This window comes from Aristolochia californica, unplaced genomic scaffold (genome assembly GCF_029961685.1).
Source record: "Aristolochia californica isolate CCGP_79_NKW_82.1479 unplaced genomic scaffold, dmAriCali1.0.hap1 SCAF_2, whole genome shotgun sequence".
NCBI classification, from domain to species: domain Eukaryota; kingdom Viridiplantae; phylum Streptophyta; class Magnoliopsida; order Piperales; family Aristolochiaceae; genus Aristolochia; species Aristolochia californica.
The window spans coordinates 34,160,772-34,232,860 of record NW_027181881.1 but is presented as its reverse complement, the minus strand read 5'-3'; the positions used below and the strand labels follow the sequence as shown (position 1 = coordinate 34,232,860).

Below are 72,089 nucleotides of genomic sequence, written 5' to 3'. Positions count from 1 at the left end.
GGGCATAACAATCCTACAAACAAGCATACATAATGTGTAAAGTCATTTACACTTTGAATTTTGGGTGATTTAATATGTTGTCCCAAACTATATGTTTAAAAAATCTCTCTCTAAGATATTATAATTTTTGAGCTCGTCTGCCATTGTTTACATACTGAGTAGATCTAATAAACACCATAATTGAATTCTCTCATAGAAATCCTAATTTTGTTAAGGGGTGTGGGTGTCTTGAAAGGTGGGTTTATTATATAGATTTATAAACTTTTTTTTAAAATTTAAATTGTTTAAGTGATTATCTTATTAATGAATAGTTACGTATATATTTTTAAAGATTAGTCACACATGGATCAGTGAATACATGGAAAGATTTTTGAATTTGTGTAGTAATTTTGGAATAGGATCATCAGGGTTTAGGATTTTGGTTTTAAGAACCATTTTGAGGTGGTACTTTTTTAGGAAATGCAGCTTATATGAAATTGCAGGCGGCGGTATATTGGAGGCTTCAATTGGCTTCCTCCATAGCAATGTTATCGGATAGAAAAAAGACTCCTAGCTATTTGGTGAATCAAAGTCGGGCAGGCTATTTCAAGGTTCCAACCAACCCAACCCTCCTTGTTTTGATCAATTTTTGTAGTGGAAACTAGGCCCCCATTGTTGAAAAATTGAAAGCATCGGAAGGATGAAACCCCCTTGACTTTTGAGTGTTGATTTTGTCTGGAGCCGTGTGAGTTGCCTCTTCACAGTTACTGACGCATTTATGCATTTTGAGTTGTTGTCCTCTTAGGGTTATATCATTGTGGTGCTTTTTCAAATAGGGATCAATTTAGAGGAATTCAATCTCTCCAATAGCTTAGAGCAACTATTCAATACATGTTTTTCTGTTTTAAAAAATAGTTCTTGTGATTATACAAACACTGGATAGTTTGAGGGTATCGAAAAAACCAATCAAAATGGAAATCGCAAAAGAGGAAACTTTTATGTAAAGGAGCAATTGGGGCCAAGGAACACGGTCAAGCATTCCTCCTCTTCCCAAAAACAGTTCTGATTTTCAAAAACTACCGGCTCTTCCTGCCTGTATAATTGCACCTACTCGGTTCTCCATTCCTTTTAGTACTATGTAACAAATAGACGAGAGTCATATGATTCAAAATTGTTTCTATTCAAGAAAAACTTTACACAGACTCAGGAGGCAACTACTGGCCTCACCAACAATGGAGAACCCCTTTCACCTTCGCTAATCCCAAATGAAGATGAGCTTTCAAGAGGTTGAATGATGACTGCTAAGCGATGAACCGTCGACTGGGCAAACTAATGAAGAGAGAGTTATTGATGAGTGAAATCAATGACCTTCTCTACCAATAGTCGACAGTATTCTTGCGGAAGACCAAAATATATCCATCAATTTCAGCCTAAACATTTATTAAAGCAGAAATGCAAGATATTAGATACGATATATTGTATCAATTGTCCTAAAATTCAACCATTATCTAAAACTACCAATACTATATACACTTACATCATTAGACACATTTGCTGAAAGAGGATCCAAAGCTCTTACCTTAGATAGGAACTTCCAGCAACAGCAATAAGCCTCAACACATCTTCTCAACTGCTGAACCAATTTTTGGAGACATCTCATGGTGGAGACATGGAGAAAGCTTCAACTTTGGCCTGGACCTCGAGATATGTTGAACAGATGCAAAACCTCCTCATATTTAAGGCAAAGCAGGGAGGAGGGGGGGGGGGGGGGGGGGGGAGTCTATTTATGATTCGTGGTTACCAATTAGAGTCATTACCTGCCATAGAAACATTGTGCCAGCTTGTTAGCTAGGTGGATTTCCACATTTGACTTCCTATCTTCCCAAAGAAGAGTCATTCCATGGTTGTACCACTTATTGCCAATTAATACTTGCCAGGAAAACATAAAATGAGGACTCTTAACTGTTTCTCTTTCAACTATGAACAAACATTTTCAAAATGGGATATTTTCCCACTTGCTTATAGGCATCTTTTATTCCTCCCCTACTCTCCCGAATTACCTTCGTTGGGTTCGAAATGGATCAACATGCTAACTCATCAACAATTATTCGAACAATCAAAATCCAAATAAAAGATAATCGGTCATCCCCGAACTCTCTTAATGGACATCTACATCTTACTAGGTTGGGATTGGATTATGAGAGCTTTCATCATTACTAAAAGTTAAGCAAAATCATACATAGCAAAATATTAGGAGATGAAGTAGATCGGTCTCTGGTCGTGTACTCCTCATTTCTCATAGAGAGAGGGGAGTTGTTCTTTCTTTTTAATATAATTGTTGTTAATTTTTTTTAAAATTTTTATATAAGGCTGCTCCATGAGGTTTCTATAGGAAAATCTATTGAATCAGGTTTGTTGATTTTCAGGAATCCAGGAATTTAGCTCGTGGAGAAAAAGGGAAAGAAACCCATTGGGAGAAAACTGGAGGAAGAAGGGTTATGGAATTGATTTTGCCTTACCCTCCCCCTGAAGCTCTATTTATAGATTTATGAAACTACAATATTACAATAATACCCCTGAACATAGGGTTTAGGGTTTTAACCCTAGAACTTTAAAATAGTTACATCAATGACATCTCTATGAGATTACCCTTTATTTACCGTCCTGCTATCAATGTATGTGGGCCTATGGGCATTCTCCTAGGTTTGTGGGCCTTGAGCCCGTCTTCTATTTCTCTTGGATCCATGAGTCTTCCTTGGTCTTATGGGCTTGGGCCCATCTTCTAATACACTTTGATATGTGGGCCTTCCTTGGGCGTGTGGGTTGGGGCCCTATCTTCCAACACTCCCCCTCAAACTGGGGGTAAGAGAACAACATGAACTCCCAGCTTGCTACAAATGATGTATAAAATCTTTTTTTTGTATAATGTGTCTCCATCTTCCTACACTCCCCCTCACGCTGGTGCTCTCATTCATGAGGCCTAGCTGGTATAATATCAGTGAGAGTAAATCGCACCTAGTTGCTAAGACATTACTCTGAAGTGCCCACCTCCACAGGACAACGACTCTCAAGTGGTAGAGTAAAATATGATATTAATGGGGGAAAGTAACATAAATATAACAATAAGTTCGTCCATCATGGACTTCCAACCAAAAAAGTTTAATATTTTTTAAGGGGATGAAGTTCTTTCGTCATGGACTTCCAACCACAAAAAAATGATATTTTTGACGAAGATCAAAGTCTTCTGTCATGGACTCCCAACCACAAAAATTTGATTTTTTTTATGGGGATGAAGTTCCTCCACCATGGACTCCCAACTACAAATAAATTTGATATTTTTGATGGGGATGAAGTTCCTTCATTATGGACTCCCAACCACAAATAAATTTGATAATTTTGACGTGGTTAACAATAAATATAACAATAAGTTCCTCCGTCATGGACTCCTAACCAAAAAAAAATTGATATTTTTGATTTGGTTGACAATAAATAATGGTATGAGGCTACCTCTTCTTCAATAATAATGTCTTAATAAAAGAGACACAACAGCAGCAGCTTAAATGGGTTTGGCTTGGGTCCATTTATCACGACCCAAAATAATCCTTGTAAAATCACCCATAAAATAATCCAAAACACATATCCGTACCAAATAATATGCTGACCAAGGAATAATCTGTCAATTCTTAAAAAATAATAATCTAGCCAGAGAAAAAGTATATCGCGGTAGGCTGACCTGGACCGAGTTGGTCCGAGTTGAATTGGTCTGGAAAGTGCAGAAGTAGCACTCTCGGTCCGCGGGGAAGGCTGGTTCTTTGCTCGTTGGTCTGAGTTGACTCGGGCGAGTCCGAATTGGCAGAACAGGAGCGGGCCAGGGCACTGATTTAATTCAAGTTTCCTAACTTAGTGGGGGTTTGTCAACAAAACGGATTTTTGAAGTTCATGTTCATCTCCAACATGAAGATCATGTCAGTCATCTACATGAACTTCATCTTTGCACTTGGTGTTAGTGTTGATGACTTCATGTGCACTAGAAAACAATTTCCAATGTTAGTGCCCCAACATGAGAAAAACATAAAAAACAAGAGAATCCCTAAACCCTTACAGTACACTTAATTACATCATAATTCTTAAACCCCAAATTAGGTAAAACAACCATTATTACTACACGAATAAGTTATTTAATGTATAATTAAATATATTAATATATTTATTAGTTGAATTAGATAGTTTATTGTGCATTAATATGGTAATTACATGAGCCAATGAAATACGCACATGATTAATTACAAATAATAAATAAATAACGTTATAAATAAAAAAACGAAAGTAATACGTTTAGTTATTAATTTATTAATAACATATGATATACATTAACCTAAAAATGAATGATTTAAGAGAAAAAATTGATCTAATCATAATTTTAACACACTATATATTTGTACATAATATATTTTATGTATTATTAATTAATAATATATTCTCACAAAATTTAAAACCATTGGTTTAATTAATTATAGCAATGGGATAATTAAACGAAAATAATTTATCAAATATTTATTTTAAAAATATTTTAATTATGACTATTAAATCACTATTTAATATAGTAATTATAAATAAATATATTAAATAAATAAAATAATTATTTTATAAATAAAATTATAAATTAGTGATTTTTATGACGATAGTTTAATTTTCCCTAACTTAGGAAAAATTAAACCATCGTCGATGATTTTACTCGTTTCTCTTGGATATTTGTTATGCATCGAAAATCAGACTTTTATTCTATTTATGTTCAATTTTGTATTATGGTGAGAACCCATTTTTCCACTCACATTAAATTTTTTTGCTCTAATTCGAGTGGTGAATATATGTCATCTTTATTGAATGATTTTCTTAAGTCTGAGGGCACTATTCATCAGTTGTCTTGTCCTTATACGCCTCAGCAGAATGGTGTTGCAGAATGCAAACATCGTCATCTTATTGAAACCGCTCGGTCTTTACTACTCCATGCATCTGTCCCTTCTAAATTTTGGGGGGAAGCCCTTCATACTACCACTTATTTGATTAACTGTATTCCTTCTTTTGTTTCTGGCTGTATCTTACATTTTGAACGGTTGTTACATTTTGAACGGTTGTATGGTGTTCGTCCTACCTATGAGCCTTTATGTGTCTTTGGTTGGGCATGTTTTGTTTTATTACCCGCTTCCTGTCACACTAAATTGTCTGCAAAATCTGCATTATGTGTGTTTCTTGGTTATGGTTTCGGTCAAAAAGGATATCGATGTTATCATCCCGAGTCTGGAAGACATTTATTTCTCGAAATGTTAAGTTTTGGGATCAGTTCTTTTACTTTCGCATTCCCTTGTCTACTCCTATTTTGCATGATACAGAATTGTTACACATTGATCCTTTTGTGTCTGATGAGCCCCATGATGACAAATTAATTAGTTACCATCCGTCCACTGATTCACCACTACATCCTGAGTGTTCTCCTCGTTTACCTATTGTTTCCTCTGACTTAACTTCTCCTATGGTGCCTCTCCCTCTCGACTCTCTGGACTCTTGTGATCTGCCTTCTGCCACACCTCGCGTTTCCACTCGTGTTCGTCGTCCCCCTTAGAAGTATAGTCCATCTTCATCTTTTTTCTCTTCCACCTATTTGAATTTTTTTTCTAAGATTCACTCTTTTGTTGAGCCTAAGTCATACAAGGAAGTTGCATCAGATGCAAATTGGCGACACGCCATTAATGATGAGCTTACTGCTTTGCACCAAACTGGTACTTGAGAGTTAGTTCCCCTTCCTCTAGGTAAGCATGCTATTGGTTGTAAATGGATTTTCAAAGTAAAAACTAAGTCTGATGGTACACTTGAGCGATACAAAGCTCGGTAAGTGGCTAAAGGATACTCACAAACCGAATGACTTGATTATGATGAGACATTTGCTCCTGTTGCTCAAATGAAGACAATTCACAACTTGATTTCTATTGCTGATGTTCACAAATGGCATCTTCATCAAATGGATGTTAAGAATGCATTTTTAAATGCTGATTTGGCCGAGGAGGTATATATGCGGCCACCACCAGGCCTTCCTTATACTTCTGGTCATGTTTGTCGTCTTCGACGGGCTTTATATGGTCTCAAGCAAGCTCCTTGAGCTTGGTTTGAGAAGTTCAGATCCTCTTTGATTCATCTTGGATTTGTTGCTTCAAATTATGATCCTGCCATGTTCATTCGTAAAACTGTAGTGGGGCATATTATGGTTCTTCTTTATGTTGATGATATGATTGTGATTGGTGATGACGATAATGGGATTGCAGACCTTAAACAACAACTTCATTCTATGTTTTAAATGAAGGATCTTGGGTACTTACAGTATTTTTTGGGTATTGAAGTTGCCTATTCTTCTGAAGGTTATATTTTGTCTCAATCGAAATACACCTCTGATGTGCTCAGTTGAGCAGGATTGACAGATGATCTGATTATGGACTCTCCTATTGAACTCCATCATCGCCTTAGCCCTACAGATGGTGAATTGTTATCTGATGGTACACGATCCAGAGAAGTAGTTGGTTCACTTGTTTACTTGACAGTAACACATCCTGACATTACCTATGTTGTTCATGTGGTAAGTCAGTTTTCTTCCGCACCACGTACAACACATTGGACGGCCGTTCTCCGTATCTTACATTACTTACATGGCACTTTGCATCATGGTTTACTTTTGCCTTCCGACTCTGATTTGATTCTCACTGGTTACTCTGATGCTGACTGGGCTGGTGATCCGACAGATCGTAAATCTACTACAGGGTATTGTCACTTTGTGCGACATCACTACGTACAAGACTCTCACCTTGCCCCATGTTTCCTTCACATTTCAACTTGTGGATGTCTTCACGAAATCGCATACCGCTTCTCGTTTTCATCATCTCATAGGAAAACTTATGTTACTTGCCTCGTCATAAGTTTGAGTGGGGGAGGGTGTGATAATGTAAATAAGTTTATGTAGATAGGGCATTTTTGTGTTTTTCTTGTCTAAGGGTATACTTGTCATTTTCTCCTGGTGTTCTATATAGGGTTTCTGGTGAAACCGAGTGAAATGGTTCTGACTTTTACAGAATATAGAAAACACTCTGATCTGAAAAATCAGAGTAATTTACATAACCATCTTAAGATGTGTGCCTCTGGGCTGATGCACATACTGTGAAAAAGATTTACATCATAAGAAAGATCTATTGCAACTTGCCTGTATTCTGAAAGATTTGGGAAGAGCTAGCCATCATTAGAAGATAAATGAGTATTGACAGCAAGAGATGTAGAGCAAGGTTTATTGTTCTACATATTAAACTTCACCAATAACTGAGAAGCATACTTTGATTGAGTTAGAAGCAAATGATAGCACTGGCAAAATATCTTTTATAAGAAAATAATGCAACTAACCAAGAACTTTCATAGCAAACACGTGTTGAAGAGTGGAAATCAACGCATGTAACAAATAGGAAGAGCTGCCTATAAGCACAATATCATACAAATAAAGGAGGAGCAAAATCATTCCTTCAGAAGAATTATACATAAACATGGAGGGATCTGATGGGTGCTCTTAGCAACCAAGTTCCTGAAGAAAGCTTGTAAACCTATGGAATAATGCCCGAAAAGCATATTTGCAGAGCTTTTTTCAACTTGAAAATTTAACCCGGATGATGGCAATGTAAAAAGCCAAGTTTTGACTCATGTATACCTCTCCGTTCAGATGTCCATGCAAAAATGCATTTTTGGCATCCACTCGTTTAAGAGGCCACCCCTTTCAATAGTGCAATGACTAGTACGACATCCACTTATCATAATCAATTCCATGTTGTTGCTTATATCCTTATGCAATGAGCTAGGTTTTAAGACATTCTACATTGACATTTGCATTTTTTTTACCTTAGACACCCACTCGCAGCCAATGACATTGCTAGAAGCTAATGAGGGAATCAATTCCTAAGTATGATTTTTTAAGGGTATTGTAAATTAATCCACCCAAGTATATTCTGAAGAAGAGGATCATATTCTTCAACCATGGCTGCACTCCAAGCTCTATCATTAAGTGCCTCACAATAGCTCTTGGGTTCAAAAGGAAGATTTGAAAAAGAAACTGGCACTAAGGATGAAACTGGAGAAGAGGCTAGTCTCACTTCTGCTAATCTTGACAAGGAAACGCAAACATTTTGTACACAAAGATTGGTGGAAGGACCAAACATCAAACAAATAAATCAGTGATACATCATCCATAACAAAGAGTTTTAATTGGAGTCACAAATATTGTGTTCAAAAAATATTTGTAAGAGTACTTCCTTTTTTGTTGAATTGGCTTTCTTACTTGAGAGGATTTCCAAACTAGGAGAATTGCATACTACCACAAAAATTCTCAACTATAAGTGGTCATTTTCTTTAGAATGGGGCATGTTGATTTTCAGGACTCCATGGATTTAGCCCATGGAGAAAAAGAGAAACAGACCCGTTGGGAGAAAACAAGAGGAAAAAAAGGTTGTGTACTTATATCCTAACCCTCCCCCTAAAGCTCAATTTATAGATTGACCAAACCATAATATTACAATAATACCCCTAGAACTTAAACTGATTACATCAATGCCATCTCTATGAGATGACTCTTTGCTTACCATCTTGGCATCACTATGTGGGGTTGTGGGCTTTCTCCTTGGTCTGTGGGCCTTGGGCCTATGTTCTACATCTTTTAGATGTGTGGGCCTTCCTTGGTTTTATGGGTTTGAGCCCATCTTCTAATACAATTGGATATGTGGACCTTCCTTGGTCATGTGGGTTTGGGCCCATCTTCCAACACTCCCCCTCAAGTTTGGGGGTGAGAGAATATCATGAAATCTCAACTTGCTACAAATGGTGTATAGGATATTCTCATATAAAATGGCAGTCCTCCATATCTTCCAACACTTCCCCTCAAATTGGTGGTCTCTTCTAGGAGGCCTAGCGGACATAATATAAGTGAGAGTGAAATCACTCCTAGAGTTAGATAGAATTAAGTTGCTATTTATCATGAGCTCATGATCTGAGCGACTTCTTAGTTTAGTTTGACGTAGCATTTGAACTGTGAACTAATGAGAGCACTAACTCCATATACCTTCACCAGGAAATAAGAGGGAAAACTATAATGATTTATAAAGACATAACCTGAGAATATACGTGCAGCTCACCACATGTAAATGGACTTACAAATTTGCACATTAAAATGTCGGCAACCACTACTGAGGCATACACAACTTGTTCATTTTGGTTGAACATGCCAGCCAATGAACTCATTCCAGCCAGGAAAGAGGAAACCTCATAGAATCGAAATTTCATGATCTAACAGCAATAGTCGGAAAGGAAGTCTCAAATAACTGTTCTGCTGCTTATTTTCAAGGGAAATAGAACCACGCGTATAGAATTAGTAGGTTTCATTCATGCAAACTGGAAACAGTTTCAACTTTGGCGGCCTTTGTCTCATAAGGGAATTAGACTTGGAATTTTAGGTCGGTCGGGATGTGGTTTAACAAAATCTATATACACTATTAATTTGTCTTGTGGTTTCAATGTCATTTATTTTAATCTATAAGTTCAATAAAAAAAGGATGACCAAATCCAGGAGAAGTTTCAAAGAAAATAAATAACGAAATCAAGTTTAGGTAAAGAGCTGCACACAAATCCAGCTAACCAAAATTAAAAAAATGAACTTTATTTTTCTCTATAGAAAATTTCTAGATAAAAATAATATAGATATATTATATGACATTTAATCCCATTAATTATTTTACTGGCAAGATTATATATGTTTGTTAGATTTAATTCATAAGTGTACTTGTCAGTGAGACGTTCATGAATGGACAACCATGATTTTGTCTCATGTTGAAACCTTGCTTATAGAATCTACATGTTTGGATAACCATGTTTTAGTCTCATGCCAAGATACAAATTCGAAAACTCCAAGTTAATTTGCTGGCCTTAACATGAATAATTTTTATATTTTACCATTTAAAAATATAGATAAAATATTATAACCATAAGTTGTGACATTTTATTTCATTAGGAACACTAATAGTGTTATACTTGTTTCTTAGAATTATCTATCAGTCCATCTTTGAAAATGTTCAACTTCAAAAGTCCCATGTAAAACTATGATAAGCCCTAATTGAATTTCAAGGTTGCCTTTTTAAATTTAGCTTAATTTTCAAGCACCATTCTTTTGCCCAACCCTTCTCAATATTACACTAAACCTAACACAGCCTATAAGGTCATGAGAGACACCCATCCCACACAAAATTGTTCAAATTGATTTACTTCACCGTTGAACTTGTCTCAATTCCACCATTTTCGACTACAAATTTTTTTTGTATAGGCCATTCTTAAATTACTTTCTAGACCAATTTCAAAAGGCTGCAAATACAAGGACATACCAATTTGAGCTTAATTGAGATTAAAAGATTTTGTAAATCATTTTCATGTTAACTTGCAGGGACCAATTGAACCCACATAAAAAAATAGAAAAATTTGTGCAAGCAAAGAAAATTAAATCCAATTCTAATAAGTTAAAGATTTTTTCTTGTCAAATTATGGATCTAAATCAGATTTAGCATATATAGAAGCTCAAAATCTCCCTCTAAGAAATACTTTAGCATCAATATTTTTCTTCAATTTCTTGTCTATTTTTCCGAATCACATTAAATTTTGTGTGATTTTTATCTCCCTTATTTACTTTTTTTTAAGTACCAAAGCATTAGTATTCAAGTTTGATTTATTTAATTTTTTTTTTTATTTTGAACCAATTGTTTGATTTTTTAAAATTATGCATTTTATTTTAATATCTCGTTTCAACAAGCCTAGTGAATTGTTGTCCAAGAAAACTACTCACACACACACACACACACACAAGTTTGTTAAATGTTTATGATAAAAGTCAAATTGCTTCAAGTTATCAAGTTTCGTCATCACAATTTTGTTTTAAAGGGTCAAGGTGATTCAACATCATCTTGCACCCTTGAGCTTGATTTTAGCGTAATTTGATGGAAAATGAGTCTTTTAGGGAAAATAATACATCTTTCAAGTCAAATTTGAAGGAACCTTCCTAAGGCCTAAATTGAGAAAGAAGAGAGGTCATGGAAGCAAAGTTCTCGTTCCCATGGAAACCACTGATTTCTAGTACCTCTTAATAGGATACTCTTCACACACACACACACACACACACACACACACACAAGTTTTTTAAGTGTTTGTGATAAAAGTCTAATTGACTCAGTTATCAAGTTTTCGTCATCACAATTATGTTTCAAGGGGTCAAGGTGATTCAACATCATCCCCTTGAACATGATATTAGCGTAATTGATGGAAAACAAATCTTATTAGGGAAAATAATACATCTTTCATGTTGAATTTGAAGGGACCTTCCTAAGACCCAAATTGAAAAGGAAGAAAGGTCATGGAAGCAAACTATACTAGCGGTATGTAACCAAATCTTCTCTTTCCCATGGAAACAATTGCTCTCTAGTTCCTATTTTTTGAATTTAGGATCCCGTTTCCATGTTCACGAACAAGAGAAAGAAGAATGGAAAAAAGAGAAAAGGGGAGAAAAGCTCTCGGGTAGAGCAGAAAAAATAAAAAAGAAAAGAGTGAGCTGCGCCAAGCAAGGAGAGGGAGAGAGAGAAACAACTTGGGATTGAATGTGTAACTTGATATATTTCGACTTACAAGACCTCTATTTATAGTAGAGGAGGAGGAAGAGTCCTTATATAACTTATCATTTAATCCTAATTACATTCCAACTCTAACTCTTCAATATAAGTAAGTCTATTTAAACTAAACATCTAGAAGACTAACTTGAGTAGAACTAGGAGTCCTTTATTATTCACGTGCACATAATGGATAAGCCAGCTTGTGGCCTTATCCTTGTGGGCCCCTCATGATCCTCCAGTGCATCTTGATAAGAGTGTTAGCTCATGAGATCTTTGTGGGTCCCACTTGATCTAGAAGTCTTCTAGATCAATTCAGCTTGTGCTTCTTGATTCCTTAACTCGTGCTTGCTTTGGGTGAGGACTCTTCTTGGTGTCCCAAGTCCTCTAGGATTCTTCTTGATGGCCTACATCCACATGGTGGGCCCCATATTGTAACACTCCCCCTCAAGCTGGGGGTGAGAAGACATCATACATGCCTAGCTTGCTGCATATGGTAGACATAATCTTGTGAGTTACTGGTTTGGTGAGAATGTCTGCCACTTGATTTTGTGATGATATGTACTTCAGGGATAAGAGACCAGCTTGGAATTTTTCTCTAATAAAGTGGCAATCTACCGCAATATGCTTTGTTATCTCATGGAAGACTGGATTCGAAGTAATATGTATTGCTGCTTGATTATAACAATATAGATCCATTGGAGCTTCTTCATAGAATCCCAATTCAGTAAGAAGAGATCTTATCCATAAGAGTTCACTTATTGTGTGTGTCATGGCTCTGTACTCCGCTTCTACACTTGAACGAGCTACTACGTTTTGTTTTTTGCTTTTTCACGTAACCAGGTTTCCTCCACCCATCGTGCAAAATCCAGAAGTAGCTTTTCTATCATCTGGAGATCCGGCCAAGTTTGCATCCGAGAATCCCTCTATGTTGAATTGGCCATGTTTTTTTATAGAGAAGCCCTCTTCCAGGAGCTCCATTTAGATAACATAGTATCCTCTCAAGTACTTGCCAATGACTAAGTTGTGGCTTGTGCATGTACTGACTTACCACACTTACTGCGTATGAAATGTCTGGCCTCGTTACACACAGGTAAATGAGTTGTCCCACTAACCTTTGATATTTGCCAATATCTACATCTTCTCCAGTGCCTCCACATAATTTTGTATTTGCATCCATAGGAGTGTCTACTGGTTTGCATCCCATCATACCTATTTCTTCTAGTAGATCAAGGGCATATTTTCTTTGGGATAGAATAATCCCATATCTGGATTGTAGGACCTCAATACCCAAAAAGTACTTCAGCAATCCAAGATCCTTCATCTTGAATTCAGCACATATTCTTTCTTTTATTTTCTGAATGCCCTCATAATCACTCCCAGTTAAAATAATATCGTCAACATAAACAGCTAGAATCACCTTACATCTTGCTGTGTTCTTAATAAATACTGAGTGGTTTGCAGAGCATCTATAAAAACCCGCTTTTATGATGGCTTGACTTAATTTCTCAAACCATGCCCGAGAGGATTGTTTTAGTCCATATAGAGATTTTTAAGGCGACATACGGATTCCCCCTCAACCACATATCCTGGTGCTTGTTGCATATAAATCTCTTCTTTGATATCACCATTGAGAAATGCATTTTTGACATCCAGTTGATATATGGGCCAAGATGAATTAGTTGCCAACGATAATAATATACGTATCGAGGTCATTTTTTCCACTGGAGAGAATGTCTCATCATAATCAATGCCATAGCATTGAGTGTAACCTTTTGCAACCAGTCGAGCCTTCAATCATGCAATGGTCCCATCCGGATTATGTTTGACTGTATAAACCCACTTGCCACCAACAGGTTTTTTATCTGTAGGTAGTGGAACCAGAGACCATGTGTGATTATCAATGAGGGCCTTCATTTCTTCATCCATTGTTGCCTTCCACCCTCGATGTTGTAGAGCCTCCTGATATGAATGTGCAACAAATATGGAGGAAATAGAAGAAATAAAATGACAACATAAAGGTGAGAGGCGATGATGAGACACAAAATTGGAAATAGGGTGAGAAGTAGAAGGTTGAGTGCATGATCGAGGTTCTTTTCTTATAGCAATAGGACGAGTATCAAACTGAGGACCAAAAATGACTGGTGGTGAAGGACTTACCTCTGGTGGATCAGATAACTCGGCAGGTGTGGTGTCGGCCACTGGCTCTGGGGGTTGAGCAATCTCTGTATCACAAGGCACAACCGGTCGAGGAGAACTTGGTACGGATGAAATACCACGTGGAGTGCTATCAGAATAATATGAGGAGTCTTCAAAAAAAGTTACATCCCTGGACACAAATAAATGTTTCAAAGAAGGACTATAGCAAACATAACCCTTTTGTGTGTGAGAGTATCCCAAAAAAATACATTTGATAGAGTTAAGGTCAAGTTTGCTATATCTAGGCAATGTATTATGAACAAAACATTGACAACCGAAGACTTTCAATGGTAATGCAAATGGATCATCATGTGGTAATAATTTAGAGTAGGGGGATTTGTTCCCAAGAATGGTAGACGGTAGACGATTTATAAGAAAACATGCTGTAAGGACAACATGGGGCCAATAAAAATATGGAACTTTCATGGCATATAATAGACCTCTAGCTACCTCAAGAATATGACAATTTTTCTGTTCGGCTACACTATTTTGTTGAGGAGTGTAGGCACATGATGTCTGATGGATGATGCCATTCTCTTGACAAAATGAGTCAAGGTCTTTTGAAATATGCTCTTTGGAACTATAAGACCAGAGGAATTTTATTTTATGACCAAATTGTGTGAGTGCCATCACATAAAAATATTTAAAAATAGATGATATCTCAGAAGGCTCCTTAAAAATAAACAACCAAGTTGTGCGAGTGAAATCATTAATAAAAGTGATAAAATATTTGGCTTGAGAAATATTAGAGACACTCAAAGGCCCCCAAACATCAGTATGAATCAATGGAATATTACTTTTGACTTCTGGACGAGGAGAGTTTGTACTTCTTTGATGTTTACTTAACTGACACACCTCACAACTGAATTCTGACCTCATCTTAAGAGATGGAAACATATGATGAAGAGATTGTATGGAAGGATGTCCCAACCGATTGTGCCATAATAGTGTCTCATTCTCAGTAGTAGACACCATATTGATCTTTGGCACGTTCAAGTAGTTGAGCCCCCCTTGTTCATGGCCTCCACCAATCACCTGCTTCATTATAAGATCCTGAAAAACACATGAAGTAGGTGAGAAGGTAACTGAGCAATTAAAATATTTTGTAAGCTGACTCAAAGAGAGTAAGTTTAAAGGAAAAGAAGGAACAAAAAAAATCATTGAGCGGAAGTGATGGAGTAACAAAAGTGGAACCTTTTCCTTGGACTTTGGTTTGAGAACCCTCAGCTATGGTAACAAACTTGTGTGAAAGACTCGGAGATAAAGAATGTAATAAAGTTTTGCTACCTGTAAGATGCTTGGAGGCTCCTGAATCAATTATCCAGGATGAAGAGGAGGCAGATAGCATACCTAAAGTAGTAGTGACAGAGGGGCTAGGAGAAGACCCAAGCATGGTCTTCATTTTTTGAAATAGTTCATACTTTTCATCAGTAATAACTTTTTGTGCAACTGGTGTTGTGGGATGGTCTTCTTGCGCATCACTTATGCGGGCTTGATATGCCCTTGTCGAATCTGACCTGTCATTAGCCTTGTAGCATATTTCTTTATAGTGGTCATATTTACCACAGTAGGTGCACATACTCATGACTATTTTCTCCTTGTTTAGTATTCAACATTCTCTGGAGAATATCATAGGGTCTATGCAGTGTATCAGGGCATGAATATAGTTTAGTACATGTCTCCCAAATATGTTTAGCAGTGTCAAGATGAATAACATTACTAGATACATGTTCTTCCATGCTATTTATCACCCAACCAATTACCAAAGTATCATTCTTCAACCATTTCATATAAAAAATATTATCTTCATCAATAGGTGGTCATCGGGTAGTGAGGTGACCAAGTAGGTCTTTGGTTATGAGAAACCTCCTAACCGAGGTGGACCAACTCATAAAATTTGATACCCCATATAAGGGTATGGTGGTGATTTTCAGTATATCACCTTTGATATTCATATTATCATCAGCCGTGATAGGCTCTTCAAAAAATTCAAATAATAACACCAAGTAACACTTCTTCAATCAATTTGGTATATGTAATATACAATCAATGCTAAATTATAATTTTTTTTCTTCAGAAAACCACTCATAAGAGGCTCAATAGAAATCTTCTATATCAGGGAACTCATATCCACGAGAGAAAAAATTTCAATAATCTAAGTATGGACTGGTCTTGGCAAACAGAATTTTAAAACCGATAAAAATGTTTGGATAGCTCCTTCTAGATAGAGGGGCATGCATCCATAACATAATAACATGAAAGCTTTCACATATTCATACTTAAATCATCATCTAAATTCGAGAACCAGTAGCATAAAAAAAATTATTTTGAACACTTATCTCTCGGCTTGTGTTCTTCCTTCATACAAGAGCCTTCTTTTAGTGGTATTGATCATCACTTCTCTAGAGCATTCCTTTATCGAGGGATCCTAAATATGTTGTTCTGATACGATGTTGAATTTAGGATTCCTTTTCCATAATCACGAACAAGAGAAAGAAGAAAGGAAAAAAGAGAAAAGGGGAGAAAAGCTCTCGGGTAGAGCAGAAAAAATAAAAAGGAAAAGAGCGAGCTGCGCCAAGCAAGGAGAGGGAGAGAGAGAACCAACTTAGGATTGAATATGTGACTTGATATATTTCGAATTACAAGACCTCTATTTATAAGTAGAGGATGAGGAGATAGAGTCCTTATACAACTTATCATTCAATCCTAATTATATTTCAACTCTAACTCTTAAGTAAGTCTATTTAAACTAAACAACTAGAAGACTAACTTGAGTAGAACTAGGAGTCCTTTATTATTCATGTGCACATAATGGATAAGACATCTCATGGCCTTATCCTTGTGGCCCCCTCATGATCCTCCAACGCACCTTGATAATAGTGCTAGCTCGTGAAATCTTTGTGGATCCCACTTGATCTTCAAGTCTTCTAGATCAATTCAGCTTGTGCTTCTTGATTCCTTAACTCGTGCTTGCTTTGGGAGAGGACTCTTCTTGGTGTCCCAAGTCCTCTAGGATTCTTCGTGATGGCCTACATCCACATGGTGGGCCCCACATTGTAACACTATTAATAGGATCCTCTTCAGATTTGAATAAAAGAAGAGGAAGAATGTTAGACATTAAAATCAAGGGGGCCTGCATCATGAAGATGAAGGCCTGATGAGCCTATTAATAGGAGCATTATTCCTATTAAAGTCATAGAAGGGTGGGGGTGTGGGGGTGGTGGTGTTGCACGGATTTACTATCCCCTTAGAATGTACAATTTTATGTTAGTGTGGTCCATAGAAAGTGCAATAAAATTTAGATTTTGCGTTAGTTAAATTTATGGCAAGTAGGGATGGAATTGATTAAAAAAATAGATTGTTGATAAAATAACTAAAAAGAGGCATTCGTCCTATTATAAGTCATTATATATTAGAAATATTTTTAATTAATTCAGATAAATCTGGTATTGACTACTTTGGTTATAAAATAATTTCTTAATTTCATAACATTATTTTAAATCATAAAAATATATGAAGAATTCAATCCACATTTACTTTATATAATTAAAGTATTCAATTAATCAAAATTAAATAAGAAATTATGTAAATTTATTTACAACGATAATATGATTTTCAATTAATGCCTAGAAGACATCTAGAGAACCTAGACTTTTGACTAAAAAAGTATCATTCAAGGATTTTTTATAAGTTCTAATGATAGATGTCTTATTTGAACACAAAGGAGATATAAATAGTTAGGATAAGAATGACAACAGAACAATAAAGGATCTGCTTTACTAGTTTGAATACTAAAATGAAGTAAAAAATCACTAAATTGGGCATAGCAAACTCGAAGTGTTGTTTAAGAATGTAAATACCTTTTTTTGAGCGTGCATACATGATCTGGAAAGTGTGAACTTTCAAAACCGGGAGGCTGATGCATATATACTTTCTTCCAAGAGATCTGAGAAGGAAAACATTGTTTACATCAAATTGAAGTAATGGCTAGCTATAATAAAGGGCTTGGGTAAGAACTACTCGAATCATTTGAGGACAAACCACATGACTAAAGGTTTGATCATAGTTGATTCTTGGAAGTTTTCTATGTCTTTGAGCTACAAGAGGAGCTTTGTAATTTTGAACAATTCTATCCTTATTGTATTGGGTTCAAAAATTCCATCGAGATCCAACAACACGCATATCAGATTGTTTAGGAATGAGTTCCCAAGTGTTATTTCATTGAAGAACATTGTATTCTTCTTTCATCGCATCATGCCTTTGGGAAATGATTTTAGGAGATTCTTCAATATCTAAAGAAGTTTGTGGTCGGTCCCTCATCTGAATGAGAGTAGGAGAACTTGTTCTAGAAGATTCTTGATGTGGTTGAGATACATCCATGAATGAGAACGTCCCCCTTTGCATGGCTTGCATGAGTGAAGTGGATGTCTCCTTTGCATTGATTTGCGTGGGTGTGGACGTCTCTTCTTGTTGATTTGCCTTGGGCATGACTTCTTTGTTAATACTTTTTTGTATAGCTTGAGGTTGTTTAACTGATTAACCTAGACTAATTTATTTTTTCTATTTCCATTAGTATAATGAAGTATATAAATGAAGTAATATGTTTTTGTTTTATTTAGTTTTAATGGAAAGGTTATTCTCAACATGAACAATGAAGTTAGTAAATTATACCTAAGAATACTTAAGGATGAGCTTATCAACGATTCATAATTTGGATTAAAAAAATAGTGTTCCACGATGTATAACATCCAACATATCTCAAATTTCAAGGGTACAATTACATTATGCATCTTTGGGCATAACAATCCTAAAAACAAGCATATATAATGTGTAAAGTCATTTACACTTTGAATTTTGGGTGATTTAATATGATGTCCCAAACTATATGTTTAAAATCTCTCTCTAAGATATTATAATTTTTGAGCTTGTCTGCCATTGTTTACATACTGAGTGGAGGTAATAAACACCGTATGGAATTCTCTCATAGATATCCTAAATTTGTCTTGAAAGGTAGGTTGATTATATAAATTTATAAACTTTGTTTTTAAAATTAAAATTGTTAAAGCGATTATCTTATGAGAGAATAGTTACGTATATATTTTTAAAGAATAGTCCCACATGGATAAGTGAATACATGGAAAGATTTTTGAATTTGTGTAGTAATTTTGGAATAGGACCATTACGGTTTAGGATTTTTCTTTTAAGAACCATTTCGAGGTGGTACTTTTTTAAGAAATGCAGCTTATATGAAATCGCAGGTGGCAGTATATTGGAGACTTCATTTGGCTTCCTCCATAGCAATGTTATCAGATAGAAAAAATACTCCCATCTATTTGATGAATCAAAGTCAGGCAGGCTATTTCAAGGGCCTGACCAACTCAACCCTCTTTGTTTTGATCCATTTATGTAGTGGAAACTAGGCCCACATTGTTGAAAGCATCGGAAGGATGAAATGCTCTTGACTTCTGAGTGTTGATTACCATCTGCAACCGTGTGAGTTGAGTCTTCACAGTCACTCGACGTGTTTATGCATTTTGAGATGTTGTCCTCTTAGGGTTATATCATCGTGGTGCTTTTTCCAATAGGGATCAATTTATAGGAATTCAATCTCTCCAACAGCTTAGAGCAACTGTTCAATAAATGTTTTTTCTGTTTCGAAAACAGTTCTTGTGATTATACAAACACTGGATAGTTTGAGGGTATCGAAAAAGACAATCAAAAAGTTAATGGAAAAAGAGGAAACTTTCATGAAAAGGAGAAATTGGGGCCTAGGAGCACGGTCAAGCATTCCTCCTCTTCCCAAAAACAGTTCTGTATTTCATGAACTACCGGCTCTTCCTGTCCATATAACTGTACCTACTCGGTTCTCCACTCCTTTCTGTACTATGTAACAAAAAGATGATAGTCATATGATTCAAAACGGTTTCTATTTTCAAGAAAAGTTTAGTCAGACTCAGGAGGCAGCCCCTAGCCTCGCCAACAATGGAGAAGCCCTTTCAGTTTCACTAATTCCAAATGAAGATGTCCTTTCAAGAGGTTGAATGCTGCCTGCTAAGCGATGAACCATCGACCGTGCATACTAATGAAGAGAAGATTATTGATGAAGTGAAATCAATGACCTTCTCTACCTATAGTCAATGGTAGTTTTGTGGAAGACCAAAATATATCCATCATTTTCAGCCTAAACATTTAGATATGATATATTGTATCAATTCTCCTTAAATCCAACCATTACCTAAAAATACCGATACTATATACACATACATCATTAGACACATTTGCTGAAGGAGGATCCAAAGCTCTTACCTTAGATAGGAACTTCCAACAACAAAAATAAGCCTCAACACATCTTCTCAACTATTGAACCAATTTTTGGAGATATCTCATGGAGGAGACATGGAGAAAGCTTCAACTTTGGCCAGGACCTTGAGAGATGTTGAAGAGATGTCAAACCTCCTCATATTTAAGGCAAAGAGGGGGGGAATCTATTTATGATTTGTGGGTACCAATTAGAGTCATTACCGGCCATAGACACTGTTATGGACTTTATAGCATCACGAGTTACCAACAGGCGTAGGAATTAATGAATGTGTTTTTCAATTTCCATGTAATTATTTTTGGTTTGGTTTTATCTTTGGTTTGGGTTGGTTTAGCATTTATTGGTTTGAACCCTTGACCCAAGGGGTCTTTAGTGTTTTGGACTTCCTCAACCCTATTTAAGGGGACGGCTAGGGTAATGAGAGATATGAATTGAGTCTACTTTAGCTAGAGTAAATTAGATAAATAGGTCAAGAGCTCCTTCAAGCTCTCTCCCATTTTTTCCCCAATTCTTTTCCGAAAGTCTCCTTTCCGAAATTCAATCTCCATCATTCCCTCATTCCATCTCAACGTCAAGCAAGGTAATGGAAGGAAGAGAAGAGAGGAGGGTGACAAGATCCATGGCTCGTGAGGATCCTAACAACGTGGTATCAAACAGGTCCGCCCTCGGTGATTCCTCTTCTCCAGAGGACATACGTCAAGTACTTTCAGAACTTCAACAACGATCCACTCTTCAAGGTACTAAAATTTCTCACATCAATAATACATTACATATGCTGGAATCATCTCTCCAGACAATCATCTGGCAACTTGCTGCACTTCAAGCACCAACGCCACCACCAACCACCAATTTTCAACAACAACCAGTACATCAACAACAATTCTCGCCACCACCAAATCCACCCCTGCGCCAACGATTGGTTCCCATGGCTACTCACGCACAAGGACCATCCACGATTCCAAGGTACTTTAAACTTAACTTTCCTACATATGATGGCTCTAAAGATCCCTTATTGTGGTTCATGAAATGTGAACAATTCTTCAATCATCAACAAACGGTGGAAATGGACAAGGTTACTTTGGCCGCCTACCACCTGCTCGATGAAGCGCTCATGTGGTTCCATCACTACCGAAATGTCCATTCCACTCAGGATTGGCTGCACTTTAAACATGCTTGCCAGTTGAGGTTTGGACCTCTAGCTAGCAGTAACCCAGTGGGGGAATTGATCAACTATAAACAGACAGGCACCTTAGAAGTTTACCAAAAAATGTTCCAAGAAAGGTTGGCCCGAGTTAGTGAATTTGTTCCTCCTCACCTACATGTTCAGATTTTTAATGCTGGATTGACAGAGGTGGTTAGATTGGAAGTGGAATTACTTGGTCCGACAGATTTGGACTCAGCAATGAATTATGCCAGAGCTGTGGAACACAAATAGAGAGTCCTAAAAGAGTCTTTACACCGAAAACCATTTTGGAACAACAGAACACAAGGTGCTGCATTTGGTCCACGTTTTGGGTCCTCTGCCCCTAACCGAGCAGATCAGTCTACCAGTGTGCCTCCACACACTATGCCACGCAAATTTTTGACTAAACAGAAAATGGAAGCTAGAAAGGCCAAAGGCCTATGTTTTAATTGTGATGAACAATTCTTTCCAGGTCATACCTGTAAAATTCAGTATTGAACTATTGGAAGAAGATTCAGAACAACTTCCTGAACATGAATTTGTTGAAGAGGTACAGCAAGAACCAGAGCTCTCCCTCCATGCCATGCATGGCCTACGTAATTCTAACACCATGCAGGTAAAGGCCAGGTTACATCATCTTATGCTACTTGCTTTAGTTGATTCGGGCAGCACACATAATTTTATAAGTGAACCAGCCACACAACAATTGGGATTGGACATTCAGCAGCAAAGGGGACTCTCGGTTTCAGTGGCCAATGGGGCTAAAATTGCAAGTGTGGGTTTATGTGCAAACACACCTTTCACCATTGAGGGACATTCATTTCAAGCAGATTTACTAGTCATTCCCTTGGCTGGATTTGATTTGGTGCTCGGGGTCAAATGGCTTCAGTTATTAGGACCTATATTATGGGACTTTTAGGCTTGGACTATGACCTTTACAGCACCACAGGGTCAGATTACATTACAAGGTATTGTGGCACAGGTCCCTAACGCACTTCACACTTTACAGCTTCAGCACAATGGTGATGGTCAGTTAGCTCCTTTACTTATAGCATTTGCGGATTTATTTAATGACCCTACGGGTCTACCACCAGTGTGTCACTGCGATCACCGCATTAGTTTAAAGTTGGGAACTGATCCAGTAGTGGTGCGGCCTTATCGTTATCCACATATACAGAAAGATGAAATAGAAAGACAGTGCATGCATATGCTCGCTCAAGGGTGATCCAGCCCAGTCGATCTCCTTTTTCCTCACCAGTGTTACTAGTACGTAAAAAGGATAAATCATGGAGGTTTTGTGTCGACTATAGGCAACTCAATTTGCAGACAATTAAAGACAAGTTCTCCATTCCAGTAGTGGACGAGTTGTTGGATGAGTTACATGGTGCTACAATTTTTACCAAATTAGATTTGAAATCAGGCTATCATCAAATAAGAGTTCACCCGACAGATGTGGAGAAGACTGTATTCCATACACTCAACTTTCGAGTTCCTCGTCATGCCCTTCGGTCTCTCCAATGCACCCTCCACCTTTCAGGCCCTCATGAATGAGGTATTTTCATCACTTCTATGCAACTATGTGTTAGTCTTTTTTTATGACATTCTGGTCTACAACAAAAATTGGGAAGAACATCTCCACCACCTCCATTATGTATTTACCATTCTACGCTCTCATAATTTGGTTTTGAATAAATCAAAATGCTCTATGGGTACATCTGAGGTGGCATATTTGGGCCACGTCATATCAGCTATGGGCGTGAAAGTTGACCAGAGCAAGATACAAGCAGTAATAGATTGGCTAATTCCCATCTCCATCACATCATTAAGGGGATTTTTGGGCCTAGCAGGATATTACAGGAAATTTATCCAATCTTATGGCCAGATAGTAGCACCTATCAACAATCTTCTCAAAAAACATGCCTTCCATTGGTCTTTGTCAGCGGAATAGGCCTTTCACCTATTAAAGGAGGCCTTAGCCTCAGCGCCAGTCCTATAATTACCAGATTTTGAGGAAGACTTTGTGGTGGAATGTGATGCATCCGAGGGAAGTATAGGGGTAGTGTTACAACAATTGGGACACCCCATTGCTTATTTCAGCCGTCAGTTGGGACAACACCACCATAAGTTAGCTGCATATTAGAGGGAATTGATTGGGGTTAGCCAAGGCTATCCAACATTGGCGACCTTATCTCTGGGGATGACCATTTCTCATTTGTACAGATCATTGCAGCCTCAAGTATCTTCTTGAACAGCGCCTCACCACATCCCCACAGCAGCATTGGTTAACTAAACTCATGGGCTTCGATTTTACGGTTCACTATAAGCCAGGTAGTTCGAATTTGGGGGCTGATGCTTTATCACGTCGGGATCATTCAGCCGCACAAGTTTATACTATCAGTCACCCACGTTCACTGGTATTAGATTCTATTCGTGAGGAAGTACATCAATATCCAGATCTCATGTCATTATATCAGGATATTCAACAGGGGACAACAGCTCCTCATTGGACGATTCAGGATCGTCTCATACTCTACAAAAATAGGATCTTTATGCATCATACGTCCCCACTTCTTCACACCATTCTGTCCTCTATCCATGATAGCACACATGAGGGTCGACAAAAAACATATTTTCGAATCAGTCGGGATTCTACTGGAAGGGCATGAAGAGCACAATTGCTGATTATGTAGCTGCTTGTCAGATTTGTCAACGAATCGAGGCTGAATCTTTAAGTCCAGCAGGCCTACTGCAACCTCTACAACTACCGTCTCAAATCTAGTTTGACATTTCCATGGACTTCATTGTTGGCCTTCCCATTTCATCAGGTAAATATGTGATATTCGTTGTCATTGATCGGTTTTCAAAATATGGTCACTTCATTGCTTTGGCACATCCATAAACTGCTGCTCAGGTCGCTCAATTATTTATGGACAACATTGTCCGATTACACGGAATTCCCTCATCCATTATCAGTGACAGAGATGCCATTTTTACCAGTATGTTTTGGAAGGAATTATTCAAATTACAGGGTACCCAATTGGTCTTTTTGTCTGCATATCACCCACAAACGAACGGACAAACAGAGGTTGTCAATCGCACGATTGAAATGTATCTTTGTTGTTTTGTGGGGGACGCACCTAGACGGTGGGTGAAATGGCTTTTTTGGGCAGAATTTTTCTATAACACATCTTACCACACAGCACTGGGAACTACACCTTTTAGGGTCGTTTATGGCCAAGATCCACATCGTTTGTTACCATATGAACCATAGGCATCCAAAGTGGTCACTTTGGACCAAGCGTTAGCTGAAAGAGACGCTATGCTCATTGAGGTACATACTCATCTACAGGAGGCCCAGCACTCTATGAAACGCTATTACGATAAGAAGCACCGAGAGGTATCTTACTTCCCTGGAGACTATGTGTGGTTAAAGCTTCAACACTACCGCCAGCTGTCTATGACTGCATCCAAGTGCCATAAGCTATCTCCAAAATATTATGGTCCATTTTAGGTGTTGGACAAAATTGGGCCCGTGGCATACCGCTTGCAGCTACCACAGGATTCAAAGATCCATAATGTATTTCACGTCTCCCAATTGAAACCCTTCCAGGGTGACTCGCCTCTATTGCACACTCCACTGCCGCCACTACATGAGGGCAAAGTCCTTTCTATTCCAATTCAGGTGGTAAATGCACGCCACATTCAAGGTGATTTGGAAATTCTCGTCCAGTGGGCAGATGCTGACCCCAGCGACACCACATGGGAGCCGTTATCAGCATTTCAACTCTTATATCCTTCCTTCGAGCTTGAGGACAAGCTCTTTCTCCAGGAGGGGGGGTGATGTTATGGACTCTATAGCATCACAAGTTACCAACTGGCGTAGGAATTAATGAATGTGTTTTTCAATTTCCATGTAATTGTTTTTGGTTTGGTTTTATCTTTGGTTTGGGTTGGTTTAGCATTTATTGGTTTGAACCCTTGACCCAAGGGGTCTTTAGTGTTTTGGACGTCCTCAACCCTATTTAAGGGGACGGCTAGGGTAATGAGAGATATGAATTGAGTCTACTTTAGCTAGAGTAAATTAGATAAACAGGTCAAGAGCTCCTTCAAGCTCTCTCCCTTTTTTTCCCCAATTCTTTTCCAAAATTTTCCTTTCCAAAATTCAATCTCCATAATTCCCTCATTCCATCTCAACGTCAAGCAAGGTAATGGAAGGAAGAGAAGAGAGGAGGGTGACAATATCCATGACTAGTGAGGATCCTAACAGAAACGTTGTGCCAACTTGTTAGCTGGGTGGCTTTCCACATTTGACTTCATACATTCCAAAAGAAGAGTCATTCCATGGTTGTACCACTTATTGCCAATTAATACTTTCCATGAAACATAAAATGAGGGCTCTTAGCTGTTTCTCTTTCAACTATGGAAAGAAATTTTCAAAATGGGATATTTTCCCACTTGCTTATAGGCATCTTTTATTCCTCCCCTACTCTCTTGAATGCCTTCGGAGGGTTGGAAACGGATCAACATGCTAACTCATCAACAATTATTCAAACAATCAAAATCCAAATAAAAGATAATCGGTCATCCCCGAACTCTCTTTATGAACATCTACATCTTACTAGGTTGGGATTGGATTACAAGACCATTCATCAGTACTAAAAGTTAAACGGAATCGTAAATAGGAAAATATTAGGAGAGGAAGTAGATCCATCTCTGGTCGTGTACTCCACATTTCTCGTAGAGAAGGGGGAGTTGTTCTTTCTTTTTAATATAATTTTATATATTTTTTAAATTTTTTATATTAGACTGCTCCATGAGGTTTCTATTGGAATCAGATTCATCCTACATAAACCTGATTATCTTATCAAAACAACTTAATAAACTATCTTCATAGAAAATATGGATGAATGTTTCAATTGTTAAAGAGAATACCTAATGTCATTATGAAAATTCCCATAAAAAATATACAACAACTTAATTTTTTGAATTAGAACCAAAAGACTTCAAGGTGGCCCTTAAGGATGTTTATTAGATTGAAGCAATGTAAGAGAAACTAAACTAGTTCACTAGGAGCAAGGTTTGGGACTTATTCCCTTATTGCTCCTAGATTATTAGATAAAACTGGCAGTTAAAAACAAACTAGATAAAATGTGTAAGGTAGTTGGGAATTGTAAGGCTAAATTAGTAGCTCAAGGATCTTCTCAAGAATAAGGTATTAATTACGATAATACATTTGACCATGTGGATAAATTGGAAGCCATTAGAATTTTTCTTGCTTTTGCATGCTTCAAGGATTTCACACTATATCAATTGGTTGTGAAATCAACATTTCTAAATAGTCTAATAGAAGAAGAAATATATGTTGCACAACCCCCAAACTTAGAAGATGCCCCAAAACCAAACCATGTGTTTAAAATTTTGTAGGCTTTGTAGGGCTTGAAGCAAACACCAAGAGTATGAAAGGCTTAGTTAGTTTCTAATTGCTGATGAACATTTTAGAGGAAAGGTTGACACCACATTGTTTATTAATAATAGAGGATCTCACATCCTAGTTATCTAAATTTATATTGATAATATTGTGTTTGGTTCTACAAATGAATAAGTTTGTAAATTATTCTTTGAATGCAAAGTGAATCTGAAATGAGCTTCAAGGTGTAGACATGGAGAAAGCTTCATATATAGGCTGGACCTCGAGAGATGATGAAGAGATACCAAGCCTCCTAATATTTAAGGCAAAGAGGGGGGAATCCAGTTATGCTTCGTGGGTACCAATCAGAGTCATTACCTGCCATAGAAACGTTGTGCCAGCTTGTTTGCTAGGTGGCTTTCCACATTTGACTTCCTATTCCCCCAAAGAAGAGTGCCACTTAGTTCCAATTGATACTTGCTAGAAAAGCATAAAATGAGGGCTCTTAGTTGTTTCTCTTTCAACTATGGAACCCAACTCCCCTGAATGCCTTCAGAGGGTTGGAAATGGATCAATATTCTAACCCATCAACAATTATTCGAATAATAAAAAATAAAATAAAAGATAATGGGTCATCCCTGAACTCTCCATATGGAAATCTACATCTTATTATGTTGGGATTAGATTACAAGAGCATTCATCATTACTAAGAGTTAAGTAGAATCATAAATAGGAAGAATATCAGGAGAGGAAGTTAGTCCCCAGTCATACACGCCGAATTTCTAGTAGAGAGGGGGGGAGTAGTTCTTTCCTTTTAATAAATAATTATATTTTTCATCTATTTTTAAAATTTATATGTTAGGCTACTCTACGAGGTTTCTATGGGAAAGTCTATCTAATCAGATTCACCCTACTTAAACTTGATTATCTTATGATTTTTTTTGAAAAATATCTTCATAGAAAATATGCATGAATGTTTCAATATTCATAAAGAATACCTAATGTCATTATGACATGTCAAATTAATCAATAATGCATCAAGAAAGGAGTTTGATCCCTAATTGAATACACCGTGCCTCTTGTACAAACAAGGAGGGAGAATTGTCGCAGCGGTTTTATGTAAAATTTGTTTTAAAATTATTTTAAATATATAACGTCGATAGATTCACAAGTTTTTTTCTTATAAATTCTATTGAGCTGGATCCAGAGTACGTAAACCACATTATCTGATCAAAACAATTTAATGGACATGCCTGTTAAAACTTAAGCAACAATGGTAGGATTAAGGAGGAGCTTCAAAGCACAACAACAAGCCTTCAACCGTCAAGAGAGGAAAAAATGAATTATTTTATTGAATTCGATGTGTAGAGGTTAGAGTACAAGGACTTATATAGTTTTTCAAAGCCCCAAAAAAAAAAGGAAATAAAGAGGTCTAAAATGCCACATATTGAGGTGTCTTAGTGTCGTATAGTGTTATGGACTCCATAGCATCTAGAGTTACTACTAGATGTAGGGGTTAAATTATGTCATTTCCAGGTTTATGCAAATAGCAGGGTTAGATGTAATTTTCTTTAATTTGATGGGCCATTGCGTGGCCTTTGTTTGTATGCGTCATCCCTAATCCTCTTTTATAAGGATGAGGGGTTCTTGAATGAAGATTAAGCATTGATCAAAGTAGATTAGCCAAGAGGTCAGATTCTCTCTCTAACGAGGTCCAAGGTGTGAGCTTCCTTTGAAAGTTCAGTGTCTCACAACCATAGGGCATTCCAAGAATTGTAAAGCCTCCTCAACGACGCAGCCCAATCTGAAACCAAGAGGAGATTGTCGGGTGACAAGATCCATGGTGAGGGAACTTAACAACGTGGTATCAGATAGGACCACCATCGGCGACTCATCCTCTCCCATGGATTTCCGTAATTCTATTGAGGAAGTTTGGATTGAATCACAAACTCAAATCGCAGCAATTCATAATGATAATGCAGCACTCCGAAATGAAATTCAGGAAATCAAGGAGTCTCTTCTCCAAATAAATCTTCGAAAAGCCTCCTATGCGTCCAGCACATCCTATTCCAGGGGGACTCACGGCAACAACAATTCCACCGTGCCCAGGTATACCAAACTCGACTTTCCCACTTATGATGGGTCTTCCGACCCTCTGATATGGTTGGATCGGTGTGATCAATTCTTTTGGAATCAAAGAACCCAACCTAAGGACAGGGTTCCTTTAACTTCCTTGCACATGCTCGACGAAGCGCAGTTGTGGTACCATCAATTTAATTATAAACATCACATCTATGAATGGGAAATTTTTAAAGATTATTGCATGTTGAGGTTTGGTCCACCAGCCCAAAGTAACCCTTTGGGAGATTTGGTCAATCTCAAACAAACGGGTTCCATAGAGGTTTATCAGAAACAATTTCAGGAACGGCTGGCACGCGCCAATAGGTATGTGAATTAGCACATGCTATGAATCAGTATGTTCATTTGTTTACTGCTGTACTAGTAGAAGCACTTCGCCTAGAAGTGGAATTACATGACCCCGAACTTAGCACATGCTATGAATTTGGCACATACACTAGACACCAAGCAAAGGGTTATGAAAGAATCTTTGGGGTGTAGACTCCCATGGCCAGGCTGAGTGGCTACTGGAGCCCCACAAACACTTAACTCCCCTCTGCTCCAAGGCCCAAATCCCTCCCATTCCTCAGAGGCAACCAAGTCCACACCACCAGCACAATACATCTGATGCCTTTCCAAATAGAAGATGGAACAGAGAAGGGCAAAAAGGCTATGTTATAATTGTGATGAGCAATACCTGCCGGGCACTTACGTAAACATCTGTTTTGGTTAGAGGTGGAGGATTCAGAGGATAGCTGTTATGGACTCCATAGCATCACGAGTTATCAACAAGCATAGGAATTAAATTATGTCAATTTCCTTTTAATGTAATTCCATTTGGTTTGGTTTGGTTTAGATGTAATATGGCATGAACCAATTGACCCATGGGTCTAATTTGTAATTCCGTCCTCAACCCTATTTATGGGGACGTCAAGGTGAAGGAAAGTAAGTATTAAGAAAATTAGAATTAAACAGGTCAGATTCTCCCTCAGAGGTCTAGGTCGGATTCTTCCTCTGAGGTCCAGGTGGAGCTTCCTTCAAAGCTCAATCATTCTATTCCAAATTCCACCATTCCACGTTCTAGAAACAAGAATTCTCTTCTAGTGTCAAGATTCAATATGGAAGGAAGAGAGGAAAGAAGGGTGACTCGATCCATGGTTCGGGAAGAACCTAACATCTTGGTATCAGATAGGTCCACCCTTGGGGATTCCTCCTCCCCTGAGGATTTGCAGCAATTAGTTGAGGACAAACGTTCAGGCTCAATCCATGGAAGAAGTGCGTCAGATCACATCTGACCAATGTGAGGCCATCAAATCCATGGATGCAGCAATCCAAGCCCTCCTCCGGAGACAAGATGACAGTGGACTTCGCGCGCCACCAACGGCAGTCTACTCTCCACCGGCCGACCATCATCACTACCAGCCACCACCACCTCCTCCACCACCAATGGCCATAACAATCCCCATCTAGGACCTACTGCATAGGGACCAAATACGGTTCCCAGGTATTTCAAACTCGATTTTCCTACATATGATGGGTCTAAGGACCCCTTGATTTGGTTAACCAAGTGTGACCAATTCTTTTATCAGAAAAAAACACCGGCGGATGAGAAGGTTTATTTGGCCGCATACCACATGCTCGATGAAGTGCTCCTATGGTACCACCAATTCCGAAATGACCAATTGGTTCAAGATTGGGCAACCTGTAGACAATCATGCATGATGAGGTTTGGTCCTCCAGCTAGTAGCAATCCATTGGGAGAATTAATCAATTATAAATAGAAAGGATCACTAGAGGTGTACCAAAAGACCTTCCAGAAACGTTTGACCCGGGCTAATGAGTTTGTCAGTCACTCCCAGTATGTTCACATCTTTACTGCTGGTTTGACAGAAGCTCTGCGGCTGGAAATTGAATTACATGGTCCTACAGATTTGGACCACGCTATGAATTTAGCCAGGTCAATTGAGCATAAGCAGCGAGTTTTGAAAGATTCACTAGTCAGAAAACCAGCTTGGTTAGGAACGTACAATGCCACTACGCCAACACCATATTCTGGGCCTCCACGTTCTGGAGCCAGTGCAGCACCGCGACCAAAAAGTTCTAACTTTATGCCACCAGCTCCTTACTTCAAAAAACTGAATAGACAGGAGATGGAAGAGAGAAAGGCCAAGGGCCTTTGTTTTAACTGTGATGACCAGTATGTCCAGGGTCACATATGCAAAAGATTATTCAGTATATGTCTGTGGGAGGATTGTGAGGACATACTACAAGAGGAAGAGATTGTGGAGACAGACCAAGAGGGTCCAGAGATTTTACTTCATGCCATGACTGACCTGCACAGTTCTAACACCAAGCAAGTTAAAACTCAGTTACATCATCTACAATTACTTGCTTTAGTTGACTCTAGCAGCACGCATAATTTCATCAGCCAGCCAGCGGCATAACAACTTGGGTTAGTCATCCAGTAGCAGACAGGCCTTTCTGTCTCAGTAGCCAATGGGGCTAAAACTACCAGTGTGGGCATCTCTCCAGCCACCCACTTTGATATTGAGGGACACTCCTTTATTGCAGATTTCCTGGTGATCCCATTGTCAGAATTTGATTTGGTACTTGGAATTAAATGGCTCCAACTGTTGGGGCCTATTTTATGGGATTTTTAGGCTCTGACCATGACCTTCACAAAGGACCACTGTCAGATCACATTGCATGGCACCCAAGCACCAGTGCCCTGCGCACTACAGACTGTTCAGGTCCATCACACCGACAATTGTAAGTTATCTCAATTACTTACAGACTTTGAGTATATATTTAATGAACCTACTGATCTTCCGCCTATTCGACACTGTGGTCACCGTATCCATTTGAAAATAGGCACTGAACCTGTCGTGGTGCGGCCTTATCGTTACCCCCACTTACAGAAGGATGAGATTGAAAGGCAGTGCAAAAATATGCTTGCCTAGGGAATTATTCAGCCAAGCAGGTCTCCTTTCTCCTCCCCGGTATTACTGGTCCGCAAGCATGATAAGTCGTGGAGGTTTTGTGTGGATTACAGGCAACTCAACGCTCACACCATTAAAGACAAATTTCCCTTACTAGTGGTGGACGAGTTGCTAGATGAGTTATACGGTGCTACTATATTTACCAAGCCAGATTTGAAGCCTTGCTATCATCAAATCCACGTTCATCCATCAGATGTGGAGAAAACTGCGTTCCGCATGCACCACGGTCATTTCGAGTTCCTCGTGATGCCATTTGGTCTTTCAAATGCGCCTTCCACATTCCAGGCCCTCATGAATGAGGTATTTTCTTATATCTTGAGGAAATATGTTTTGGTATTTTTGGATGATATTTTGGTGTATATCAACAATTGGGAAGAGCATCTTCAACACCTTCACTAGGTATTTACTCTTCTCCACTCACATCATTTGGTTTTAAATCAGTCCAAATGTTTTATGGGTACCTCAGAAGTGGCATACTTGGGCCGCGTTATTTTAGCAGTAGGGGTGAAGGTTGACCAGAGTAAGATTCAAGCCATCACAGATTGGCCTCCTCCCACCTCCATTACAGCATTAAGGGGATTTTTGGGCCTCACTGGGTATTACAAGAAATTTATCCACAGCTATGGCCAGATTGCAACACCACTCAAGAACCTACACTAGAAAAATGCCTTTACCTGGTCCGAGACAGCGGCTCATTCATTTCAGCAGTTGAAAGAGGCATTATCATCCGCACCGGTTTTGCAGCTACTGGACTTTGATGAGTCCTTTGTGGTGGAAAGTGATGCTTCGGGGGGCGGTATTGGTGCAGTGTTACACCAACAAGGACACCCGATCGCTTATTTTAGCCGCCAGCTTGGCCAACACCACCACAAGTTAGCAGCTTATGAGAGGGAACTGATTAGTTTAGCTAAAGAAATACAACATTGGTGGCTTTATCTTTGGGGGTGCCCATTTCTGATTCACACCGGTCATTGCAGCCTCAAGTATCTTCTTGAGCAGCACCTCACTACCTCACCTCAGCAGCACTGGTTAAGTAAACTTATGGGGTTTCACTTTACCGTGAAGTATAAACCTGGGAGTTTGAATGTGGGGGCTGATGATTTATCTCACTGGGATATTCCAAAGCCGCATTTACATGCCATCAATCAGCCAAGAGCTCTCTTGTTGGATTCTATTCGGGAGGAAACACAACAGTACCCAGAAAATATTGTCTTATATCATGAGATTCAGCAAGGGAGAACGGAGAAACATTGGACGGTTCAGGATAGTCTTGTCCTCTTCAAAAACCAGATTTTTCTACACCACTTGTCACCACTTATTCACAACATTCTAGCCTCATTCCATGACAGTACACATGAGAGCCGACAAAAAAATATTTCCGGATCAGTCGGGATTTTTATTGGAGGGGGTATGAAGCGCAGTATAACCGATTATGTGGTGGCTTGTCAGATTTGTCAACGGAATAAAGCGGAATCACTATGTCTAGCAGGTTTGCTCCAACCACTTCAGCTGCCTTCACAAGTCTGGTCAGATATTTCCATGGACTTGATAGATGGCCTTCCCTCGTCGTCCGGCGAATCTGTTATATTTGTAGTGGTTTATCATTTCTCAAAGTGTGGCCATTTCCTCCCTCTGGTGCATCCTTACACCGCAGCTCACGTAGCTCAGCTCATTATGGATAATGGTATCCGGTTACATGGGATGCCTACCTCCATTACCAGTGACAAAGATGTCATCTTTACCAGTAAATTTTGGAAAGAACTATTCAAGCTGCAGGGCACAACATTAGCATTCTCTTCGGCCTACCATCCGCAGACTAATGGTCAGACCGAGGTCATCAACCGGACGATTGAGATGCATCTTCATTGTTTCATGGGCGACTCACCTAAACGGTGGGTTAAATGGCTCGCCTGGGCTGAATTCTGTTACAACACCTCCTACCACAGCGCACTCGAAACTACCCCATTCAAGTTAGAATATAGTAGGGACCCGCCTCGACTTTTATCGTATGAACCAGGTGCCTCCAAGTTAGCCACTTTGGACCAAGTGTTAGCTGAAAGAGACACCATGCTCACTGAGGTGCGCACTCATCTCCAGGAGGCCCAGAATACTATGAAATTTTATTATGACAAGAAGCACCAAGCAGTCTTCTTTTCTTCAAAAGATTATGTATGGCTGCATCTCCAACATTATAGGTTGTTGTCACTGATAGCCTCCAAATGCCACAAGCTCTCTCCAAAGTATTATGGTCCCTTTTAGGTGATGGACTACATTGGCACAGTTGCCTACTGCTTGCAGCTTCCGCCAGAGGCAAGGATTCACATTGTGTTTTGCGTCTCCCAACTGAAGGCCTTCCAGGGTGACTCTCCCTTGCTGCACACCCCTCTACCCCCACTACATGAGGGACGTGTCCTTTCTACTCCAGCACAGGTGTTACAGGCTCATCGCATTCAGGGTGATTGGGAGATACTAGTGCAATGGGCTGATGCTGACCCCGGTGACACTACATGGGAGCCCTGAGCAGCTTTCAGAGCCCTCTACCCCTATTTCGAGCTTGAGGACAAACTCTTTCTCCAGGAGGGGGGGGTGATGTTATGAACTCCATAACATCACGAGTTATCAACAGGCATAGGAATTAAATTATGTCAATTTCCTTTTAATGTAATTCCATTTGGTTTGGTTTGATTTAGATGTAATATGGCATGAACCAATTAACCCATGGGTCTAATTTGTAATTTCGTCCTCAACCCTATTTATAGGGACGTCAAGGTGAAGGAAAGTAAGTATTAATAAAATTAGAATTAAACAGGTTAGATTCTCCCTCAGAGGTCTAGGTTGGATTCTCCCTCTAAGGTCCAGGTCGAGCTTCCTTCCAAGCTCAATCATTCCATACCAAATTCCACCATTCCACGTTCCAAAAACAAGAATCCTCTTCCAGGCTCAAGACTATGATATTTGGTTCAAGCTGGGATCACTGCTATTACCTCCCAGCTTGAGGGGGAAAAGTAGAAGAAGTACAAGAAAGAGGTATTTTATTCCGTATGCTGTGGATAAGTTTATGTGACCAAAATATTCAAGAAAGGGGGAGCACAAAAGATGAAGCTTGCGCATCTAAGAAGAAATTTTTATATCCGATTATTTCATGGGTTCTTTGACAAAGTTTACTATTTGGTTCATGTTATGTGTTAGAAGATGGTCGTGTTATATTCAACTGCAACTATTATGTCTCTTTGGGGACATCATTATTGAATAAGTGGCCTCATGTCATCATTTATTTTACCCTGTCAAAAAAATCAAAATTGTTTGTGGTTGGGAGTCCACGACGGAGGAACTTCATCCTCGTCAAAAAGATGAAAATTATTTGTGGATGGGAGTCCACGACGGAGGAACTTTATCTCCGTCAAAAAGATGAAAATTATTTGTGGTTGAAAGTCCATGACGGAGGAACTTCATCCCCGTCAAAAAGATGAAAATTATTTGTGGTTGGGAGTCCACGAAGGAGGAACTTCATCCCCGTCAAAAAGATGAAAATTATTTGTGGTTGGAAGTCCATGACGGAGGAACTTATGAGTAAATCAACGTTATCACCCCCCCCCCCCCCTCCCCCCCCTAATAATGGCTTTTATGTCTTCTACTACTTGAGAGTCGTTGTGCTGTGGAGGGACACGGTGGTGGACACTTCAGAGCAATGCCGATAGACACACTACCGATAGCAGTGGAGTGTGCCCTACCTCCAGAATTAAGACTGGAGTATGAAGCAATGACTTACCAACTAGGACTGATGTTTACTCTCACTTATAATTCCGCAGGGCATCATGGAAGGACACAACAACTTGAGGGGGAATGTTGGAAGATATTGGAAGATGTGCATATTGGGAGTTTATGCTGTTCTCTCACCCCTAACTTGAGGGGGAGTGTTGGAAGATAATATCAAGCCCAAACGACCAAGGAAGGCCCACATATGTTAGATTATTATAAGATGGGCCACATGACCAAGGAAGGCCCACAAGATGGGCCCAAGCCCACAAGAAGTAGGAGCCACAATGATTACCAAGAGCTGGCATCCTTATCACATCAGTTGGAAGATCAAGAAGGACTCACAAAAGTATATTTATCTTAGGGTCACGACCAAGAAGAGTTTTAATTCAAGTTATATTTGTCTTTTATGAATATTGAGTTACCTAATTATGTTAGGACTTACCTTAAGTGTTAGGGTTTGGGTGTAATTGGGACAAGGGTAGTTTTATTGTAATTGGACTCTACTACCTTCATCTATTATAAATAGAGGTTCATGTACTCTGATTACAACAAGTTATTGAAGTCAATGAAGTATTTCACTTTTCCATAAATTCAACACGATCCAAGCACCCTACGTGACTCCCTTTGTCGTCGCTCAACCTGGAAGCCAGAGGAGATCGTCGAGTGACTCAATCCATGGCTTGGGAACTCAACAACCAGATTCGGACAAGACTTGACTCAGACCAGACTCGACCCAGACCAGATTCGGACTAGAGTCGACTCAGACCAAGACTTGACTCGGTCTAGATTCGGACCGGACTTGAGTCAGACATATCCGAAGTCGTCAAGATGTATATCTTAGGCAAAGACAAGTTGGGGTATTTGAATGATGATATCCTTCAATCTCCTTTACTAGTGGTCGAGTTGACCACGAGAATGACTGAAGCTTTGAGAAAAGCTTCAACCCCAATCTAGTCCACCAACATTACAATTACATATATTGATGGCAATGACACCTCCCAAATGTATGATCTACAGTGACATGTGACACCGGTGACTATCTTGAAAACTTCTACAATAATCTCGAGGGCCTTAGGCATGAAATAGATTTCTGCCGACCAAACTCGATGGAGTGCTGAAGAAGAGCGGATATATAATCTAGACCATATTTGACCATGGAAAACAACCATTGAATCTAAAATAATTTGATTCCCATTTGTTAAATCTAAATACCAGTTAACAAACATACTTACAAAAGCAGTATGCTACAAAAATTCTACAACTCACTTGGCAAGTTGGTCATCTGAGATCTATACATACCAACTTGAGGGGGACTGTTGGAGTGAGATCCTCCATAACACCACCTTTGGAGATGATCTAAGGATACCCTGTAAAAAAATATCACGGTTTGGAAACCATGACAGAGGAACTTATTATTACATCTATGCTATACCCCCTTGAATTGGCCAACTGGGCCTCATGGAAGAGAGCACCAGTGTGAGGGGGAGTGTTGGAAGATGGGAGGACTGCCATTTTATACAAAAAGGTTCTATATGTCATTCGTAGCAAGCTGGGAGTTCATGATGTTCTCTCACCCCCAGCTTGAGGGGGAGTGTTGGAAGATAGGGCCCAAGCCCACACGACCAAGGAAGGCCCACATATCTAAGAGTATTATAAGATGGGACACACGACCAAAGAAGGCCCACAAGATGGGCCCAAGCCCATAAGAAGTGGGACCCACTATGATTACCACGAGCTGGCATCCTTATCATAGAAGTTGGAAGATGAAGAAGGACTCATAAAGGCATCTTTATCTTATGGTCACGTCCTAGAAGAGTTCTAGTTTGAGATATGTTTGTCTTTTATTTATATTGAGTTATTTAATCATGATAAGGCTTATCCTTAAGTGTTAGAGTTTGGGTGTAATTGGGAAAAATGTAGTTTTATTGTAATTGGACTCTACTATCTTCCTCTATTATAAATAGAGGTTCATGTACTCTGATTATAACAAGTCAATGAAGTATTTCGCTTTTCCATAAATTCAACAGAAACTTTTCGAATAACATAAACTTTCAGACCAAGGATCCCGCAGTAGCAGTAGGAAAAAATGGAAACTTCAGAGACCAATTTTGGAGTTTCAAAAATATCATCTTCCCGTGTCCGAAGGATGCAAAACAAAGCTGGAAAATGGCAATTCGGCATCATCATCATCCCGTGGAAACCATGCAGCTGGAAAAAAAAATTCTCTCAGGTTCTGAGTCGTCTTCTCTGGCGACGGCAAAAAGAGTGTGGCTGATCATCTTGAGAATACTCCTCTCCGTATCCGCTCTCATGGATTTTTTCTTCAACACGAACTCCTTGTCGATGACCTTCATGGTGTAAAAACTGCTCTCCGAGCTCCAGAGGCAGCAAAGATGAACGTGGCCAATGTCCCCGCTACCGATGCGGCGGACAAGCTTGAAGTCTTTAAAATCGAGGTCGTCCTTCCACTCGACGGAGGCGGAGCGGTTCACCACCCATGCCAAGTCCGATGAGCAGTGAGGCTTCACGTAGAGACTTTTCGGCGGCGAAGCCAGCGGAATCTCAAAAACGTCGAAAGACAGGCGACTGAAACTACTGTATCGATCACTGCTACTCACCAAACTTTTTCTGTGGATATGTGACTGATATCATCTCTCTCCGGCGGGATGGAGCAGGTGAACACCAAAGCTGTGTATGATGAAATTGGGGCTTTATGAAGAAACAACAGTAACGTGCTTTCTGGGTGAAGAGCTAGTTGCACCCAATGATAAAATTCTGCAGCAAGAACAAATTGCAATAAAGTGAGCCACCATCAAGAAACAATTGTCGTCAGGCTGGAGTTTCTAATGAAAGGAAAAGCAAAAAACATAGGATGGAGGAGGCTCCGATGATGAGGATCAGAGCAACAAGAGTTGTTGGGATCACGAGTTATTAGAGGATATTAGAATAATCCATATAATAGAGAATAATCAACCATACTGAAAAATATGAGCAAAGAAAAGAAAAAATAATAACGAATTTCTTTGAATTTGAAAACCATAGATGGGAGTCCTAAAAACCAAAGCTCCGATACCATGTTGATTTTCAGGACTCCATGAATTTAGCTCATGGAGAAAAAGGGAAATAAACTTATTGGGAGAAAACAGGAGGAAGAAGGGTTAAGGAATTGATTCTTCCTAACCCTCCCCCTGAAGCTCTATTTATAGATTTATGAAACTAAAATATTACAATAATACCCCTGAACTTAGGGTTTAGGGTTTAGGTTTAGGTTTTAACCCTAGAACTTTAACGTAATTACATCAATGCCATCTCTATTAGATGATCCTTTATTTACCATCCTTCCATCAATTTATGTGGGTCTATGGGCCTGCTCCTTGATCTATGGACCTTGAGCCTGTCTCCTATATCTCTTGAATCCATGGGTCTTCCATGGTCTTATGGGCTTGGGCCCATCTTCTTATACACTTTGATATGTGTACCTTCCTTGATCGTGTGGGCTTGGGCCCTTTCTTCCAACATAGAAGAAGCACAAGAAAGATGTATTTTATTCTATATGTTGTGAATAACTTTATGTGACCAAAATATTCAAGAAAGGAGGAGCACAAAAGATGAAGCTTCTGTATCTAAGAAAAAAATATTTATATCGGATTATGATTATTTCATGGGTCCTTCTACAAGATTTATTATTTTGGTTCGTGTTATATGTGTTGGAAGATGGTTGTGTTACATTATAGTTGTTGCTATTATTACTCTTTGGATGAGACTTTATTATTGAAGAAGAGGTGGCCTCAGTACCTTTTCTCATACCATAATTTATTTGACTCTAAAAAATATCACGGTTGGGACACCATGAGATTCGGTACCCGGATTGGGGCACCATGATAAATTTAACTCTCAAAAATATAACAGTCGGGATACCATGAGAGTCGGTGTTGGGATTGGGACACCATGATAAATTTAACTCTCAAAAATATCACAGTCGGGATACTATGAGAGTCGGTGTCGGGATTGGGACACCATTATAAATAAACCCACTACCCACCTGTAATGGCTTTTATTACTCCTACCACTTGAGAGTCGTTATCCTGTGGAGGGACACGGTGGTGGACACTTCAGAGCAGTGCCGATAGACACACTACCTACAGAAGAGGAAGTGTGCCCTACATCTAAAATCAGGACTGGAGTATGGAGCAATGTCTTACTAGCAGAGCCTCATGGAAGGACACAATAGTGTGAGCGGGACTGTTGGAAGATGAAGGCATATTGGAAGATGTGTCATTTTATATAAAAAGATTTTATACATCATTTGCAGCAAGCTGGGAGTTCTTGATGTTCTCTCACCCCCAGTTTGAGAAGTGTTGGAGGATAGAGCCCAAGCCCACACGACCAAGGTAGGCCCACATATCCAAGAGTATTATAAGATGGGACACACGACAAGGGAAGGCTCATAAGATGGACCCACTATGATTACCACGAGTTGGCATCCTTATCATAGAATTTGGAAGATCAAGAAGGACTCACAAAGGCATCTTTATATTATGGTCACGTCCTAGAACAGTTCAAGTTTGAATTATGTTTGTCTTTTATCTATATTGAGTTATTTAAATATGCTAGGACTTATCTTTAAGTGTTAGAGTTTGGGTGTAATTGGGACAAAGGTAGTTTTATTGAAATTGGACTCGACTACCTCCTCTATTATTGATAGAGGTTCATGTACTCTGACTATAATAGGTTAATGAAGTCAATGAAGTATTTCTCTTTTTCATAAATTCAACTGAAACCAATAGGAAGAGGAGTTTGATTAAAATGTTTGCAAGCTAGTTGATAGTGTAAATGTGATGCACTTGAAGACATCCCATGGTTAATTTTTCATGAATAAAATGATAGTCTATGCCTATTTTTCAGCTGCGAGTGTGAAAAATTGGGTTGTGACATAAATTTGTAACACTTAAGTTATCACATAGAAGAAATGGAGGTTTGGTTAAACATATATGTAAATCTTTGAGAAGAAATTGAATCCATGTTATTTTTTCACATGTAGAAATGAGTCCCTATCTGTCGTTTTGTTGAAGAGCATTGTATTCTACTTTCATGGCATTATGCCATTGGGAGTGTAAGAGCAAGTTATATGATATAGGCTAAGATGAATGTGTGACTACATGAGCTTGAAAAGATGAGGTAGCTGCCTTACATTTTGCTCTTGTATCATAGGGTGATGGTTAGGTATTTTAGGTAGAGGATGAGATGAATAAGGTGGGTAAAAAGGAAGACCAATTTCAATATTACCAGAAGGTGGTGAGGAAGTTGGACAGGGCGTTGGACTTGGTAATTTTTTAGAGATTATTTTTTTATAAGGCTGAAGGGTTAGGAACATAGATTTTGTAAGAAGTTGATAGTAAAGGAGTAGTTGAAATTGTGGGTGTTTCGTCTAATGGTTTGATAAAATCATTAACACTAAGAGGTTAGTAAGTAATTCTTAATTTTTTAGATAATCTATATGGAAAATGTTGAAGAGAAAGTATGGAAGAGTCTTACATGACTCTCACAATAAGAAGTCTTACAGAGCCACAATTATTATGGAAGGACGTCTCACAGAAGAGTTTAAGTTAAAAGGTGTTTTAGTTATGTTATTCTTCTATTTATGTTGGGTTATTTAATTATGCTAGGACTTATCAATAAGTGTTAGAGTTTGGGTGAAATTGGGACAAGGGTTGTTTAATTGTAATTGGACTCTACTACTTTCCTCCATTATAAATAGGGGTTCATGTACTCTAATTTCATAAAGTCAATAAAGTTTTTCTCTTTTCCAAAAATTCAATAGAAAACATGATTCATAAAAAACAACATGTTGAGTGATAAAAAATGTTGAGTGATGGACAAAAGCATTGGTAACCTTTATAAGGATCATGATACCCAAAAATAAAAAAGAACGGGATCCAACTCTGCCAGATTGATGCCCGTATCACCAATTGCCCAAGACCTCAAACTACTGAACCTTGGATTATAGGAATTCACTAAAACATCCTTCATCCTAAGTATATTTTTTAGGATAAGAGTCCCTGGAGCTGCCATGAGTCAAACAAAAACTCCCTATAGCAAAACCGAAGTATTAACAATTGAAGGCAAAAATGAACTATATTAAAGATACTAGAAGATAAGAAATACTGATGTTATAAAAATTACCAAATTTATAAGAATGCATGATATTTTAAAAAAAAAAAGTAAATACACAATGTCTAGATATAACAAGGAGTATCAATAAGAAAAACATTCAATAGAGTAGACATAAAAGGAGTAGCATGCAAACATCTTAATAGAGGCGGAGCCCTATGATTCTATAATTTTGAAAATTTTAGTGACCTCCCATTGTATAGTCCTAACCTACTACATTATCAGTCTTCAACTACCTTGACCAACTAAACTATCTGAAGCCCCTATGTTGAATGCAATATGGTATTGTGTTTGAATAAACAGTCAATAATTCAACAAATAAAAAGTAGAACCAACTGAATGTAGAGCAAAGCATTCATATATTCATCTAGCCTTCTTTCTTCCTAAGTTTTTCCATTTTTACCCCTTTGGATAATGAGATAGTTTATAGGATAATAAGGAATCAATAATGTAGAGCGAGGAAGTCCAAATTTCTTTATAAATAAAGTAAACAAATAAATAAAGTGAAAGGATTCATTAAGAAGAGATGTTAGTAACAACTTCTTAATTATGGCAATAATTTTCAGGATAGAAGATGTGTTAGAATTAAAGCCTAACCAAATAACTAGCAACTTAGGAGGTCTATTGTTCAACATTTAAGCCAATAGCACTTCTTAACTCTTATCAATGTGGGACTACTCCCACACAACAATATGAATGATTACTAACGGAGAAAATGAAAGCACCTTAATTAATAGACTATAATTGGAACCATCACGTCATCATTAAAAGGTTTATGAATTGACTTGTTAAAAGCTGCTTTCATGAATCTGGCAGCTTTTTTTTAATGAAAAGAGCATGCAAAAAATTAGTTTACAATGATTCAACAACAAAGAAAAGGACAAGACATGAAACAGATCTCAAAAGGTACAAAATCACTAGACACACAACATAACCTTTCATTATCCGACTTTATAATTGTTTACATACAAGTCCAGGCATATTTTGGTTATTTATGATATTTTCCACATTATATTTTTCTCTTATTTAGGGCTATTACATAGAGAATGTTGAATTTTATCTATACTTACATTTTCAGTCAATTTAGACATGTATTTTAGGAGATGTAATTTTAAGTATTGAGGGGTATTTTTGTCCTTTTATAGATTCTTACTTAAACCCTGATTGTAAAGAAATTGAACATGCCTTTCTGGCTCGGATTCCAAGGTGGCAAAGTTGGTGATCTTCCAAAATTCTTTTTCCTCTTTTATTTTCTCCCCAAATCACATATTTTTCATGGTATCAATCAGTAATGCAAGTCTTGGCCTGGTTTCTTTCGATTTTATGGATCTTCTCTCCATTTTTAGCAATCTTCTTGAAGGTTTTTCCCTTTGGACTGGTAGGGTAAAGTTTCCAATTTTCTCTTTTCTTCCTACGTTAGCCTATTGGAAAATGATTATTACTTCAATTTTATTGATTGTTGAGATTTAGAAGTGTTTGATGATCCAAATCAGTGAAAATTTCTCAAAATCTCCCTGCAACATCAACCCAATGCTTGCATCATCCTGGTTTCTTGCAATTAGGTCATTCTTTCATCGATTTATTTTCTCAATTACTAAAATTGAGTGAATTGGGTGGTGAATTTCCCTAATTGAATTTGGTGTAGGCCCACTTGAAGGATATAAATTTGGGGAAAGTATTTCCCTTTGGTTAATTGATGCTCTAGTGTACTGAATTGTTGTGTTTGGTGATATTTAATGGCTGATTACAGTACATAGATTGCTGTCCAAATGACTACAGAGAGCTCAGATGTGAAATTCTCTCAATCTATTCAGATAACTAGAATCCGGTTGAATGGATGGAATTATGTAAATTGGTCCAGATGAGTTTTGATGTATTTGAGGGCTATAACAATGGCAAAATATATAACTGATGATCCTCCGGTGCCTGTTACTGAAGATTGGGTGGCAAAAGATAATTTAGTAATGACCCGGTTGGTCAACAGTATGGAATCCAGATTTAATGACCAGATTTTGAGTTGTAGTACTGTTAAGGCAATGTGGACTACTTTGGCTTTCATTTTGTCTCATGAAATTAATTTGTCAAGGATCTATGAGTTATATGTGAAGTTTTTTAATATGAAGCATGGAGGTAGATCAATGACAGATTATTTCACAGAGATTAAGGGACTATAACAGGAGATTAGTATATTCCATCCTTTTACTACGAATATTGAAGACATTCGTAAGAAAGAAAATCAGATTCAAGTAGCCCAGTTTTTGGATGGTTTGGGGCTTAAGTATGATGCTATTAGAGCCCAACTATTGGTCAATGAGGATGTGACCACCCTTGAGCAAGCCTTTAATAAAGTTCTACGAGTTGAAGGTGGAGTTGTAAATAAGAATGAGTCAAGTCGAACTCTTTTAGAAGTAACTGCTCTTAACCTTTAGTCTTCTACTAGTTAGTTTCATAGTGGTAATGTTGGAAGCGGGCCCAAGCCCACACAACCAAGGAAGGCCTACACATCCAAGTGTGTTAGAATATGGGCACAAGCCCTAAAGATCAAGGACGGTCTACATATCCAAGAGATGTGGAAGATGGGCTCAAGGCCCTCAGACCAAGGAGAAGGCCCACATGCCCATCCAATGATGACATGAAGGTAAAGAGTCATCTCATAGAGATGACATTGATGTAATTAGTTTAAGTTCTTGGGTATTATTATAATTTTATATTTCTATCAATCTATAAATTGAGCTTAGGGGGAGGGTTAAGACACAAGTCCATAACCTATTCTTTCTCATGTTTTCTCCTAATGGGTCTCTCTCTCTTTTTCTCCATGAGCTAAATCCATGGAGTCCTGAAAATCAACATGGTATCAGAGCATTGATTTTCAAGACTTATACTTATGGTTTCATTTTAGAATTCCAAATATTTTTTTCTTCTCATTATCTTCTTCCATCCTTAATGAAAACAAAGCATGATAGATTTTGATGCCTACGATCTTCATTCTATCCTAAAACAAAGCTTGTCTCCCTGGATGTGTCCCATGGTCTGTGAGTGTGCTTGCCTGGAGGTTCGTAACCATATTTTGTTTTAGTGTTGGTGTAAATGGGTCTTGCACATTGAACCATTAAAGTGCTACCTTCCTTGTCTTTGTTTCTGAAACCTGTTTTTTTTTTACCATCACCATCTTTGCTACCTCTCTCTTCATCTATTTCTTCTTCTGGTAGAGTACTGCTCCTTCAAAGACGGGAGGTCTCATGGCTAGAAGTTTCCTTCTATGGCTCAACGGATTGGAGGACTCCGGTCATGCAAACGAGCCCATCAGAACTTTCTTTACTTCACCTGAAGTCAGAAATGTTGTCTTGTCTTTTCCTTATGCGCCCTCAACTCCTGTCACTTGCAACTATAGCATTGTGACATTAGACTTTGGATGGCGTCTTTTATATTGGGAATACACAAATCATGCAACAGCGACACCCGACCTGCATGGGGTAGAAAAACTGCATCGATTGACTGGCGTGCGGTCTTTGAAATGTCGTCACTCTGGAAGGAGCAACGCTGGCTTAGAACAGACTCCAAACAGAAATAGCGGCTACCTTTTACTCTGAAGAAAAACCCACCCTAGGAACTAGACAGCATCAATTGGCCATCATACGAGAGACTTTGTTTCCTCCTAAATGGCACTGATGTAACCGATGCAAAAGCCATCACTGAGGAGGAATTCAAGTTCCAAACAGAGCCCATCGTTGGAATTTTTTCCGAAGCAAATCTGCCACTGGACTGATTTATTTTGGGAAGTCTCTTGCTAGTTTGTCTCCTTGCTCCAACTCCATTGCTATTTATAGAGATTCATCGGTTGCTACTGTTATCTTTATTTTTCAGAAAGTCTAGTGCTTGTCATCCCAAAATTTCCTGTTATCAGATAGTATCTCCATATCTGCCATACCTGCTGAGGAAACTCAGATGGAAATCCCTTTGATAAGTATTCTCCCTAGCCATGGACGCTTCTTTTTTTGGTATTTCATTTTTCGGCTGCTACTCTAGGATCTTCGGTTCAATCAATGTTGTCCAGCTCTGTTCGGAAGTGAGGAAGAAGAAGCATTGTTGCCAAATTCCCTAAGTTAGGAAACGGTGTTTAATCGAGCACCGAATTTTTACTGAGGCCAAGACCGGGCCAAGTTAACCCCACGACCCTTGGGTTAATTGCTTCTACTTCTTCCTGCTTGGGTTAACTTGAGCCAACTCAATCCAGGTCAACTTGGTCTGGGTCAACTCGGATTCGGGTCAACCTGACTCGGCCCACTTATTTTCTCCCTCTGTGATACGTGTTCGGATCCTGGTTTGTATACCTATTTCTTTCGTGACTCGGCTATATTGGTTTAATATCTGACCCGGCTCGACTCGGCCCCTTTTCTCCGATTGGATAATTATCTTGTATTATTATTCGGTTCCAACATACTATTTGGTGCAACTTCCTTATTTAGTGATGGACTATCTGTGGATTATTTTACAGGTGATTTTTAAGGATTATTTGGTACGTGTTATTGAGCCAAGGCCCATTTCAATTGCTGCTATCGTGTCTCTTTGGCTAAGACATTATTATTGAAGGACTTCCCAATTGCTAACTATTGTCAGCATTGGTTATTTTGATGAAGAAGAAAGCACATGGTGGCCCCAAAATATTATCTTCTAGGTGATTATACGTTATCCCCTTAATTGGCATTTATTACTCCTACCATTTGAGAGTCGGTGTCCTATGGAGGAACACGGTGATGAAGGGGTTTTATTACACTTCTGAGCAATGCCTATAGACCCACTACCTAAAGGAGTGTGACCGACATCCAGGATGAGTTATTTGACTGGAGTATGGAGCATGTCTTAAGGTTAGGAGTGATTTTACTCTCACTTATATTATGCTAGCTACACCTACTGAAAGAGACAACCAGCATGAGGGGGAAGGTGTTATGGACTCCATAGCATCCCGAGTTAGCAACAGACGTAGGAATTAAATTATGCTATTTCCCCTTGAATGTATGTTGAATTTTGTTTGGTTTGGTTTGAATGTAATTTTGCGTGAACCATGTGACCCATGGGACCGAGTTATAATTTCGTCCCCAAACCTATTTGTTTGGACAAAGAGCTGAATGAAGATTAAGCATTGAATCATTTAGTTTTAGCCAGGTCGGATTCTCCCTCAGAGGTCCAGGTCGAGCTTCCTCAGGGTTCAATCCATTTCCACCATTACACATTCCAAGAACAGGAGTTCTCTTCCAGCGTATCTGGAGGGAAGAGACGGAAGAAGGGTGACAAGATCCATGGCCTGGGAAGATCCCAACATCTTGGTATCAGACAGGTCCACCCTTGGGGAGTCCTCTTCCTCAGAGGATTTGCGTCAACTGATTGAGCAAAATCATCAGAGCACATAGGCTCAATATCTATCCATTGATGAGGTTCGTCAGACCACTGCTGACCTGCATTCAGCCATGGCAGCCATGGATGCATCAATCCAGCTCCTCCTCCGGCGAATGGAGGACAGTGGGCTTCGAGCGCAACCGCCGGGAAGCTATACACCACCGGCAGAGTACCACCCACCACAGCTGCACCACCCTCATCCCCCATTGGGACCTCACGCTACTACCCCTAATTTGGTTCCCAGGTATGTGAAATTGGACTTCCCTACATTTGATGGGTCTAAGGACCCCTTGATCTGGTTACACCAATGTGACCAGTTCTTTTACCATAAAAAAACACCGGCGGATGACCAGGTCCAGTTGGCCTCATTCCATATGCTCGATGAAGCACTTCTATGGTTCCACCAATTAAAAAAGGAACATCTGGTTCTTGATTGGGATGTATATAAACAATCTTGCATGATGAGGTTTTGTCCTCCAGCAAGTAGCAATATGTTGGGCAAATTGGTGAATTTGAAACAGACGGGCACAATTGAAGTGTACCAAAAGATCTTCCAGGAACGCTTGGCCAGAGCCAGTACCAATGTCAAGCCCTCCCAGTATGTTAACCTCTTTATTGCCGGCTTGATAGAGGCCCTATATCTGGAGGTTGAATGACATGAACCTAAAGATCTGGACCATGCTATGAACTTGGGTTGGACCATTGATACTAAACAGCAAGTTCTGAAGGAATCCCTAGTTCGAAGACCAACTTGGCCAAGCAGGGCGACTACCACTGCACCCTCACCCTATTCAGGGCCTCCACGTACTGGACATAATGCAGCTCCACGTGCAGAGAGTTCTTCCTCCACGCCAATAGTACCATACATAAAAAAATTGAATAGACAAGAGATGGAACATAGGAGGGCATGGGTCTTTGTTTTAATTGTGATGAACAGTATGTCCAGGGTAACATATGCAAGATATTATTCAGTGTGCTTCTCTATGAGGATACTGAGGAAATACTCCTAGACAAAGATAGTGTTGAGACAGAACAAGATGCCCCAACAATTTCACTCCATGCCATGACTGGCATGCACAGTTCCAACACAAGGCAAGTTTGGGCCAAGTTGCACCATCTACAGTTACAAGCCTTAGTTGACTCTGGCAGCACACACAACTTCATAAGTCAGCCAGCGGCAGAATAGATTGGGTTGGTAATCAAGCAGAAAATAGGCCTCTCAATCACAGTGGCCAATGGGGCCAAAATCGCCAGAGTGGGTATCTCAACAGCCACCCCCTTTTGTATTGAGGGCCACTCCTTTATTACCAATTTCTTGGTGATTCCACTGACAGGATTTGATTTGGTACTCGGAGTTAAATGGCTCCAGATGTTGGGGCCTATCTTGTGAGATTTTCAGGGCCTGACCATTACCTTCATAGAGGGCCAGCGTCAGATCACCTTGCATGGCACACATGCTACTGTGCCCTATTCGCCACTGTGATCACCGCATCAGATTGAAACTGGGGACAAAACCTCTGGTGGTTCGGCCTTACCGTTACTCCTACTTACAGAAGGATGAAATTGAGAGACAGTGCCAAAATATGCTCGCCCAGGGAATTATTCAGCCCAACAGGTCTCCTTTCTCATCCCCGATGTTACTAGTAAAAAAACATGACTAGTCCTAGAGATTTTGTGTGGACTACAGGCAGCTCATTGCTAAGACAAATTTCTCATTCCCGTGGTGGATGAGCTGTTAGATGAGTTACATGGTGCCACTATATTTACAAAGCTGGACTTGAAGTCAGGTTATCATCAGATTAGAGTTCATCCTTCAGATGTAGAGAAGACCACGTTCCGCACGCACCATGGGCATTTCGAGTTCCTAGTGATGCCCTTTGGTCTCTCCAATGCGCCATCCACTTTCCAGGCCCTCATGAATGAGGTATTTATCTCTATCTTACGAAAATATGTTCTAGTCTTTTTTGATGATATATTGGTGTATAGGAAATATTGGGACGAGCACCTTCAACACCTTCATAGGGTATTTACTCTCCTACATTCACATCATTTGGTTTTATACAAGTCCAAATGTTCTATGGGCACACCCGAGGTGGCATACTTGGGCCACATTATTTCTGCAGTTGGGGTGAAGGTTGACCAGAGCAAGATTCAGGTCATCACAAACTGGCCTCCTCGCATATCCATCACAGCGTTAAGGGGATTTTTGGGCCTTGCTGGTTATTACAGAAAATTTATTCGCAGCTACGGACAAATTGCAGTGCCACTCAACAATCTCCTCATGAAAAATGCTTTCAGCAGGTTCGAGCCAGCGGATCATTCTTTTCAGCAGTTGAAGGCAGCCTTATCTTCAGCACCGGTTTTGCAGCTACCGGACTTTGATGAGTTGTTTGTAGTGGAATGTGATGCTGCGGGCAGGGATATAGGTGCAATGTTACAGCAACAATGCCACCCGATCGCTTATTTCAGCCGATAGTTTGGCCAACACCATCACAAACTCGCGGCTTATGAAAGGGAATTGATCGGTTTAGCTAAAGCCATCCAGCATTGGAGGCCCTATCTCTGGGGGCACCCATTTCTTATTCGGGCCGATCATTCAAGCCTGAAGTATCTTCTTGAGCAGCGTCTCACCACCTTTCCCCAGTAGCACTGATTGAGTAAACTGATGGGGTTTCACTTTACCGTTGAGTATAAACCTGGCAGTCTGAATATGGGGGTCGATGCCTTGTCTCATCGGGACATTCCAGAGCCACAATTGCATGCTATCAGTCATCCCTGAAGTCTTTTCTTGGACTCTATTAGGGAGGAGACACATCAGCATCCAGAACTCATTGCCTTATATCATAATATTCAGCAGGGGACCTCAGATAGCCATTGGACGATCCAGGATCGTCTTATCCTGTTCAACAATAGGATTTTTCTGCACCCCACCTCGCGAATATTTTTGGAAGGGTATGAAGAGAAGTGTAACAGAGTATGTGGCAGCTTGTAAAACTTGTCAACGAAACAAGGCCGAATCATTAAGTCCAACAGGGTTGCTCCAACCTCTTCAGCTACCGTCACAGGTATGGTCAGATATTTCTAGTGACTTCATTGATGGCCTTCCCACCTCTTCAGACAAATCCGTTAAATTTGTAGTGGTTGACCGCGCCTCCAAGTATGGCCATTTCCTCCATCTGGCGCATCCCTACACAGCAGCTCATGTGGCTCAGCTCTTCATGGATAATATTGTCCAGTCACATGGGGTGCCTGCGTCTATTACCAGTGACAGGGATGCCATCTTCACCAGTTTGTTCTGGAAAGAACTCTTTAAGCTGCAAGGCACCAAATTGGCGTTCTCTTTCGCCTACCACCCGCAAACTGATGGACAGATCGAGGTGGTCAACAGGACGCTTGAGATGTATCTCCGTTGTTTTATGGGGGACTCACCTAAATGGTGGGTTCAGTGGCTGGCATGGGCCAAATTTTGTTATAACACATCCTACCACAATGCTCTCGGCACTACTCCGTTCAAGGTAGTGTATAGTAGAGATCCACCTCGGCTTTTATTGTATGAACCAAGTGCATCCAAGGTTGCCACCTTGGACCAGGCTTTAGCAGAAAGGGATGTCATGCTCAGTGAGGTATGTACTCATCTCCAGGAGTCCCAACAGGCCATGAAACTCTATTATGATAAGAAGCACCAGGCCGTCTTCCTCTCTCCATGGGATTATGTGTGGCTATGTCTCCAACATTACCGAAAATTTTCACTGACAGCCTCCAAACGTCACAAACTCTTACCAAATTATTATGGGCCCTTCCAGGTGTTGGACAGCGTTGGCACAATCACCTACCACTTGCAGCTTCCACCAGAAGCCAAGATTCATAATGTGTTTCATGTCTCCCGATTGAAGGCCTTCCAGGGAGACTCCCCATTCCTACACACACCTCTGCCACCGCTACATGAACGTCGGGTCCTTTCTACTCCAGTGCAGGTGTTGCAGGCTCACCGCATTCAGGGCGATTGGGAGGTTCTAGTGCAGTGGGCTGATACTGACCCCATTGACACTACATGGGAGCCCTTAGCCGCTTTCAGGACTCTCTACCCCTCTTTCGAGCTTGCGGACAAGCTCTTTCTCCAGGAGGGGGTGATGTTATGAACTCCATAGCATCCCAAGTTATCAACAGACGTAGGAATTAAATTATCCTATTTTCCCTTTGCATGTATGATGAATTTGGTTTGGTTTGGTTTGAATGTAATTTTGCGTGAACCATGTGACCCATAAGTCTGAGTTTTAATTTCGACCCCAAACCTATTTATTGGGACAAATAGCTGAATGAAGATTAAACATTGAATCATTTAGTTTTAGCCAGGTCGGATTCTCCCTCAGAGGTCCAGGTCGAGCCTCCTCAACACTCAATCCATTTCCACCATTACAAGTTCCAAGAACAGGAGTTCTCTTCCAGCATCAACAACCAATCTGGAGGGAAGAGAGGGAAGAAGGGTGACAATATCTATGGCCCGGGAAGATCCCAATAGAGGTTTGGAACATATGGTGGACTATCACTTCAAACAGGAAGATCCTATTGTCAAGAAGGATTCCCGACAGTGAAGCAAGACCACAGAGTGGCGACGGCCAGAGTTCACGCTCTAGTTTCTCGAGAGCTAAGATGACATTCGTCAGACAGTAGCTGATGGTACAGTAAGAGCTCTAACCTCTTACGGCGGTGGATGGAACCACCACCACCTCATGGGATGGACCGAACAGTATAGATGGTGAGCATCATGCTCTCTGGACTCTCGGCGAAGAGGACGGTGGGTGAAGATGAATAGTCTCAGAAAATACTCTCTTGCCTTTCTATCTCTTCATTACCTATTTAAGCTTAGGTTTAAGAGGTTAGTACATAATCCAAATTATACAACAATTATAATCAGAAATTCTATCTTAATTACAATGCAAGATATCATAACATCCCCCCTCAAATTGATGTTGGTGAGTCAATCAACAAGAATTTGTCAACCATAAAATTATGCCGCGGTTGAGACAATGCTTTGGTGAAGACATCAGCCACTTGAAGATCCGAAGAGATGTACGGAAGAGATATTATCCGGTGCTCCAAAGTGTCACGGATAGAGTGAAAGTCAACCTCAACGTGCTTGGTGCGCTCATGGAAAATAGGATTGGTCGCAATCTGAATAACACTAGTATTATCCGCATGAAGGGGTGTAGAGGAGGTCTGAGGAAACTGGAGCTCAGCAAGAAGACCGTGGAGCCAAATAACTTCATAGCACGCAGTAGACATGATGCGATACTTCGCTTCAATAGATGACTTGGACACCCGGTCCTGTTTCTTACATATCCAAGAAATCAGTGCATCCCCTAAAAACATACACCAACCTGTAGTAGAATGACGGGCATCGGGGCACCCTTTCCAATCAGCATCACTGTATGCAACCAATCAAAGCTCGGAGCCGGTAGGAAAGAAGAATCCACGAGTAGAGGACCCGCTCAGATAGTGGATGATATGCCAAACGCAAGATGAAGGTATCGAGGAGATGACATAAACTGACTGACCTGATGAATTGCATAGGAGATGTCTGGATGAGTAGTGGTCAACTATATAAGTCTCCCTACCAAACGGTGATAGAGAGTCATATCTTCAAGGAGAGTCCCTTCATCTTTTTTTATATTTGACATTGACCTCCATAGGGGTAGCCATAGAAGATGTGTCCTCCAACCCAGCGAGTGTAATAAGATATTGAATATACTTATGCTGGTTTAACAAAATACCAGTGGATTTGTGACATACCTCTAGCCCTAAGAAATACATGAGTTGCCAAAGATCCTTCATATGAAATGTGGTATGTAGCACCTGCTGCAGCTTGGTAATCAGTCTAGAGTCAGTGCCAGTATTAATGATGCCATCCACATAAACCTGAAGAATGACCATGCCCGCAGCAGACTTATGATAGAAAAGAGATTAATCATACTGACTTTTTGTAAACCTGTGGAGAATAAGTGTGCCACGAAATTTCTCAAACCAAGCTTGGGGGGACTTGCTTAAGCCCATACAGAGGACAATGAAGCTTGCAAATAGATCAGGAGAGCAGGTAGTCACCCCCGAGGGGAGCTTCACGTATACATTTTCCTGGAGGTCACCATGGAGAAAGTCATTCTTCACATTCATCTGATGCAGTGGTCAGGATTGAGAGGCTGCAATGGCTAATATAGTATGGACCATGGTCATCTTGGCAACCGGCACAAATGTTTCCTCATAATCGATCCCATATTCCTACCTGTTCCCCAGGGCCACAAGGCAGGCTTTGTACCTATCCAATGATCCATCTGAACGCAACTTGATAGAGAATACCCATTTACTCCCAAGAGGCCGAATAGTAGGAGGGCAAGTCACAATGTCCCAAATGTGATTTTCTTCGAGCGCTTGTAGTTTTGTTTGCATTGCCTTTTGCCAACATTCATGTGCCATAGCCTGTTTATAGATAGAAGGAAAGAAAATAGAAGACAAAGTAGCTACAAGTGATACAGGAGAGGGGAAACCATACCTTGCAGGAGAGTAAGAACGACGCGTGGATCTACAAAGAGTGATGGGATTAGGAGCAGAGGGAAGATCAGGAGCAAGCACCAGGTTAGGATGGGGAGGGGGCATCAATGAGTTGGGGTGCGGCTCATCAAAGCTCGGCAGGCTAGACATAGATGCAGAAGGCAGTGTAACTTGAGAGAGAAAGAAATATTGATTTTCAAAGAAGACCACATTCTGAGAAATACAAACTTGACACACCTGGGGATCATAGCAAACATAGCCCTTTTGAGAAATGACATACCCAAGAAATGCACACATAACTGATTGGGTTGTAAGTTTATGCCATTCATGATCAGGTAGATTCACAAAACAAACATAACCGAACGTCCGACGATCAGTGTAGGATGGAGAATAACCAAATAATTTAACAAACGGAGAGACATGATGCAAGGTAAGCGAGGGCAAGCTTTTGATTAAATGGACGGAGGTAGAGAGAGCTTCACACCAAATCCGAGGAGGAACAAATGATTCAATGAGAAGGGTGCGGACCATATCAAGAAGGTGACGATTTTTTCGCTCAACAACGCCATTTTGTTGTGGTGTCAAGGGACACGAACGCTGAGAGATAATGCCTTTGCTTTGAAGAAATTCCTAGAATTCAACCGACAAGTACTCGCCTCCAGAGTTAGAGCGTAGTACTTTAATGTGAGCAGAGAATTGTGTTTCAAAGAGTGCAAGGAACCTCTTAAAAATGACAAAAACTTCAGACTTAGCCCGTAAGAAGTAGACTCAGGTAAATCGACTAAAATCATCATTAAAGGTGACAAAGTACATATTTTGTGCATGCGAGACAACAAGAGCAATTCCCCAGACATCACTTTGAATAAGGTCAAAGCAATGGGAGGCATGTGAGGCATGATGAGGAAATGGTAGAACTTTACTTTTGCCTAGTTTGCATGATGAACAGTCAAAATAAGTATCAAGAGAAGTGTATTCTTGATTGCCTGATAAACCCGATTTAAATAATGTACGGAGGACAACCGAGTTTGGGTGGCCTAGACGTCTATGCCACATCTTAGTGCCAGAGCCAACAACATTACAGGCAAAAGAAAGTACAAGAGAACATGGAATAAAGGTGGAGAAAAAGACTTTAAGTGGAAATAGCCTACCCACTTTAGGCCCCTTCACTATCACCTTCCCCGATGATAGATCCTGCACAACACAGCCAGAGCGAGAAAATTGAACATTACAATTTTTATCAAATAGTTGACCAATGGATAGAAGGTTTGTCAATAGGCCACGAGACACAAAGACATCAGTTAAAGAATGAGAGAGATCACCAATAGCATTAATAGGCAGAGTGCTGCCATCAGCAGTATTGATGTGCAGGTTGCCATCATACTTTTTGACATTTGAAAGAGACACTACATTGTTGGTCATGTGGTTAGAGGCACCAAAATTAAAATACCATGGCTGAGTAGAGATTTTCAGCTTAACTGAGATACCAAAAGTAGAAAAAGCAGATATGATCATCTGTTGTACCATTTCAGGAGTGAGAGTGGTCGAACTTCCAGGTGCTAGAGAAATCGGAAGTGAGTGACGGGGATGGCAATCGGCAATGCTTCAGAACTAGAAGTACCAGTGGAGGCATGATAAGCTGTATTCTTCTTCTTTTCAGGGTGAGTAGGGCAAGTTGCGATGATATGACCCGTCTTCTTGCAATAGTTACAAGACTTCTTGAGGCATTCCTGAGCAAAGTGACCATATGCCTTGTAGTGGAAGCACTGAACAGAACTCATGTCCCGGCCCTTAATTTTCCCTTGTGCTACATAAGCCACTAGAGCTGAGATACCAGTCTGGACTCGATGTTCTATCCCGGCCTGAGTAGCAAGGTGCTGCTCTTCCCTCAGAAGTTCACTCAAATAGGCATCCAATGATAGCACTGGATGACAATTCATTAGATGTGATTGAGCAATCTCAAATTCTGGACGTAGCTTCATCAAGAATTGGTCTCGTTTACAGGTTTCATGTACGACTTGTACTACATAGAGAGCAGCAACCAGGACATTCTCATAAACAATATCAGTGTAGTCTGCCCACAAATTTTGGAAGCCCAAGAAATATTCTGCAATGGAAGGTCCTCCTTGTGTGAAAATTTCCATTTCATATTCGACTTGAAATCGCCGCGCCATGCTGGTTTGGTGATAAACCTTGTGGAGGTAGTTCCACGTATCTGATGCAGTTTTGTAAGGCCTCGGATTAAGGACTAGATGAGGCTCAATGGATCCAAGTATCCAGATCATGACTCTAGCATCCATGGTAGTCCATTTTGACAACGCTTCAGTTCGTGAGGTACCGGATCACTCCCATCAATATGACCCCATAAGTCTTTTCCCATGAGAAATAGCCGGAACTGAAATTCCAAAACACTATAGTTCTTACCCGTGAACTGAATAGGAGCGAAATCTAACTTGTCTGTTGACATGTTAAGACCAAAATTTTGTGAGAGTTTCAAAAATACCACCCCTCGGCCAACAAATTCCAGGTCTTCCCCACAATTTCAAAAATTCGAAATCTGCCCCCACAGTTTCAAAAATTCCAAATCTGCCCCCATAGTTTCAAAAATTCAAAATATGCCCCCAAAATTTCAAAAAGTTTCAAACCGGCCCCCACAATATTTGAAAATTACAGAAACTACCTTATGCAATAATTGAATTTCAAACTTAGGGAAAAAAATTTCAGACGATGTCGAAAAAAAACTAACGTGTCCGCTCTTCTTTTCCGGCGAGGGACACTTGGAGCTCGAACAGAGATTCTGACCACTCCTCCAAGCTCAGACTTTGTTTTCCAACCACCCCCGAGAGCTCTACCAAACTTTGAGTTTTTGGACAACAGCTCGTCAGACAGAGGTTCGACGAGCAGAAATCTCTTCTGGTGGAGGTGATTTGATAACTCTTTGGATGGAGCCTCTGATACCATGTCAAGAAGGATTCCCTACAGTGAAGCAAGACCACATAGTGGCAATGGCCAGAGTTCATGCTCTTGTTTCTCGGGAGCGAAGACAACATTCGTCGGACAGCAGTTGACAATACATCGAGAGCTCTAAGCTCTTACAGTGGTGGACGGAACCACCACCACCTCACGGGACTGATAGAATAATCCAGACGGAGAGCGTCATGCTCTCTGGACTCTTGGCGAAGAGGACAGCGGGAGAAGATGAAAAGTCTCAGAAAATACTCTCTTGCCTTCCTGTCTCTTCATTAGCTATTTAAGCTTAGGTTTAAGAGGTTATTACAAACTGGTCCATGGGCCCAATACAATGCCTACTCTAAATACCATATTTACATAATCCAAATTATACAACAATTATAATCAGAAATTCTATCTAAATTAAAATTCAAGATATCGTAACACCTATACACCATTTGCAGCAAGCTGGGCATTCATGATTTTCTCTCACCCCCCAAACTTGAGGGGGAGAGTTGGAAGATGGGCTCAAGTTCACACGACCAAGGAAGGCCCACACATCCAAGAGATGTGGAAGATGGGCTTTAGGCCCATAGACCAAGGAGAAGACCCATAGGCCTATACGGTGATGATAGGATGGTAAATAAATATTCTTCTCATAGAGATGGCATTTATGTAATTAGATTAAGTTCTATGGGTATTATTATAATATTATTGTTTCATCAACCTATAAATTGAGCTTAGGGGGAGGGTTAGGACACAAGTCCATAACCTCTTCTTCCCCCTATTTTCTCATAATGGGTCTTTCTCTCTTTTTCTCCATGAGATAAATCCATGGAGTCCTGAAAATCAACAAGTAATAATAGAGGAAGAGGTCGCTCTTACTCTACCCATCATCGTGGCCAAAAATGATTGGGAGGATTGAAAATGCAGTGGAAATTTTGGTAAGCCTACCAGGGCCAATTCTATAGTCACAGATAAGGAGTCCTCCTCAGACACTGGATCCTATGAGGATAATCCGTAGCTATTACAATGACTGGGTCAACTGAATGCTTCATCTACTGCTTCTCAAATTACCGAGAATCCTTCTTCCTTAGCGAGTGCCACGATGGCAAGTATAGGTATGAATGCACTGAATGTGTCTCATTCCCCTTCTTGGATCATTGATTTAGGAGCTTCTACACACATATCAATAGGAGAAGGAGAAGAAGAGTCTGGAATGCAGAGTAATGTGGCACATAGATCATCAAAGCTGAGAATAGCAACGACGCTAAGGAGTTGACTTTTAGCAACTTCGAGATATGGCTTAATGTTTGCTAGGTAAATGGCAGTGGTTCTTGTCTTGGACAGAGATAATGGTGGAGGTAGACTGAGCTAGCTTCCATTCTTGAAGAAGGCATCTAAAATGAGCCAAATATTCATGGACATTTTCTCCTTGTTTAGTTTTGAACATTCTTTTGTGAATATCATTTGGCTTGTGTAAGTTGTCATAGCTAGAGTACAACTTATCACATGTCTCCCAAATTTGTTTGGATGTGTTGAGATGAATAAAATTATTGGAGACAGGTTCTTTCATGTTGTTGATGAGCCAACTAATTACAAAAGTATCATTTTTTAACCACTTAGTATAAGAAAAATCCTCTTCATCAATGGGTGGCCCAAGTTTGGTGAGGTGACCAAGTAGATCCCTTGTTATAAGGAACCATTGAACCGATGTAGATGAGCTCAAGACATTTGATATCCCTTGCAAGGGTATGGTAGTAATATTGAGGGTATCAATCTTATTACCCATGTATTGTTCAGCCATAAGAGGCAATTCAAGGGTAATAATGTACTCAGATTTGAAGTAGCCTAAGTAAGTTGCTTAGAGATTAAGGCCAGCCAAGGCTAGCTCGGGTAGATGGGAGGAGAACCCGAGCTTATCAAGTCTTTAGGCAAGGAGGGAACCCTCTTAGGCCAGTCAACTTGTTGACCAAAAATTTATATAATTAATTCTCTTGTCTTCCTTGTAGAGAATAGAAAAAATCAAACAATAAGCTTGAGATCAAGTAAGGTAAGGTAGCAATTCCGAATTAGTTCTTTCCAAGATCATTCCAAAAATATATTTGACTCCATCTTGGGATAAACCAGTATATATTCAGTTCTTCATGAATTTGGCAAGATATAATTGATAAAAAAAAAAACAAAATCAGGCCTAATCAAGAAGATATTGTAAACGCTTTAAACACATAAATCTTTCTTCAAATGGATTGGCGTCAACTAGCCACTTCCTTTCTTATTTTGTGCTTGATTCATTTTATGTAAAACACAATATCTGAAGCTTTATTTTCCAAGAACAATCATCCACCTCGTGGCTTTAAAAAAAATCTCCAAAAATTCACAAAACCGAGTAGAGTTCTTCAAACAACTCGATTAATGGAGAAGCTTAGCATAGAAGTTAAGTAATTAGATTTCTGAAATCTAATAGATAAAAAAACCAGTCATAATAGGCTCAATATTAATTTTCTTCATTAGGAAAATCTTGTTCCCACAAAATTATAACGTTTTATGCAGAAAATCTCAACATAAACCGATTTTCAGCCAAGAAATTGCAAACTGACAAAATTACCTTGGTAAACTTCTTCTAATCCGAGATGCATAAATATCAATAATTTCATAAGATGAAGATAGAAATAAAATCATCTCTGAAGTATCTTTTAAAGATCCAAAAACCAAGAGCATGAAGTAATAATAATAAGAATGAAAAATTTATCTCACAAACTTCAATCTTACTTCACAAAGAGCCTTCTATGAGTAGTTTTGATTATAACTTCTTAGAGCATTATTTTGATGTGGGGATCCTAAGTTTGATGCTCTGATACCATGTTGAATTTAGGAACCCATGATTGAAACCTCGAGCAAGATGAGAGAGAGAGCCAGGTAGAGAGGAGAGAAGAGAAAAGAGAAAAAAAAATTAGGCTAGAGAGAGATTCTTCACGAGTTGAGAAGTGGAGATCTTGATTAAACCTTCAACTAAGACCTATTTATACTATTTTCATTACATATTTAGAGATAATATAAAATCCTTAATATCCCTAATTACATCAATCATGATTTTCCAAATCTACATCAATCATGATTTTCCAAATCTACATAAATCAAGGGCAGATAAATCAAGGAAGATTGCCAAATCTTCCAACTCATGTGATAAGGATGCCAACTCATGTGATGCCTATCATGCCACCTCACGTGATCAAGTTGAGTCCCACCAACTTGTATGACCATGGTGGGTCCCACCTTGTAAGACAAACTAACCACAGCAATAAAAACAATCACGAAAGAAGGAAAAAATAATGCACGTGAACAAAACAATAGGATTTATACCGACCCAGCATAGGGCATCGATTAGGCTCCACAACTTAACACAAGTGTGTTAGAAGATGGGCTCAAGCCCATAAGATCAAGGATGGCACACACATCCAAGAGATGTGGAAGATGGTTTCAAGACCCACATGCTCATGTGGTGATGGTAGGATGGTAAATAAAGATTCATCTCATAGAGATGGCATTGATGTAATTATTTTAAGTTCTAGGCGTACTATTATAATATTATAGTTTTATCTATCTATAAATTGAGCTTAGGGGGAGGGTTAGGACACAAGTCCATAACCTCTTCTTCCTCCTGTTTTCTCCTAATGGGTCTCTCTCTCTCTTTTTCTCTATGAGCTAAATCCATTGAGTCTTGAAAATTAACAAGTAATAATAGAGGAAGAAGTCACTTTTACGCTTCCCATTGTCGTGGCCAAAAAATGACCGGAGGGATAAAAAATGCTCAGGAAAATTTGGTAAGCCTACCAGGCCTAACTCTATTGTCACAGATAAGGACGTCTCCTCACACACTGGATCCTATGAGGAAATTCAGTAGTTATTATAGGGACTAGGTCAACTGATTGCTTCATCTACTTCTTCTCAGACTACTGAGACTCCTTCTTCCTCAGCGAGTGCCACAATGGCAAGTATAGGTATGAATGCATTGAATGTGTCTCATTCCCCCTCTTGGACCATTGATTTAGGAGCCTCTCCACACATGTTAGGTATACCCTCCCTATTTCGGTCCATTAGTCAATCTCATTCATATCGTCAAGTTACTTTAGTTGATGGATCCACCTCTCCCATATGGAGGGAGGGTCCATTTCACACTACTCCACAAATATTCGTAAATTCTATTTTATTTGTACCAAAGTTTCTAGTTAATCTCTTGTCAATGAGTCATATAAAAAAATCCTTAAACTATTCAATAACCTTTTATCCTACTTCTTGTGTTTTTCAGAACTCGTAGACGAATAGAACGATTGGTTCAGGACATACGAAGGGAGGGCTCTACATTCTAGATGATGTATCTATTTCTCGAGCTGTATATTTCATTATTGCAGATTCTTCTTACTTGTGGCATATGCGCTTGGGACATCCCTCACCAACGAAATTGCGTTAGTCATTTCCTTCTTTGCCAACCGATATTCATTTTATTGTGAATATTTCCAGTTGGGAAAGCATCGTCGTTCCATTTTCCCAATTAGTTCTAGTCAAAGCATCAAGTTGTTTGAATTAGTCCACTCTGATGTATGTGGTCCGTGTCGGGTTCCTAGTCCATTTGGTTTTAAGTATTTTGAGTCGTTCATTGATAATTTTAGTAGATTCACTTGGGTATATCTCCTACGGGAGAAGCCCAAAGTATTTTCTGTATTCCTCAATTTCATCAATGAAATAAAAAATCAATTTGGTGTCCGTATTCATGTGCTTCGTACTAACAATGGTTTGGAATATCTTAAACATAAATTTTTAGTCTTTTTTTCATGGTTTTACCCATCAAACATCATGCCCTTATACACAACAACAAAATGGGGTGGTTGGACGTAAAAATAGAGATCTTCTTGAGGTTACAAGGATACTATTACTACATAAGAATGTTCCTAAATCTTTTTTGGGAGATACAATTGAGCTTCATGCTATTTGGTTAATCGTATGCCCTCATCTATTTTGAGTGTTTAAGTTCCTCATCAGGTTTTAAAGTCCAATTGTAAATTCTTTGATATGGCTCCTCATATTTTTAGATGTACTTATTTTTTTCATACGTTTGGAACTTCGGTTGATAAGTTGTCACCTCGGTATGTCAATATTCTCGTCAACCAAAAGGGTAAAAATGTTAAGATCCTAATCAATGGAAGATGTATTTGTCCGCTGATGTGACCTTCTTTGAATTTACTCCATATTTTTCATCATCTACTGAGCTTCCAGTATCACTAGAATCTCCTTCAAACTCTCTAGTTCCTGTTGTAGTTTTGGTTGTACTAGCTTCATCATGTTCTTCATTGCCTCTTCACATTTACAGTCATCACTTTCGTGCTTCTGTAGTGCCTCCAACAGTTACCCCTATGGATTTCTCCTCTCATGATCCACCAGCTTCCTCATTGATTGTAGATCTTATTGCCTTTGATTTGGACTTGCCTATCCGTCTTAAAAAAAGTATGTCTTGTACTTCTCATCCGATATCTAAATATGTGTCTCTTGATTTTTTTGCCCCCATCCTTCAAGTCATTTTCTATGTCATTGTCTACTTCCCATATACCTCATTCAATGCAGGAAGCATTGTGCTCCTCCGAATGAAAACAAGCTATGGATGATGTGAAGAGTGCTTTGGTGTCTCAAGGAATATGGTTTCTATGTGATCAACCTATAGGCGAAACTATTGTGGGGGTGTCAGTGGGTTTATACGATCAAATATAATGTTGATGGCTCTATTGAACAGTCCAAGGATCAACTTGTAGAGAAAGGGTCTACACATACTTTTGGAGTTGATGTCTTTGAGACATTATCTCCTATGACCTGACTTACTTCGATACGAAACTTAATAACTGTGGTTGTTAATAGGGTTGGCCTCTCTTTCAGCTCAATGTGAAGAATGCCTTTCTATATGGTGATCTACATGAGGAAGTGTATATGGAGCAACCTCCAAGTTATGCTGATAAGTGAGAGAAAAGAAAGGTGTGTAAGCTGCAGAAGGCTATTTATGAACTTAAACAGAGTCTACAGGCCTGGTTTGAAAATTTTAGTGATGTGGTACAACAATTTTGGTTCTATAGGAGCCATTGTGATCATTCAATGTTCCTACTAAAAAGGAAAACTAGTAAGGTGGTTTTTGTTGTCTATGTAGATGACATTGTGTTATTTGGTGATGATCTTGATGGTATGATAGACGTGTAATAATATCTAGCCACACATTTTCAGACAAAGGATTTGGGCTCTTCAAATACTTCCTTTGAAGAAGTCGTTCGTAGCAAACGAGGAATTGTTCTTTCTCAGAGAAAATATATATTGGATATGTTACAGGCTCTTTATGAAAATCAAACATGGGCTCTAGTCCCCCTTTCTTCAGAAAAGAAACCCGTCGGTTGCAAATGGGTATTTACGGTGAAACACAATCCAGATGGGTCCGTGGCTCAATTGAAAGCTCACCTTGTTGGTAAAGGCTATACATAATGTTATGGCATTGATTATGAAGAAAACTTCTCTCTAGTGGCTAAATTAAACTCGATACATTTGTTATTATCTTCGGCAGCTAACTCTTCCTGGCAGGTCTATCAACTTGATGTAAACAATGCTTTTCTGAATGGGGATATAAAGGAGGACATTTCTATGCAGCAACCACTTGGGTATGTGGTTGAGGGGAGTCCATATGTCGACTACAGAAATCTATTTATGGTCTCAAATAGTTGCCTCGTGCATGGTTTAAAAAATTTAGCCAAACACTTATACGGGCCGGATTTTATAGATGCTTTGGAGATCACTCTGTCTTTATTAAAGACACATAGAAGGGCAAGGTAATTCTAACCATATAAATTGATGACATTATTATAAATGACAGTGATCCCAAGGGCATCCAAAACACAAAAGAAAGGATATGTACTGAATTCAAGACAAAGGATCTCAGACTGCTGAAATATTTTTTGGGTATTGAAGCACTACAATCTAAACATGAAATTATATTAACTCAAAGGAAGTATGTCCTTGACCTACTAGAGGAGACCGGAATGTTGGGATGTAGACCAGCAGAAACTCCTATGGACTCGAATACAAAATTACGTGCAGGTACTGGAGAAGAAGTAGATGTCAGAAAATATCAAAGATTGGTGGGAAGACTTGTTTATCTCTGGGTAAAGAGGCCAGATATTTTATTTGCAGTCAATGTGGTAAGTCAATATATGCACAAACCACAACTCAGTCATTGGAAAGCACTAGAACGGATATTACAATATCTGAAAGGAGCACTAGGAAGAGGTCTCCTCTATAAAAATCATGGATACTTCAACATCGAAGGATTCTCAAATGTAAACTGCGCCAGATGCCCGGATGACAGAAAATCTACTTCAATATTTTTAACGATGGTTAGAGGAAACTTGGTTACACGGAGGAGCAAGAAACAAAATGTTGTTGCAAGGTCTAGTGTAGAAGCAGAGTACAAACTGATGGCACACACAATCTGTGAACTCCTATGAATCAAATCTCTCCTAACTGAACTGGGTTTTTACAAAGAAGCTCCTATGAATCTATGGTGCGATAATCAGGTTGTAATTCACATCACATCAAACCCAGTCTTCCATGAAAAATCAAAGCATATAGAAATAAACTGCCACTTCATAAGAGAAAAATTCACTGCCGGTATTTTATCTCTTTAGAATGTATCTTCACAGAACTAGGGTGCAGACATTCTCACCAAACCAGCCCCTCACAAAATTTTGTTAACCATTTGCAGTAAGTTGGGTATCTACGATGTTTTCTCACCCCCAGCTTGAGGGGGAGTGTTCTTAACCATGGCTACACGAGTTGGTGGGACCCACCATGAGCTTGAGAGGTGTAAACAAGAGTCCTCATACAAAGTGGCTCTAGCTAGGAGATAAGGAACATCTTCTGGAATTAAATAGAACATTTGAAAATAGTGGGACCACAAAGATACCACAAGCTGGTATCTCTATCAACATGAGTTGGAAGATCATGTGGGACCCACAAAGATAAGATCATGAGGTGGTTTCTATCTTGTTTCACGTTAAAGAAGAGTTAGAAGTTGAGTTAAAGTAGTCTCTTAAATAGATAATGTAATCTTATCATGATAGGTTTATCTTGGTGAGTTCTAGTTGAAATGTAATTAGGACTCCTAAAATTACTTGTACTTGCACTCTATCACCTCCTCAACTATAAATAGAGGTGATTGCAACTCGGAATTCATCAAGCAAGTTTCTTATTTCTTTTTTTCTCTATCGTGTGAAGTGTTCTCTCTCTACTCTCTCTTATTTTCCTTCTTTTTTGTCTCTACCCAAAAGCTCTTCTCTTTTTCCTTTTTTTATTTCTCTCCCCTTGCTCGAGGTATTGCTCATGGGATCTTAAATTCAACACAAAGAACTAATAAATACCTCTCGCAAGGCACTTTTAGACGAAAACCTATGGCTTACCTTGAAAAGAAGAGCACGATGACAAAGACCAACATTTAAGCACCCAATAGGCAACACACTTGTATGAAGTGAAGTGTGCAAGTCAATAGTTCTTTCCATCGACCTCGCCAGCACATCATTGGCATCCCTCACAAGCCCATCCATATGCTCTGTAACTAAGTTAACAATCCTCTGCACTAGAATACTAACTTGGGTAACAAGGCAGTCCAGTTGGATGTAGTGTGCAACTTGTAGCAACTCTTCAAGAGCAGGATCAATTGCTCGATTGACAACAACTATTTCAAAGCCAAGATCTCCATGTTTCCCTTGAACCTCTACAAGTGAAGGCTTCTTTCCCAGGCCCGTAATATTAGTAGAGAATCCATATATGTCATACAAACCATGTGCGACCTTCTCATCATAATCAAGCACATTGTAGTCTTGGTGAGGCCAATATGAACACAACAAGATCAAAGATACTCAAAGTTTAAGTAGAACAAGTAAAAATCCTAGAATGCATAGCAAACAAATTTGAGCAAAATGTATGAATACAAAACCAGATTTTACTATTCACTAAGTATGACAGATTGAAAATTTTCTTTTTGAATCATCATCAATATCATAGCCTTATCCCAACTATGAAGATTTCATCATCTTCCATTTCATTAAAGACTTGTATCAGGTAAGTTTGATGCCTTCTAAAGTCTTTGCCACATCTCACATAATTTTTGTTGCAGCAAAATTTCAACTCATATTCAGCTACAACTTCACATTCTGGTGTCTTCAATATACTTCAAGATGACATGTTTCGAATACAATTTTATGTTTGCATTTTGGAGATTTGAAAGAATTCTATTATGTTTTCATATAAGTAGTCTAAAATGTGATTTATCATTTCATGAATAGCTTTCCGTCATAAGACTGAAAAATCCCTTCAATAACTCTAAAGTTGAAGCTACTAGTTCTACATTGGTAGATAATTATAATCTCTTCAAAGAGTGCCCTATAAAGATGATTATAACTTATATTTGTATATCCACAATAGGTTCACATTCTATTGGAAGGCATTGCCTAAAAATGTATGGGATACCACAAAGTGCCACCACATTAAGTGTGGATCAGAGCCTTCGAGATGCATGACTTCGATCGCTCACACAAGCCAAAATTGACAATCCCACTAGATTCCCAGTAAAGTGTGTACAACCAAAACCATAATACCCACAGAGAACAAACACAATTCCAATTACAAACTTCCAAAGAAACCCTTATTTTTCCAAAAAAAATTGCAATCAATAACCACCCAATATTGCCTCGACATAGGTTCCGTGGTGTTCTCCCTTTGCCACCCTGAATTCCTGCAGCCCAGGCTCAAGAGAGTGGTAGGTAGGATCTGATCGGAATCCGGATCATCCCGAAAGTGCAAATTGGAAGCATTGATTGCCATGGCAAGCTGCACCTGGAACTCCGATGACGACGACCTGTAATTCATCCAAATGGTTGGGGCGGGAGGCCAGGAAGCCGTGGGCGGGGCGTGGGCGGAGGCGGCCGTGTGGTGATTAGAGGTGAATGTGGGAGAGGGAGAGGGAGAGGAAGTGGAAGGCACTGTTGGCATGAGATCCTCCGTAACATCAACTTTAGAGGTGATCCGAGAGACCAGAATTTTTATGGAGGAGTTTTACCAGAGTCTCACAGAAGGAGGTCTCACATAAGAATCTTAGTTGAAAGGTGTTTTAGTTATGTTAGTCTTCTATTTTTGTTGATTTCTTTAAGTATGCAAGGACTTATCTTTAAGTGTTAGAGTTTGGATGTAATTGAGACGAGGGTAGTTTAATTGTAATTGGATACTACTACTTGCCTCTATTATAAATAGGGCTTTGTGTACTGAGATTAGATCAAGTCAATGAAGTTTTTCTCTTTTCAATAAATTCAACATGGTATCAGAGCAAGTTTTGTGAGTTGACTTGGTCAACCCACAGAGATAATGTCATCCTTTTCTGATGAATTATCTCTAGCAGTTTAGGCTCCTATTATCTTTTTTCTCTTTTTTCCAAAAATTCCCGTTCTTTCTCCCTATGTCGTGCTTGTATTGCGGACCCGATTTTAGAAGCTCCCACCATTTAGTCAACATCAGATGCCGCATCAATTACGTTACTGACCGACACTGAATCTTTCCTCATCGGCCTACCTACGCGTCTCACTGTTACGGTCCCCGATCTGACACAAGAATTCGTAGGGATTCGTAGGGATTTGTATGGAGGAAGAAGAGAAAATGAAAGATCAAGCCAAAGGGAAGCTTGAAAACCCTAGAACTCGTAAGGAGAGCTCCAAGCCCGTTTAAGCTAAAATTAACCTAAATCAATGTGTCCCTTTCTCATTGCTCTTACCCCTTAAATAGGGTCCCTGATAGGGTTTAATATAAAATATTACAAAAATTCCCCTATAAATAAAATATTCCTAAATTACCCTTTTGGCCTAAAACTGAAATAAATAAAGTAAATTAAAAAAAATAAAAATAATAATAATATTGTGTGCATAACATTACACCCCCCCTGGAAGAACGAGTTTGTCCTCAAGCTCGAAAGTAAGGTCTGTATGCTGACGTCTCCACCTATGTCCAAGTAACATCCGCGATAGCAATGGCCGCCCTCTGGATGCCAAAACTAGAGGATTCCCTCTAGATTTCGTCCCAACTTTATCGGCAACAAGCCTTGCAAAAGAGATGGCAATCGGCTCCCTGAAAGTCAATATTGTCTGGGACCAATGTGGCGTTGATTTGTATGGGGAAGTGGATAGGACAACTGGCATTTTATTACAAAATCTGCTTGTGAAGGCAGTCTCAAACCATAACAAAATTCTGCAACACTCCCCTGAACCATCAATCTTCGGCTCCAACTCAAAGCTAGAGGTGAAGTCGACATTACTAGACTCCCATGTCACCTGATCAAAGGTCTGGACGCTAGTTCCACCTCTCCCAATTCCAGCAACAAACCTAGTTGCAAAATCAGGGAGAATGGCCCCAACTTGAGCTGCAAATAAACTCAGAATTCCAGTACCACAACCAACATCCAGAACTGTGGCATGGCTCATGAGAGAAGGATTATTCAGAATAGCTGCCCTTTAAGAATCTGTCCTCACCTTGTCGCTGATCATCTCTCTGTGAATTCCAAAAGAACTGTATGCACCAAAATAATTCTCGTGTACTATCTTGAATTCTCTGGCAGCCACATTTGCAAAAGAAACCTTCAAACTTTTATCCTTCTATTCCCATGTAGGAAATCTTTCAATCTCACCCCCCGACATGCCATTTCCAGCAATAACATTTTGGGCCTTGTTACCAGCAATTGGAAATTCATGAACATAGACATGTACCTTCTTGAAAGTCCCATGAACATAATCAAGTTCATATAAAACAGCATCAAGAGCATTCTCATCCTCCAAAAGTCCCATGAACATAATCAAGTTCATATAAAACAGCATCAAGAACATTCTCATCCTCCAAGAAAATCCCAGCAAAATCTTTGACGTTGTCCACCTCCCTTAGGAGTTCCACTCTGTGAGCTGATGGGGTACATTCATCTTGGTCATCTTCGTCCCCCCAAAAACTATGCAAGAATGCATCCTCCGACATGAATGGTTTCAGATACGTATCAACCTCCCAAGGAAATTCTCCATTCCTATCAACTGTATGCTCTGGATGGAGATGATTGAGCAGATCCATAGTATTCTGGAACGTGAGCCCACAAATCCAACATCTAATTTGCAATATGAACTCGTCACTCTGAACAGCCTCTCCCAAAACCCGTGAGACCAACTGTGGGATAAATTTGGCTTTGAAGGTGGATCCAATATCCTAAACTTGGTCCATTTGATTCTGAATAATCAGTATTGGGTGCAGCAGCAGCACTGTTGGCAACACTGGATTCTGCAGTGCCACAGCCGCAAAATCAGGAGCACCCAGTCGTCCTCCGTGAAGGATTTCACCCAGTAACTCAGAGAAGATCGCTGTCATCTCCTTGGCAATCCCTGGATCCTCGTTGTAACTCTTCCATTGACCACCGGTTTGTACACTTGGACCACCTCGAAATCCTTTTTCTAAATCAACTGAGAGGGAATTTTTACTGGTGGAAACTACATTGGAAGTCGATTTCTCATCCTCTACCTCCGACTCACCAAATTCCCTAGTTCAGCTTTCTGACTCTTAATTGAAGAAGGTGCTGATTCTGCTCTCGCCAGACTTGGTCTTTCTTGACCTGAAGAACCCTTTTTTTCTCCATAGAGAAAGTGGTCATTGTGGCTGCCATTAGAGGGATTGTCGGTGTGGTTGAGTACTCTCCATATCTCATTCCAGTAACTATCCGGTAAAGAGTTAAGAGGAGTTCTAGGGGAAGCTGAACCAGAAGAAAGACTGCAACCTCTAGAAAATGTGGGCTTCACTGCACCAGAAATACTGGAGGAAAGAGATGAACAGGTATTAGCTTCCAGTGTTAGAGCTTGGAATGACTGTGCCTTGTCTATAACTTTCTTCATGTCGACATTCTCAGGGAAATTCATTAACGCTGGAGACATGTAGGACCATTTTCTGTTGTAAGAAGAGAGGATCTTAACTGCATAAGCAATGAAACAGCCAGTGCTGCAATGAATGCTCCTCGAGGAGATGTTAAGACAATAAACTGGAAACTTGCAAATTCTTTCAGCTGCTCAGCATCTATGCTGTCATCCATGTTCTTCAAGTACATGTTAGGGTACCTGTCTACAATCTCCAGATTATTCTAATCAAACCTTCCCTTCAATCCCATCTCTCTTACTGAGTTCTGCAGAGCCTTCCCAAAATCCCACTCCTTGTCATCAAAGTGTTTTCCATGAAGGCCCTCAACGGCAAGAGCAGCTGCAGTTGCATTGTCAAAATTAACCAATCCAAAACATGGGAATGTCTCATTGCTGTCTCGCATTACTACAGACATGAGACCCCAAAAAATAAGCCCTTCAACAGTTAGAGCAGCTGCTGCCGCCTTCTCAAAATTGACGTGCTTATAATACAGGAGCATCCCATTAAGCACAATTATATATAGGACATTCAGCCTGCTGGTGAACTCGTTAAGAGAAAAATTAAATAGCTGCACAGTGTCAAGTGGACAACGAACATATGCACAGGTGCTGTGTGCAGCAACAGAACAACCAAACCCCCCGAAAAAAAAAATCAGAGGTCCCAAAAAAAAAAAAAAAAATTCAATGGATTCCGGCATCCTCCAAAAAATTTCATCTCGAACTGCATACCCCCAATCCGAACTTCCATCAATTGGTCATTGATTCTCTGCTTCACGACACAGAGAACCTTCGTTTCTAATTTTCAAGCAGCGTTGCTACTGTTCAGCCCCTTTGAGCCACATCAATGCCCTGAAAGACATGTTTTGATCTAAAAATCGAAGGAGTTTCCGAAGCTTACCCCCAATTGCGATGAAGATGGTTCCCCGTTGGACTGCCAAGAGAGAGATTGTGATGGAAAGGTGGAGGCCGGAAGTCCAATCCTATCGAACTTGTTTCCGACGGCGCCGATAGAACCTCCTCGTTGTTCAGTGGCGAAGGGCAGCCCTTTGGGGCTTCGCCTCCTGTGTCCTAGTCGAAACCGTCGCCGGAAGATTTGCTAGCCATGAGTAGAAGTGGTTTGAGTTCGAAATTTTCGGGTCCCATTGCCCTGCTCGAGATTTTTACGTGGGACGTTCCTGCTCGGAAATTTCCCTTATCCCTACTTTCGGAATTGAGGTCGCCCCCAAATTGTCCAGTGCCGACGATTTCGGAATTGCCCCTATTCGGATTTGTATTACTTCCCCACTATTTGGCTTTGAATTTCTTTACGTCTTCGGTTCGGAGAGACGCACGGCGTCCATTGGGAAAGGACTTGATGCCGAACCCTATTCTAAAGAGACAGAATGCTCGCTGATTGTTGGCGTCTCCTACCCGTCCGAGACAACGTCTCGATCGACTACCTTTAGTTTGGTGTGTATTTTGTGCTCAGAAATATTGATATTTCCCGGCCCTTGGCCTTTCTGCTCGTCTAAAACAGCGTCTGAGTCTTCTGCACATATGTCGTGATCGGAGATTTGAGGTCGTATGACCTTTTCGGCTGCCATTTACTTCCTTACAAGAAATATTTTTACGCAATCTGCACGCCATTCCCGTATTTTTTTCTCTTCGATGCCAATCCACCGCATTTCTCTCATTTCTTTGTGCATCGCCATCCATTCTTTTAGGGATATTTCTCTGTGCATCGCCATCCATTCTTCTGGGGATATAGAATGGCTTATTGTGTTCACGCTCTGATACCAGTTGTTAGGGTCCCAGATCTAACACAAGAATTCGTAGGAATTCATAGGGAGGAAGAGGAGAAAACGAAGATCAAGCCAAAGGGAAGCTTGAAAATATTAGAACTCGTAAGGAGAGCTTCAAGCCTGTTTAACCTAAAATTAACCTAAATCAATGCTTCCCTTTCTCATTGCTCTTACCCCTTAAATAGGGGTGACATCAAGTCGAGTCGAGCCCGAACCTACCTATGTTCGAGCCATGCTTGATTTAAATATTTTGAGCCGAGCTTCGAAGCTCGGCTCGAACCTCGTCTCGATCCTAAAATTGTTATCGAGATCGAGCGCAAAAATTTTAACCCAGTTCGAGCCGAGCTTGAGCTTCAACATACATTTCAAACTTTTCAAAAAATATATATAAAATAAATTGTATATAAAATTATGCATATATTTTACATAAAATTGGGCATAACTTACACATATATATAATACATGTACAAGATTGGGTATGACCTCTACATAAAATTGAGCATAATCTATGTATATCATACTTATATAAAATTCGGCATGACCTCTACTTAAAATTGGGCATAATCT

General features: G+C 39.6%; 2 protein-coding genes across 2 annotated transcripts; one reads left to right on the top strand and one right to left on the bottom strand.

The window, feature by feature from the left end:
* The first annotated feature begins 49,322 nt into the window (after positions 1 to 49,322).
* Positions 49,323 to 49,721, top strand: LOC137954991 (uncharacterized mitochondrial protein AtMg00860-like). Its single transcript, XM_068801880.1, has one exon. It carries the CDS (start codon positions 49,323 to 49,325, stop codon positions 49,719 to 49,721), a length of 399 nt encoding a protein of 132 aa, XP_068657981.1.
* A 5,623-nt stretch (positions 49,722 to 55,344) lies between these two features.
* LOC137954989 (uncharacterized) lies at positions 55,345 to 56,085 on the bottom strand. Its single transcript, XM_068801879.1, has one exon. It carries the CDS (start codon positions 56,083 to 56,085, stop codon positions 55,345 to 55,347), a length of 741 nt encoding a protein of 246 aa, XP_068657980.1.
* Between the last annotated feature and the right edge of the window lie 16,004 nt (positions 56,086 to 72,089).

Coding starts and splice junctions, on each gene's coding strand:
- LOC137954989 (XM_068801879.1), bottom strand. CDS start 56,085: ATGGATGCTAGAGTCATGATCTGGATACTTGGATCCATTGAGCCTCAT.
- LOC137954991 (XM_068801880.1), top strand. CDS start 49,323: ATGGGCACACCCGAGGTGGCATACTTGGGCCACATTATTTCTGCAGTT.